The sequence below is a fragment of the Phyllobates terribilis genome, unplaced genomic scaffold (assembly GCF_046119375.1).
Source record: "Phyllobates terribilis strain yellow unplaced genomic scaffold, ASM4611937v1 Scaffold_7__3_contigs__length_470593459, whole genome shotgun sequence".
NCBI classification, from domain to species: Eukaryota; Metazoa; Chordata; class Amphibia; order Anura; family Dendrobatidae; genus Phyllobates; species Phyllobates terribilis.
In genome coordinates, this window is record NW_027362767.1 from 417,127,301 (window position 1) to 417,199,389 (window position 72,089).

General features: G+C 43.6%; 1 protein-coding gene across 1 annotated transcript; it reads right to left on the reverse strand.

Annotated features, from left to right (window-relative positions):
* Positions 1-6,049: 6,049 nt before the first annotated feature.
* LOC141155578 (uncharacterized) lies at positions 6,050-31,529 on the reverse strand. The gene is made up of 8 exons (XM_073642448.1): positions 31,472-31,529; positions 22,631-27,328; positions 21,587-22,474; positions 14,245-14,947; positions 14,044-14,124; positions 13,382-13,896; positions 13,203-13,300; positions 6,050-6,193 (listed from the first exon to the last, which is right to left on the reverse strand). The coding sequence occupies exons 1-8, from the start codon at positions 31,527-31,529 to the stop codon at positions 6,050-6,052; spliced, it is 7,185 nt and encodes a 2,394-aa protein (XP_073498549.1).
* Positions 31,530-72,089: the final 40,560 nt, after the last annotated feature.

Sequence of the window (72,089 nt, forward strand, 5' to 3'; positions counted from 1 at the left end):
GGGTTCGGTGGGCATTGCAATATAAACCCTCTATAAATTGTTCAGTCAACAGCCTGTCCTCGTCTCCCACGCCGTCAGGGTCGGTCTGCTTAATGGCTCTCAGGGCCTCTTGTAGGTTCAGGGCATAGTCCCTTATACTCTCATGTGCCCGCTGTTTGCACCCGTAGAATCTAAGCTTGATCTCGGCTGAGGTGCGGGTATCAAAGGTGTCCCTCAGCCGGGTTAGTATCCCTGCGACAGTCCTCCCCCCAGGTGGCCAGGACTTTACCTCCCTTCGGGCTGCCCCAGTTAATTGGGCCACTAGGATGCTCACTTTTTGCTCTTCTGTGAGGGGGTACACCTGGAAGAGGCTATCCAGCTTTTCTCTAAAGTCATGCAGGGTATGTGACTCCCCTGAGTACTGGGGTAGCCAGGCCGCTCCCGGGATATAGGGCATGGTGAAAGGCATGACTGCAGCAGCGATGGCGCTGGCGGGGGTTGAGGCAGTGAAGCTCTCCTCCGTATCCGACATCCTCCTCCCCCCTAGTGGACCGTGGCCTACCTTGCGATGATCCTCTTCCGTAGGCCGCGGCTCCGCAGTAGATCGTCAGGGTTGAGGACCTTCCGTCGCGCTCCTGTGACGTCGGCGTCTGCTGGGCTCCTTCCAGGACCTTACGCGACGTCCGGACTTGAGGCGGGGCTTCAGTTCTCGCGCGCTTTCGGAGTCCACGCCCCTCTTCTTCCCGCGCGACGTCTTCAAGATGGCGTCCAACGGCGGGAAAACTCCACGGAAGGCGGGAAGAAGGCTGAAAATGGCGCCGGATGGCGGGAATCTTCACCGATGGCGGGAAGAAGGCTGAAGATGGCGCCGGATGGCGGGAATCTTCACCACAGGTAAGTTTGAACAGTCTCTTTCAGGCACGCAGTACCCGGTGGTTGCGGGCACGAAATCCTGCCGACTACGCCAAAAGTTGACGCGCCCCTGGGCCTGTGTCGCGCTGCGTTGCGCACGCGGGAGCTTACCCGGAGCCGGATCTGTTGAGGGTTGTAGTCTCGTGGCGGTGACCCGGTCCGTGCCCAGGGAGTCAAACTGAGCGGCGATGTATCAGCGGTAGATGTTGGACGACTACGCCACCCGTTGAGTACAGCTAAGGAGCTGCTGCTGCAGGGCAGACCGCTGAGGCCGGTGGTAGGATTGTGCAGCGTGATAGTATAACCCCCAACGGGAGGGGTATGGCCTCAGGGCAGCCGACGTGGATGATGGGGGTAGCAGGAACCACTCGGAGACGGTACGGTGTAGTTCAGGGTCTTTACTGGTGACAAAGATAGACCCTCCCGGAGTACTGGCTAGCGATTGGGGCCTGGTCAGTCCTTGAGCAGATGGGATCTCCCCTGGCCAGGCGGAGTTGTAGGCCTCCCAAACTAACTGTACTCTTCTGGCTACCTTGCTAGAGGCGGGTATAAGTAGCCCACGTCCCTGAGTGTACCGTGTGGTGCTCACCCGTATGGCCGGTGACTCGGGGCCTTCTAGTAGCTTCCGCTCCACGACGGCGGTGCTGGTCCCATGCGTGTGACCGTGCCTTCGGGTTTCTTGGCCAGAGGACCTGGAATCCCCTGCCTGACGGATTCTGCTGCTGGGTAGGAGTTAGTCCCCACAGCCTCGGACTCCGGGTCCGGTAAGAAATCTTCTCAGTCAGGGCGAGCTCTGCAGCTGCCAGCCCCTGACTCCTTATAGCACTGCTCCCACAGAGCTCCTGATGTTCTGTTCCTATATTTGCTTCTTTTCTCTGTCTCTACTTCTTCTCTACTCACTAACCCTGCCTCAGCCCTAGGTTTATATAGGGGAAGTTCTTCCCCTCCCATAACTGGGCAGGAGGTGTGGCATGCATAGGATTCCTGACCAAGAGACCTCCCACCTGCTCTCAGACATAACATTGCTGTTACTGTGGAAACCAGATCCCTGGGGTGCCACATCATTATATGTGATGATGCTAGAAGGAAAAACACTTGACAATAATAATTTGTTTTCAAAGATGTTTTCCACAATGTTTTTTTTTTTTTTTAAGCAACTCACCTTTCTTCGAGATCGTGTGATCGAGATCACACAGTAAGTTGTCGGATGCAGAGAATCCCAACGGCACGTATTCAATTTCTTTACAGCACCATCACAGGGGAAAGAAAATTGTGCCCATTGAAATAAATCGAGTGTCTTTGTAATGAAAAGCACGCTGATCCTCCAAACTGGGATATGCTCCAACTGATTTTATCTTTTGCTAATTTAGGGCATTCCCAGATGAATAGTGTGTGACACCAGAGAAGATTAGGCTGGGACTACAAGGTTATTTTGGCCACAGGTCAGAGTGCTAAAATATCACTGTATGATGTTGCTAAATCACAGCATAGTGCAAGTGAATAGGGCAAGGTTTCAACCCACAAGATACTGCAATAAGCAAGTCGCCAAAAGTTAGAACCCGCTGGATCCTTTGCTATTTGCTTGTCTCGTTGCCTTGTGGGTCACAGTGTGACATCATTCACCTGCATTATGCTGCAAGAAGGAGCGGCATACAGCAATCTTTGTCCATGTGACTTGTGTTGCAACCGTAGGCACTGTGCAGCCCCAGATTTAGTGTGTGAGGAGAAGAAAATTGCAACGGTCTGGGTGGTGGAGCCACTGTGCCGGGGACCAAGGAGAGCCAGAATGGGCGTAACTAGGGACCTAACCAAGTCTGACATCAGATGTACGGCGGCTTGTTGATCCGAGGAGAGACGAGGCAGGCGGACCAGGTGCTACTCCGGGACTGACCTCGGATGGATGGCAGCTGACTCCCAAGGGACAGGAGGCAGGAACAGGCAGGCACGGCTGATAAACAGGCAGATGGGCACGACAAATAGATAGGCAGGCGGGCATGGCTGATAGGCAGTCGGGCACGTCTGATAAATAGGCAGGCACAATTGATAGACAGGCAGGCGGGCACGGCTGATAAACAGGCAGGCGGGCACGTCTGATAGACATGCAGGTATATAGGATGACATGCACTGGGACCTGAGAACTAACAAGAGTGTTAAGAACAAACTTACAACGTTGCTCAGGCACCTCCATGTTGGAGGGCGTGCCTGAAATGGTCAGTGTCCTCCAATCATTGGCTGGGGACACCTTAGAATGGAGCATGGTCCCTTTAACAGACTCTGGAACCTTTAAGGCAATTGAACAGCTCGGAGATGAGAGGAAGAGGATATTTATTTTTAATTGTTGTTTGATTTAGTCCCCTATAGTCGATACAGGGTCAAAGTGAACCATCCTTCTTCTTTACAAAGAAGAATCCTGCTCCAGCCAGATTTCTGGATAAATCCCCTAGCCAGATTCTCTTTGATATACTCTGACATGGCTCGGGTCTCAGCCTAAGACATGGGGTAGATTCGACCTGGTGGAGGTGATGCGCCTGAAAGGAGATCAATGGGACAATCATACAGCCTATGAGGTGGTAAGGTCTCAGCCTCCTTCTTGTCAGAGACGTTGGCATATGCCAAATACAGTCCTGGCAAGCCAGAGAGGTTAGATGGAGAAGCCGGTGGATGAGCTGGACGAATGGGGACCATACAGGTCTCGTGGGAATCCTGTCCACAATAAAGAACTTTTCCAGATCTCCAGTTCAAGACGGGCTCGTGTCTCCACAGCAAGGTAAACCCAATAGCAGAGGGTGAGACAGACCAGACATCACGTAGAGGGGAATTTTTTCAGAGTCTAGCATCCTTACCCGAAGTTCCACGGGATCGGTAATGAACTGGATAGTCTCAGAAAGGGTCTTTTCATCCACCGATGAAACTACCAATGGATCCTGAAGACGTTGGATTGGAATTTTATACTTCTCGATGGTCCTGTTGGATGAGCATGCCTACGGATCCGGGATTAGGCCGACTCGACTAAACGAATGTTGCCGCAGGAGACCGATACTGTCAGAGTCAGCAATGGAGAGGAGTGAATCTTGCCCAAGGTAGCCTCTCCCCTAGGCCCTAGGCATTCCAGTTTCCCGTTTCTCAGGGCAGGATTGGATTAGGTGTTCAGGATTGCCACAATAGAAGCATATTCCTTCTGCGCGATAAACCTCCTGACGACGCTTAACCAATTTCACCTGGTCACTCTGCATAGACTGAAGAAGTGGAACCGCAGCAGGGGTTTTCTTGGTGACCGGCCTTTGGAAGGAGTGGCTAGGCGCACAGATCTTCTTTTGAGGGTCACCTCTTTGGATCGCTCCTGAAACCTGATATCTTTCCATGTTGCCAGGGATACCAGGTTGTCCAATGAGGTGGGAATTTCCTGCCTGGCCAGCTCATCCTTGAATTGCCTAGAGAGACCCACCCAGAAGGTAGCCACCAGCGCCTCATTATTCCAAGCGAGTTCAGACAACAGGGTATGAAAGCGAACAGCATACTGGTCCACTGTGATGTTACCCTGGCGTAACATGAGCAGAGATGAAGCAGTAGAAGAAGTGGCGCCGGTCTCATCAAAGACCTTACTGGAGGCCTCTAACAAAGACTGGAGGCTCGACATCAGGTGATCCCCTCGCTCCCATAGGGGATTGAACCACGCCAGAGCTTTGCCGATGAGATGGGACATAATGAAGGCCACTTTGCCCCGATCTGAAATGAATTGATGGGCCAAGAGCTCGAAGTGTAGCATACTCCAGTTAATAAACCCACAGCATAGAGCAGGGTCCCCACCATAGCGTGGAGGGGCAGACAGATGAGGTCCAACACAGAGTGCATAACTGACAGACTGCCAAGGCACATCCATGGTTGTCATAGCCTGAGTAGATGCGGATGCAGGCGTAGCTGTCAGTTATGCACGCTGATGGACAGGCAGGCGGGCAGGCATGGCTGATGGACAGGCAGGCGGACACAACTGATGGACAGGCAGTTGGGCACGGCTGACAGACAGGCAGTTAGGCACGCTGATAGACAGGCAGGTGGGCACGGCTGCTAGGCAGGTGGGCACGGCCGATTGATAGGCAGGTGGGCACGGCTGATAGTCAGGCAGTTGGCCATGGCTGATAGACAGGCAGGCGGGCACGGCTGATAGACGGGTAGGCCGGCATGGCTGATAGACAAGCAGATATATAGGAAAACATGTACTGGGACCTAAGAACTAACAAGATTGTTAAGAACAAAGTTACAACGTTGCTCAGGCACTTCCATGTTGTAGGGCGTCGCTTAAATAGTTAGTCTCCTCCAGCCATTGGCTGGGGACACGTTAGAACAGAACGCGGCCCATTCAAGAGAATGGAGTGTGCGCGTGCCCTAAGCACAATGCCCAGGAATCTAGGCTCCTTGCGCGCACCCGGGCAGCATCCGAGCAGGAAGAGGAAGGAGGAGAGGGACATTCCGGCGAAGGGCCATGGCGCTGAGAGAGTCGGCGTCTCTGCTGGAGGTGGGAGGCAGAAGGCAGAGGTGCCGGCGTTACAAAAGTAAATGTTAATGATAGGGATAGAGATAGGAGAGTCACTGTATATTACCTTTAGGGAGGGTAGGACAGATAGGGTGGGACAGATGGGGTGGGACAGATTGTGCCTTGCTGCTTTCATTCTGCTACAGTGCTGCAATTCCTTCACTCAGTCTACTCTTGCACAGCAATCAATTTTTGCATTTGTGTATTTTGCTATATTTTTGGTATAAAATAGAAGCTTTTATACAGCATTCTCATTTAGTCTGTGTGAAAAAGTGTGTGGGCAACACAGCATTGATTTTCAACTTTCCTGTCAGTGCAATTACTATAGTAATATCCAATATTGCTGCCTATTACTGTAATTCTTTTTTGCCATTTATCTAGAATTTTTTTGCTGCTTATCTTACATTTATATTTGCCACTATTTTTGGAGGTTAATTGGGATAAAAATACTACTAGACTAGGTTATATCTGTCTTCTGTCGTAAGCTGTGCACCGCTCCTCAGTCTTCTGTCCTCCAGATTTCCAAGGATGGTGCATTCCTGATGACTGACAGTTTGAAGCTGCACTGCTAATTGGAACTGTGCTCGCTCAGACGGTGCCAGCAGCGGCAGCTTTGATTCTGCAGCATCAGAGGAGCACATGGAAACTGAAGCTTGCTGGATCTATTGATCCAACAAGCTTCAGAGCGACACTTGCACGATGTATAGCAAAGAGCTTGCAATAATAAACTCCTTGTCTAGAAATATGGCCTCTGCTGATGTGGTCGGTAAACTAGACAATGAGAAGTAAATTATAAAATTAAAAATTCCTCCATTCTTAAGGTTGAATAGCATTTTTAATGAGAGGTAAACTGAAAAGTTGTTTATTTTTACAAGCACTTCGCAATTTTACCCATTTCAGAATGTAAGAAATTAGGAGGTAAGGTCTTGGATGGCAGATATGTCTTACTGAGGTGGTTGGCCTTAATAATGTAAAGTCTGTTCCAGTAATACTAGACTACAGAGAAAGTTTTAATTTGACTGGATTTTGGGTCCAGGATTTTGGAGCAACCTAAAGCGTCTGGGTGGGAAAGGTCATTCCCATTATCCATCCTGGGGTGTTTAGAGGCATAATAACAGCAGCTACTGTTAGCTGAGCAGTATGACGTTTGGGCAGAGATAAACAGAGATGTTTTTATTTGGTGAACGCATTTAAAACTGCTTGAGCTCACACTGCCTGGAATACCAAGATTGGTGTGGCTGCTACATTGACTTTGTTTCATTGTGCTTGAAGAAAGGACTGTCTACTTTATTCGTTTGCACTGGAAAAAAGCTGTTTTCCTTTTGTAGCTGTAAAGTTTATGATGGACAATAAACTTTAGGCTGTTTTGATATAACAACTGTTATGATCTGCTACAAGCACTAAGGAAAGAAAGGAGATCTGTCCCTACAATAGAACTAAGCTAGATCCCTACGATGTAACAGGGAACCTGATCCTGCGATCAGACCTGCTAAAGTCCTCGGCTAGTCTGTACGAAGACCTATAGATGCAAGGGAGGGATCCCTACAAGAACTAGGGACTGGGATAAAGTTGGACACCTCCTAGCAGAAATTGTAGCAGAAAAAGACAAACACACAACATAGAACATAAAGGTCCGAAGACCTAGCAAAACTGACTGAGAAAGGTAACTAAGCACCAGGCTAACTAAAGAGTAGAAATTACAATGAAGTCCAGCAAGGCCAGGAGGGCGGAGCAGGATTAAATAGACAAACAAGGTCATGTGACCAGCAAGATAGAAAAAACCTAACAGGAGAGTTCTAACAACAACCCTGTGCCAATGCGAAGCCAAATGGCTACCAAGAGCTGAAACCCTACAAGAAGTTGAGATGGCCCCACTAACCCTTTAAGAACCAAGACATTTTTCATTTTTATGCTTTCATTTTTTCCTCCACCTGTTCCAAGAGCCAAAACTTTTTAACTTTTCCATCCACGTAGCCATTTTAGGGTTTGATTTTTTTGCAGAACGAGTTATATTTTTGAATGACTCTATTTATTTTCCATATGATGTACTGAAAAACAAAAAATTCCAAGTGGGATTAAATGGTAAAAAAAAAACAAACCCTGCAACTCTGTCATTGTTTTTTTTGGTATTTCGCTTTTTAACATTCATTGTGTGGTAAAAATGACCTGGTACTATAATTCTCGGGGTCGTTACAATTACAGGTCATTTTTTTTATAGTTTAGTGTTTCAAAAAATTCAGAACCTTTTAAAAAAAATAAATTGTTTGTGTCGCTATTTATGAGACCCATAACTTAAAAAAAAAATTGTCCATGAAGATTGGTGAGGAGTTGTTTCTTTTGTGCATTGAGCTGATGTTTTTTTTTTATGCCATTTTGGGCTACATGTGACATTTTAATTCCTTTTATTGTATTTTTTTAGGCAAATGCGGTGACCAAACAACAGCAATTTGGCAGGTTTTTTTATAGTTCTTTTCATTTTTTACATTTCTTTATTTTTGAAATGGGAAAAGGGGGGTTGATTTAAACCTACTGCAAATCCGCAGCTTCCATGGTAAACCATTGACAAATTGACCATGATTTTGGCAATAGGAGCTTTTACTCCATTGGGCAAAGAGGCGGAAACACAGGTAAACCTTGCCAAAATGCTTAAATGAGTTGTTTGGCCAAACGATATTGGTGACACATCCTCATTACTGAGGATGATATCAGATCAGTGGGACCCCCTACCATACTGATATTGATGACCAGGGACAGACATAGACAATAGATGGCCCTTGTTCAAGAACTCTTATTCTCTCAAGTAATTATTCTCTTCAAGTATTATTACTCTCAAGTAATTGTGAGCTATGAAGTCTATTGGCAAATGTCCTCTCGTCCAATCTAATTGGTAGCAGGAAACTGCTTTGAAGATGATAGTGGTCCCTCTAACCTCCTAGGCCCTTGTGCAACTGCAAAGTTGCACTATTGGTTTATCCACCTGTTTTGATGACCTATTGTATCATATCTTCTAGCAGCCCTTGTCTTCTGGTTTTGCGATTTCATCTCTTGGTTCAATGGAACATAGAAAAGCTTAGAGGATTATGTGGGAAAGGAAGTCACATGGGTCGAATAGATCCTCTGTTGCTCCATCACATCTGTATACAACCTGTACTAAAGAATTTTAACACCTTGATACTCACGTCTATTTTGTATTCTGAACTCTCGATATCACAGCTAACCTTCAACCCCCATACGCTAAGACCCTGATTGCTTTACCTTGCATTTGACATGAAGAACCACCCATTTAATGTATTTTAGTGGCTGTGAATTCATGTCGCTCATTGTAAATTAGGATATTTAAGGGAATGTAGTAAGAAAGAAAAAATGTAAAAACAGTAACGTTTTGATTTTTGTTAAGATTTGAGTACTTTCCTAATCTCTAGAATCTCCTTTTATTTTTAAGTTGGTGGAACGCCAATGGGTGACATATGAGGCCAACATTTTGCCAAAATAAGTCATATTTGAAAGCTAAGAAGACTCATACGTATTCTCGAAAAGTGTGGTCTAGTCCTGGTTGATCCTGTTTCTTGGCATCTTGGTGGACAACCTGAACAGGACTCCAAATGTATCAGCAAAAAGGGAATAAAGAAATTGATGCAAGAGTCATGAAAAGTTCATGGAGGGAAAGTGAGAACGCCAGGTCTTTCCGTCCTGGAAATATTAAGAAGCTTATTTTGATCTTTGGTATTGGACCGTCTCTTCTGTTTACTCTGATGCTCTTCCTTTTGATCATTTCGGCAAGTCATATTGTTTATAACATAACATATGTAACATAATATATAACATCTTTATTTGCTTGTTTTGCATAACTGCTTTATAGGCATATAACACATATACAATACATATATAGTATAGATAGCAAAAGTATTCATGACATTATACAAGCTACACCCTGATTGGCTATGGTGTTGCCAGCAATACCACTATTGACCATCAGAGGCACATTTTAATAAAGTAATATTTAATGTAAATAAAGTATATATATATAATTATAACATGCTGTCTCTTGATCACCTGGATCCACCTTTACGCCATCTTTTTATTTATTGCACTTCCACCACCTGGCCAAGCTCCTAGGGATATATTTTACTCCAGTGTTGGCTAGTGTTTTCAAATGAACATTTTTTTGAGGTTCTACAAGATGTGGTAATTAACAAGGATTCCTCTAATTAAAGCTTGTAGACCCAAGTATAAGAAAACATCCCTTGATGTCCAGTGGTGCCATGTAGGGAGAACCAAAACTTCAACAATGACTTTCTCGTATACTGAGTAACTTCTGGAACCATCATCACTAAATGTCAGTCATAGGCATTTGCCTACAAGAGGATGTTTCCATTGTTCAAAACATTGAATAAGTCGACCAATATTGTGTTTTTTTTTCTTTTTTTTCAAGCATCCTGGTAGCTGATTTCTGAGAATGGGGTTTCTTCCTTGTTAGACACTGACATTGTAGTTCCTCCGACGGCTGAGTCTTCTTAAGCCATAGACAGACTGTTAAAGGAAACAAAAAACAAGTTAGTACTTTCCTGCATCATAAATATTTTCATTAAGTCCCTGCTCAGGCAGCGACAAATGGGCCATCCAGCACATTTGAATATTCCATCACCCTACAGAATGTACAGTCCTTGCCTGCTGAGCAGGGGACGGCACTTTACCATTTTCAGTCCTTGCCTGCTGAGCAGGGGAGGGAACTTTACTATTATCAGTCCTTACCTGCTGAGCAGGGGAGGGCACCTTACTATAGTCAGTCCTTGCCTGCTGAGCAGGGGAGGGAACTTTACTATTATCAGTCCTTACCTGCTGAGCAGGGGAGGGAACTTTACTATTATCAGTCCTTACCTGCTGAGCAGGGGAGGGAACTTTACTATTATCAGTCCTTACCTGCTGAGCAGGGGAGGGCACTTTACTATAGTCAGTCCTTGCCTGCTGAGCAGGGGAGGGCACTTTACTATTGTCTGTCCTTACCTGCTGAGCAGGGGAGGGCACCTTACTATTGTCTGTCCTTACCTGCTGAGCAGGGGAGGGAACTTTACTATTGTCTGCCCTTACCTGATGAGCAGGGGAGGGCACTTTACTATTGTCAGTCCTTACCTGCTGAGCAGGGGAGGGCACTTTACCATTGACAGTCCTTACCTGCTGAGCAGGGGAGGGCACTTTACTATTGTCTGTCCTTACCTGCTGAGCAGGGCAGGGCACCTTACTATTGTCAGTCCTTAGCTGCTGAGCAGGGGAGGGCACTTTACTATTGTCAGTCCTTACCTGCTGAGCAGGGGAGGGCACCTTACTATTGTAAGTCCTTACCTGCTGAGCAGGGGAGGGCACTTTACTATTGTCAGTCCTTAGCTGCTGAGCAGGGGAGGGCACTTTACTATTGTGAGTCCTTACCTGCTAAGCAGGGGAGGGCACTTTACCATTGTCAGCCCTTGCCTCCTGAGTAAGGGAGGGAAATTTACTATTATCAGTTCTTGCCTGCTGAGCAGGGAAGGGCACTTTACTATTATCAGTCCTTACCTGCTGAGCAGGGGAGGGCACCTTACTATTGTCTGTCCTTACCTGCTGAGCAGGGGAGGGCACTTTACTATTGTCAGTCCTTACCTGCTGAGCAGGGGAGGGCACCTTACTATTGTCAGTCATTGCCTGCTGAGCAGGGGAGGGCACTTTAATATTGTCTGTCCTTACCTGCTGAGCAGGGGAGGGCACTTTACTATTGTCAGTCCTTACCTGCTGAGCAGGGGAGGGCACTTTACTATTGTCTGTCATTACCTGCTGAGCAGGGGAGGGCACTTTACTATTGTCAGTCCTTACCTGCTGAGCAGGGGAGGGCACTTTACTATTGTCTGTCATTACCTGCTGAGCAGGGGAGGGCACTTTACTATTGTCAGTCCTTACCTGCTGAGCAGGGGAGGGCACTTTACTATTGTCAGTCCTTACCTGCTGAGCAGGGGAGGGCACCTTACTATTGTCAGTCATTGCCTGCTGAGCAGGGGAGGGCACTTTACTATTGTCTGTCCTTACCTGCTGAGCAGGGGAGGGCACTTTACTATTGTCAGTCCTTACCTGCTGAGCAGGGGAGGGCACCTTACTATTGTCTGTCATTACCTGCTGAGCAGGGGAGGGCACTTTACTATTGTCAGTCCTTACCTGCTGAGCAGGGGAGGGCACTTTACTATTGTCAGTCCTTACCTGTTGAGCAGGGGAGGGCACCTTACTATTGTCTGTCCTTACCTGCTGAGCAGGGGAGGGCAGTTTACTATTGTCTATCCTTACCTGCTGAGCAGGGGAGTGCACTTTACTATTGTCTGTCCTTACCTGCTGAGCAGGGGAGGGCACTTTACTATTGTCTGTCCTTACCTGCTGAGCAGGGGAGGGCACTTTACTATTGTCAGTCCTTACCTGCTGAGCAGGGGAGGGCACTTTACTATTGTCTGTCCTTACCTGCTGAGCAGGGGAGGGAACTTTATTATTTTCTGTCCTTACCTGCTGAGCAGGGGAGGGCACTTTACTATTGTCTGTCCTTACCTGCTGAGCAGGGGAGGGCACTTTACTATTGTCAGTCCTTACCTGCTCATCAGGGTGGGGTACTTTACTATTGTCTGTCCTTACCTGCTGAGCAGGGGAGGGCACTTTACTATTGTCAGTCCTTACCTGCTGAGCAGGGGAGGGTACTTTACTATTGTCAGTCCTTACCTGCTGAGCAGGGGAGGGCATTTTACTATTGTCTGTCCTTACCTGCTGAGCAGGGGAGGGAACTTTACTGTTGTCAGTCCTTACCTGCTGAGCAGGGGAGGGCACCTTACTATTGTCAGTCCTTACCTGCTGAGCAGGGGAGGGCACCTTACTATTGTCAGTCCTTGCCTGCTGAGCAGGGGAGGACACTTTACTTTTGTCAGTCCTTACCTGCTGAGTAGGGGAGGGCACTTTACTATTGTCTGTCCTTACCTGCTGAGCAGGGGGGGGCACTTTACTATTGTCAGTCCTTACCTGCTGAGCAGGGGAGGGCACTTTACTATTGTCTGTCCTTACCTGCTGAGCAGGGGAGGGCACTTTACTATTGTCAGTCCTTACCTGCTGAGCAGGGGAGGGCACTTTACTATTGTCAGTCCTTACCTGCTGAGCAGGTGAGGGCACCTTACTATTGTCAGTCCTTGCCTGCTGAGCAGGGGAAGGCACTTTACTATTGTCAGTCCTTGCCTGTTGAGTAAGGAAGGGAAATTCACTATTATCAGTTCTTGTCTGCTGATCGGGGGAGGGCAATTTAATAATATCAGTTCTTATCTGCTGAGCAAGGGAGGGCACTTTACTGTTATCAGTCCTTGCCTCCTGAGCAGGGGAGGACACTTTACTATTGTCAGTCCTTGCCTGCTGAGTAAGGGAGGGAAATGTGCTGTTATCAGTCTTTGTCTGATGATCAGGGGAGGGCAATTTATTATTATCAGTTCTTACCTGCTGATTAGGGGAGGGCACTTTACTATTATAAGTCCTTATTTGCTGAGCAGGGGAGGACATTTTTTACTATTATCAGTCCTTGCTTGCTAAGCAGGGAAGGGCACTTTGCTATACTGAGCCAGTCAGAGCTCTCCCCACTTAAGCACCCCTTTCACACACACAGAAAGAAACTGCCGCAACATCCCCCTCCTCATACCATCTACTAGATTGTTGATCTGAGGAATTATTTGGGGGACTACACACTGCAGCAAGGTGAGAAACATCTTTAAAGTAAACACGAAGGACATAAACTTACCCAACAGATTGTGATTATTATTGCAACCAATCCAAGGATAACAGCAAGACATATTAAGATGATTCCCCAGATGGGAAAAACATTGGTCAATGAAGAAGCTGTTAACAAAATAGAAAAAGTAGGTGTAATTATACTGACTTACTAATTTCTTTTTTTATGTACTATCACAATTCACTTACCAGAGGTTGATCCTGTGGGTGTATTTGAACTTGTGTAAACTTTGGTTAATGTTGAAGTTCCACTTGTTGGTTGTTGGCTGCCACCACTTGAAGACACTAATGTATTGGTAGTTGTTTGTGGTTTCACACTGGTTGTAGTGCTGCTACTTGTGCTAACTTGAGGAGTAGTTGTACCTCTTGTAAGTGTTGGATTAGAAGCAGTTCCAGTATGGAGTGATGTCACTGTTGATATACTTGTTGTAGAACTAATGGTAGAAAAAGATGTGGAAGTCTTATTGAATGCTGATACGGATTGACTATTACTACTCTGGCTGGTAATTGGGGTGGTGAGGGATGTGGCTGGTTTGGTTGATGAAGCTGTGGAAGAGGAAGGAGTACTAGATGAAGTTATTAAATCACTGGTGGAAGGTATCTTGTTGCTGGTGGTGGATGGAGTTAATGTGCTGATCCGGGTTAGATTTGCAGTGGTTGAAGAAATTGAGGAAGCCCCATTGCTAGTATTGGAGGGACCATGACTATTAGCTGTAAAGTAACCTGTCGCAGTGTTGGACCAGGTTGACTTTGTAGTGGTCAAAATACTGGAAGGAGATGAAGTGGTGTTAGCAGGAATATGACTACTTGAAGCATTAATGGTGGCGGTCGAAGTACTAGCTAATGTTGACTCTGTCCAAGTAGTTGAAGAAGTTACAGTACTACTAGTGGTAGTAGATGGCACAGTATTTGTTGATGTTGTACCAGGTATAGTGACTGAAGGTGTGGAAGGTTTTACTGTGATAGGTAGTATAGTATGAAATGCTGTAGCGTTGGTTGAGCTTTCAGAAGATGCTACAATGCTTATAGCTGAAGAGTTCAGCATATTGGATGAGGTTGAAGGGGATGGTGCAGTTTTGGGTGTAGTTGGCATGGTGGATGAAGTAGCTACGGTACTACTTGTAGTATGATTTGGGGTAATTTCTGCTCTTGTAGAATATGTCATATTACTTGATGAGGTTGTCTTTGTGCTGGTTGTAGTAGTTGATGCTGTAGAATTGGAGGGTATGGTTGTAGTGGTTGCTGTATTTAGAGTAGTTGTTGCATTAGTTGAGCTTGGTATTGTGCTGGTAAATGTAGAGTTCTGAATATTTGATGCAGTATATGGAGACAATGTTTGGGTTGAAGTTGACTTTATTGTGGTCAAAGTAGTTGAAGTTGCTAGAATATTATTAGTGGTAGACCTCTGGGCACTGACAGGAATTGAATATGATGACACAGTAATTCTTGAAGTTGCATTTGAACTGGTCATAGTGGTAGATGCTGTAGAATTGAAGGGCATGGTTGATGTTGAAATGGCCAAATTACTTGAGGTAGGTAGAGTAATATTAGTGGTAGGCTTCTGGGTGCTAACAAGAAATGAAGAATATGGCACAGAAATGTTTGCAGTTGTGTTTGTGCTGGTTATAGTAGTTGCTGCTGTGGAATTGGAGAGTACGGTTGTGGTGGTGGTTGCAGTATTTAGAGAAGTTGATACATTGGATGAGATTGTTATTGTACTCATAAATGTGGAGTTCTGAATATTGGATGCAGAAGATGGAGATTTTTCTGTCCCGGGTAAAGTTGACTTAGTGATGGCCAAATTAGTTGATGTGGATAGAGTATTTGTAGTGGTAGGCTTCTGGGTACTGAGCAGTATTGAAGAAGATGACACTGTACTTTCTGAGGTTGCTTTTGTGATGATTATTGCAGTTGAGGCTGTAGAATTGGAGGGTATGGTTGTAGTGGTGATTACAGTATTTAGAGAAGTTAATGCATTGCTTAAGCTTGATATTGTACTGGTAGAGTTCTGAATATTGGATTCAGAAGATAGAGATGTTGTATGGATCGAAGTTGACTTTATAGTGCTCAAAGTAGGTGAAGTAGTTAGAGTTTTATTAGTGGTAGGCTTCGGAGTACTGACTGGTATCAAAGAAGATGACACAGTACTTTCTGAGGTTGCTTTTGTACTGGTTATAGTTGTTGTTGCATTAGAATTAGAGGGTTTTGCTGCAATGGTAATTGAAGTGTTTAGAGAAGTTGATGCATTTGTTGAACTTTGCATTGTACTGGTAAAAGTAGAATTCTGAATATTGGGTGCAGTAAATGGAGATGTTGCTGTTTGGGGTAATGTTGACATTGTACTGGTCAAAGAAGCTGAAGTAGATGGAGCATTATTAGTGGTAGAGATCTGGGAAGGAATCGAAGAAGATGACAAAGCTATTTTTGAAGTTGTGCTTGTACTAGTTATAGTAGAAGAATCAGTAGAATCAGTAGAAAGTTTTGTTGTGGTGGTTTCAGTAGCAAAAGAGGTTTCAGCACTGGTTAGATTTGCTATTAGACTAACGGAGGTAGAAGATGCTACAGTACTAGTTACAGTAGTTGTAGTGTAAGCAGAAGTTTTGGCTGTGAGGCTCGGAGTAGTATGTGATGTGGCATCAGTTGAGGTTGCCTTTGTGTTTGGTGACATAGTAGACTGTAGAGTGCTCCTGGATGGAGTAGGAGATATTGATGTACTGAATGAAGGTATCATAGTGCTAGTGAAAACTTCACGATAATTAGACGTAGGATTCTGGGTACTTCTTTCAATTGTGGAAGATACCATGGTTATTCTTGGGGCTGTATTTGTAGAGGCTATAGTACTGTCAATACTAGATGGTTTAGTTGTCAGGGTTGAAAGTTTCTGGGTGGTGAACTCTATGGTAGAGTTATTATTTGATGTTGTACTAGTTGGGGAAGGCAAAGAAGCTGTGGTATTATTAGTCCTAGGATTCTGGGGGGTGATTCCTGTGGTGGACATAATGGTTGTTGTTGAACTGCTTGGAGAAGCTGACTTCGTAGAGTTCTCTATGGTGGAACTGATTGTTGTTGGTGGATTGATAGTGGTTGGAGAAGATGCAATCGTAGAAGGTTTGATTGAGATGGTTGAAGTTGCACTTTGAGATATTGCTGTATTGTTTGAGATTGTTATTGTACTGAATAAAGTAGTAACGACTGATGCACTGTTTGTTGACGAGCTTTGGATGCTGGATGCAGTAGACATTGAAGTAGGTAAACTTGTAGTAATAGTGAGAGTAGTCGGTGAGATTATTGAAGTATTGGTGCTTGGATTCTGGGGATTTGTTGTGATTGAAGTAGATGTTACTGGACTGTTCGATGTTGGTGGAATAGCAGTTGAAGAAAGTCCACTGTTTATGGTTGAACTGGATGCTGCACTTGAGAATGACAATTTGCTGGTTGATGTTTGCGCAGTACCTAACATTGCAGTTGAAGAAACAGTATTTAATGTTCTTGGTACATGTGTTGAGATTAATATAGATGAGTTGTTATCGATTATCGCTGTTGAAGGAAAAGAAGTGTTCTTTGTCGAAGACATCTGAATGCTTGTACCACTTTGGGCAAATGTACTACTATTGGTCACAGTTTGGCTGGTAGTCCTTGAAGTATTCAGTGTACTTGGATACGGTGATGTCACTGTGATTTGACTTCCCGATACTACCAATTTACTACTGGTAACACCATTTGTTGTCACAGAATTACTAGTTGAGAATGACTGTATTCTAGTTGCACTGGAAGTGATGATTGTGTTAGTTGAGAATGGAAGGTTACTGGATCCACTAATGGTTAGAGGATTGCTAGTTAAAAAAGAATTATTTTGAGCTGTAGTTGATGATGGATTACTGGTTCCAATACTTGAAGTTACTCCATTGTAGTTTACAGATGATTGGTAACTTGTCACTGGTTTGGAAGACGCTGACGGACTACCAGTAAATGGCTGAGCACTAACACTAGTTATATTAGCAAAACTACTACTGGGAGTGATGCTACTAGTAGTGGTAAATGGTGATGTAGTTACTGACAATGACACTTTGCTACTTGTTAAAGGTGATTGGTTACTGGTTCTAGAACTTGGAGAGCTGAATGAAGTAGTTGATAATGCCTGGTTACTGGTTTCACCTGTTGAAGCTGTAGATGTTGTCTGACCACTGGTCCTTGAGTTTAATGATGTTTGAAGGCTTGTACTAGTATTAATTGTTACCATGCTGCTAGTAGCAGTAGACTGGTTACTAATGCGTGTTTGAAATGTGGTTGTTGGTTGGTTACTAGTACCACTAATAGTTGTTGAATTACTAGTAATTGTTGAGAAGTCACCACTGGTTAATGACTGTAGATTGCTTGAGGAGCTTTGTACATTATTTGAAGTTGTGACTACACTTGTTGAAGTTGAATGGCTGCTACTAAATGAAGTTGATATACCAGAAATTGAAGTTACTGCATTAGAAGTAACAGGTAGTAGACTGCTGGGAACTGAACTACTAGTAATTGTTGTTCGTGTTGAAGAAGACTGGCCAGTTGTTCCAGGTGCTGCACTGGAAGAGGACAGATTGGTGGCTGTTGGTTGGCTGCTTGTTCCATTAACTGAAAGAACACTGGTTACAAAATTAGTAGTTCCTGTACCTAAAGTAGTTGGCACATTACTGGTGCCAGAAATAGTTGGTGTGCTGCTGAAGGAAGCTTTGCTACTTGCTGATATGGTGCCAGGTAGAGGTTGGCTATTGGTTATGGTACTTGATGTTGATGAAGTTTGGCTCACAACTAATTGGCTGCTGGCACTTAGGCTGAATGACTGGCCAGTTGTTCCAGATACTGCACTGGAAGATGTCAGAGTGTTGGTTGATGGTTGGCTACTTGTTGCAGTATTTGAAGGAACGCTACTTGCAGAATTAGTAGTTCCTGTACCCAAAGTAGATGGTGGGTTACTGGTGCCAGACATAGTTGGTGGGCTGCTAAGTGAAGTTTTGATGCTTGCTGACAATGTGGTGCCAGTTGGAAGTTGGCTGCTGGTTACATCTATTGATGTAGGCAAAGTCTGACTCACAACTAATTGGCTGTTGGCACTTGGGCTTGAAGACTGGTCAGTTGTTCCAGGTAATACACTGAAAGATGTCAGAGTGTTGACTGATGGTTGGCTATTTGTCGTAAAAGTTGAAGGTGGAACACTGCTTAAAAAATTTGTAGTTACTGTACCGAAAGTAGTTGGCACATTACTAGAGCCAAATATAGTGTGTATGCTGGTGAGTGAAGTTTTGCTACTTGCTGACAATGTGGTGCCAGTTGGAGGTTGGCTGTTGGTTATAGTATTTGATGTTGACGAAGATTGACTCATAAACGATTGACTGCTAGCACTTAGGCTTGAAAACTGGCCAGTTGTTCCAGGCAGTGCATCTGAAGATGTCAGAGTGTTGCTTGATGGTTGGCTACTTGTTGCAGTATTTGAAGGTAGAGTACTGCTTGCAAAATTAGTTGTTCCTGCATTCAAAGTAGATGTTGCGTTACCAGTGCCAGAAAAATTTGGTGTGCTGCTAAGTAAAGTATTGCTACTTGTTGACAATGTGGTTCCAGTTGAAGGTTGGCTGTTGCCTACAGCATTTGATGTAGGCAAAGTTTGACTCACAACTAATTGGCTGCTGGCACTTGGGCTGGATAACTGACCAGTTGTCCCAGGCAGTGCACTGGAAGATGTCAGAGTGTTGGCTGATGGCTGGCTACTTGTTGCAGTATCTGAAAGAACACTACTTGCAAAATTAGTAGTTTCTATACCCAAAGTAGTTGGCAGGTTACTGGAGCCCAAATTAGTTGGTGTGCTGCTAAGTGAAGTTTTGCTACTTGCTGACAATGTGGTCCCAATTGGAGATTGGTTGTTGGTTACATTACTTGTTGTTGACAAAGTTTGGCTCACAACCAATTGGCTGCTGGCACTTTGGCTTGAAGACTTTCTAGTTGTTCCAGGTAATACACTGGAAGATATCGGCGTATTGGCTGATGGTTGGCTATTTGTCACCAAAGTTGAAGGTGGAACACTGCTTGCAAAATTTGTAGTTACTGTACCCAAAGTTGTTGGCAGGTTACTAGAGCCCAAATTAGTTGGTGTGCTGCTAAGTAAAGTTTTGCTACTTGCTGACAATGTGGTCCCAATTGGAGATTGGTTGTTGGTTACATTACTTGTTGTTGACAAAGTTTGGCTCACAACTAATTGGCTGCTGGCACTTGGGCTTGAAGACTGTCTAGTTGTTCCAGGTAATACACTGGAAGTTGTCAAAGTGTTGACTGATGGTTGACTATTTGTCACAAAAGTTGAAGGTGGAACACTGCTTGCAAAATTTGCAGTTACTGTACCGAAAGTAGTTGGTAGGGTGCTGGAGTCAAAATTAGTCTGTGTGCTGCTAGGTGAAGTTTTGCTACTTGTTGACAATGTGGTGCCAGTTGGAGGTTGGCTGTTGGTTATAGTATTTGATGTTGAAGAAGATTGACTCACAAATGATTGGCTGCTGGCACTTGAGTTTGAAGACTGGCTAGGTGTTCCAGGTAATACACTGGAAGATGTCGGAGTGTTGGTTGATGGTTGGCTACTTGTTGCAGTATTTGAAGGTAGAGTACTGCTTGCAGAATTAGTAGTTCCTGTATTTAAAGAAGATGTTGGGTTACTACTGCCAGAAATATTTGGTGTGCTGCTAAGTGAAGTTTTGCTACTTGCTGACAATGTGATGCAAGTTGGAGGCTGGCTGTTGGTTACAGCATTTGATGTAGGCAAAGTTTGACTCACAACTAATTGGCTGCTGGCACTTGGGCTTGTAGACTGGCTAGTTGTTCCAGGTAATACACTGGAAGATGTCGGAGTGTTGACTGATGGTTGGCTATTTGTCGCAAAAGTTGAAGGTCGAACACTGCTTGCAAAATTTGTAGATACTGTGCTGAAACTAGTTGGCAGGTTACTAGAGCCAAAATTAGTCTGTGTGCTGCTAAGTGAAGTTTTGCTACTTGCTGACAATGTGATGCCAGTTAGAGGCTGGCTGTTGGTTACAGCATTTGATGTAGGCAAAGTTTGACTCACAACTAATTGGCTGCTGGCACTTGAGCTGGATGACTGGCTAGGTGTTCCAGATAGTGCACCAGAAGATGTAAGGATGTTGGCTGATGATTGGCTACTTTTTGCAGTATTTGAAGGAACACTGCTTGCATAATTAGTAGTTCCTGTACCCAAAGAAGATGTTGGGTTACTATTGCCAGAAATATTTGGTGTGCTGCTAAGTGAAGTATTGCTACTTACTGACAATGTGGTGCCAGTTGGAGGTTGTCTATCAGATACAGCACTTGAGGTAGGCAAAGTTTGACTCAAAACTAATTGGCTGCTGGCACTTGGGCTTGAAGACTGGTCAGTAGTTCCAGGTAATACACTGAAAGATGTCGGAGTGTTGGCTGATGGTTGGCTACTTGTTGCAGTATTTGAAGGTAGAGTACTGCCTGCAAAATTAGTAGTTCCTGTACCCAAAGTAGATGTTGGGTTACTAGTGCCAGAAATAGTTGGTGTGCTGCTAAGTGAAGTATTGCTACTTGCTGACAATGTGGTGCCAATTGGAGGTTGTCTGTTTGTTACAGCATTTGATGTAGGCAAAGTTTGACTCACAACTAATTGGCTGCTGGCACTTGGGTTGAATGACTGACCAGTTGTTCCAGGTAGTGCACCGGAAGATGTCAGATTGTTTGCTGATGGTTGGCTACTTGTTCCAGTATGTGAAACTGGAACACTGCTTGCAATATTTGTAGTTCCTGTACCCAAACTAGATATTGGGTTATTAGTACCAGAGTTAGTTGGTGTGCTGCTAAGTGAAGTTTTGCTACTTGCTGAGAACATGGTGACAGTTTGAGGTTGGGTGTTGGTTACAGTATTTGATGTTGATGACGTTTGGCTGCTGGCACTTGGTCTTGAAGACTGGCCAGTTGTCCCAGGTACTGCCCCTGAACTTATCAGAGCGTTGGCTGATGATTGGCTACTTGTACCAGTATTTAAAGGTGTAACACTATTTGCAATATTAGTAGTTCCTGTACTTACAGCTGCGGTATTGCTGGTGAAAGTAGTGAACAATGTTATTACACTAGTGGATGGTGGCTTGCTACTAGCTGCGGAGATGGAAGTTTTTGCTGAGTTGCTTTCTGGTTGACTGTTTGTGATGGAGGATGCAGTATTGCTTACTTGAGAAGACTGGGGAATGGTTTCCAAGCTTGAAGGAAGGATAGCACTGGTAGTGATTGACACAAGAGGGCTACTTGTCCCTGTAATAGCTGCTGATGACTTGCCACTTGAGATAGAGGTTATTCCTGTGTTGGTCACTGGTAAGCTGTTGGTAATGCCAGATGGAGAAGTAATGACATTGCTAGAAGATGGTTGGCTACTGAATGATGTTTGATCATTTCCAGCAGAGCTAGAGAGTGTCTGTGGTTTGGTTGATGATATTTGACTACTGCTTTCAGTATTTGAAGTTACAGATGTTTGCCTTTGAGTTCCTGTACTGGAAGAAGGAAAAGCTCTATTGGTAGATGACTGGCTTCTGTATCCACTGGAAGGAACTATTGTACTAAGTGATGTTTTGTCACTTACATATGCACTAGAAGATGATGGTTGGTTCCTTGTCAATGCCTTACTACTGGTTGCAGTACATGTTATTATTGGACTGCCAGATACAGTTGATTGTACGGTTGTTCCAGTATTTGAAGATATAAAAGTGTTACTGGAAGAAGGTTGGCTACTAGATCCATTGGCAGGGGCTGGAGAAGTGAATGTTGTTTTGCCACCTACAGAAACGCTAGAGAATGTTGGTGAGTTGGTTGTTGGTGGCTCACTACTGGTTCCAGTACTTGAAGTTTCTGGACTGCCAGTTATAGTTGATTGTAGTGGCATTTTGATGCTCGAAGAAGTGAAGTCATTACTAGAGGATGGTGGGTTGCTAGATACACTTGTAGAAACTGTATTACCAAATGATGTTTCACCACTGACTGAAGCACTAGAGAATGTTGGTAGGTTGGTTGCTGGTGGCTGACTACTGGTTTCAGCATTTGACATTGCTGGGCTGCCTGTTACAGTTGACTGAACTGATGTTTCAGCACTGGGAGAAGTGTAAACGTTACTGGAAGTTGGTTGGTTAGTAGATAAAATGCTAGAAACTGTAGTACTGAACAATGTTTGGTCACTTACAGACGCACTAGAGAATGTTGGTGGCTCACTACTGGTTTCAGTACTTGATATTGCTGGGATACCAGTTTTAGTTGATTGTGGCGTTTCAATACTTGAAGAAGTGAAGTCGTTACTAGAGGATGGTAGGTTACTAGATCCACTTGTAAAAACTATTGTACTAAATGATGTTTCACCACTTACAGAAGCACTAGAGAATGTTGGTGAGTTGCTTGTTGGTGGTTCACTACTGGTTCCAGTCCTTGATGTTTCTGGGCTCCCAGTTATAGTTGATTGTAGTGGCGTTTCGATACTTGAAGAAGTGAAGTCATTACTAGAGGATGGCGAGTTGCTATGTCCACTTGTAAAAGCTGTGTTAATAAATGATGTTTCACCACTGACTGAAGCACTAGAGAATGTTGGTACGTTGGTTGCTGGTGGATGACTACTGGTTTCAGCATTTGACATTGTTGGGTTGCCTGTTACAGTTGATTGAACTGATGTTTCGGCACTGGGAGAAGTATAAATGTTATTGGAAGTTGGCTGGTTAGTAAATAAACTGTCAGAAGCTGTAGTACTAAATGATGTTTCGTCACTTACAGAAGCACTAGAGAATGTTGGTGAATAAGTGGTTGGTGGCTCACTACTGGTTCCAGTACTTGATGTTGATGACCTGCTAGTTATAGTTGATTGTAGAGGCGTTTCGAAACTTGAAAAAGTGAAGTCGCTACTAGAGGATGGTAGGTTACTAGGTCCACTTGTAAAAACTATAGTACTAAATGATGTTTCCCCAGTTATAGAAGCACTAAAGGATGTTGGTAGGTTGGTTGTTGGTGCCTGACTACTGGTTTCAGCATTTGACGTTGCTGGGTAGGCAATTACAGTTGATCGTAGTGGTGTTTCAATACTTGAAGTGAACACATTACTAGAAGATGGCAGGTTACTAGATCCACTTAGAACTCCTGTAGTACTCAATGTTGTTTCACCACTTACAGAAGCACTAGAGAATTTTGGTGAGTTGGTTGTTTGTAGTTCACTACTGGTTCCAGTACTTGATGTTGATGAGCTGCTAGTTAGAGTAGATTGTAGTGGCGTTTCAATACTTGAAGAAATGAAGTCGCTACTAGAGGATGATGGGTTACTAGATCCACTTGTAAAAACTATAGTATTAAATGATGTTTCAGCACCTACAGAAGCACTAGAAAATGTTAGTAAGTTGGTTGGTGATGGCTGGCTAATGGTTTCAGTATTTGAGATTGCTGGACTGCCAGTTACAGTTGATTGAACCGATGTTTCAACACTTGGAGAAGGAACATTACTAGAAGATGGCTGGTTAGTATATGAACTGGCAGAAATTGTAGTACTGAACAATGTTTGGTCACTTAGAGAAGCACTGGAGAATGTTGGTGGCTCACTACTGGTTCCAGCATTTGATATTGCTGGGCTGCCAGCTATAGTTGACTGTAGTGTTTCGATACTTGAAGACGTGAAGTTGTTACTAGAAGATGGTAGGTTACTAGATCCACTTGTAAAAACTGTTGTACTAAAGAATGTTGGTGAGTTGGTGGTTGGTAGCTCACTACTGGTTACAGGATTTGATGCTGCTGTGCTGTCAGTTATAGTTGATTGTAGAGGTGTTTCGGTGCTTGAAGAAGGAAAGATGTTACTTGAAGATTGCAAGCTATTAGATTCACTTGTAAAAACTGTTGTACTGAATGATGTTACACTACTTGTAGAAGCATCAGAGAATGTTGGTGAGTTGGTTGTTGGTGGTTTACTAGTTCCAGTAATTGATGTTGCTGGGATGCCCGTTAAAGTTGATTGTAGTGGTGTTTCACTGCTTGAGGAAGTGAAGACATCACTAGAATACAGCGCCTCACTAGATACACTTGTAAATCTTGTAGTACTTAATGATATTTCACCACTTACAGAAGCACGAGTTGATGTTGGTAAGTTGGTTGTTGATGGCTCACTACTGGTTTCAATACTTGATGTTGATGAGCTGTCAGTTATAGTTGATTGTAATGGCATTTCAATACTTGAAAAAGTGAAGTCGCTACTAGAGGATGGTAGGTTACTAGGTCCACTTGTAAAAACTATAGTACTAAATGATGTTTCCTCAGTTATAGAAGCACTAAAGGATGTTGGTAGGTTGGTTGTTGGTGCCTGACTACTGGTTTCAGCATTTGACGTTGCTGGGTAGGCAATTACAGTTGATCGTAGTGGTGTTTCAATACTTGAAGAAGTGAACACATTACTAGAAGATGGCAGGTTACTAGATCCACTTAGAACTCCTGTAGTACTCAATGTTGTTTCACCACTTACAGAAGCACTAGAGAATGTTGGTGAGTTGGTTGTTGGTAGTTCACTACTGGTTCCAGTACTTGATGATGATGAGCTGCTAGTTATAGTAGATTGTAGTGGTGTTTCAATGCTTGAAGAATTAAAGTCATTACTAGAGGATGATGGGTTACTAGATCCACTTGTAAAAACTATAGTACTATTTGATGTTTCACCACTTATAGAAGCACTAAAGGATGTTAAGGATGTTGGTAGGTTGGTTGCTGGTTCCTGACTACTGGTTTCAGCATTTGATGTTGCTGGTGAGGCAATTACGGTTGTTCCTAGTGGTGTTTCAATACTTGAAGAAGTGAACACATTACTAGAAGATGGCAGGTTACTAGATCCACTTAGAACTCCTGTAGTACTCAATGTTGTTTCACCACTTACAGAAGCACTAGAGAATTTTGGTGAGTTGGTTGTTTGTAGTTCACTACTGGTTCCAGTACTTGACGTTGATGAGCTGCTAGTTAGAGTAGATTGTAGTGGCGTTTCAATACTTGAAGAAATGAAGTCGCTACTAGAGGATGATGGGTTACTAGATCCGCTTGTAAAAACTATAGTACTAAATGATGTTTCAGCACCTACAGAAGCACTAGAAAATGTTAGTAAGGTGGTTGGTGATGGCTGGCTACTGGTTTCAGTATTTGAGATTGCTGGACTGCCAGTTACAGTTGATTGAACCGATGTTTCAACACTTGGAGAAGGAACATTACTGGAAGATGGCTGGTTAGTATAGGAACTGGCAGAAATTGTAGTACTGAACAATGTTTGGTCACTTAGAGAAGCACTGGAGAATGTTGGTGGCTCACTACTGGTTCTAGCATTTGATATTGCTGGGCTGCCAGCTATAGTTGACTGTAGTGTTTCGATACTTGAAGACGTGAATTTGTTACTAGAAGATGGTAGGTTACTAGATCCACTTGTAAAAACTGTTGTACTAAAGAATGTTGGTGAGTTGGTGGTTGGTAGCTCACTACTGGTTACAGGATTTAATGCTGCTGTGCTGTCAGTTATAGTTGATTGTAGAGGTGTTTCGATGCTTGAAGAAGGAAAGATGTTACTTGAAGATTGCAAGCTATTAGATTCACTTGTAAAAACTGTTGTACTGAATGATGTTACACTACTTGTAGAAGCATCAGAGAATGTTGGTGAGTTGGTTGTTGGTGGTTTACTAGTTCCAGTAATTGATGTTGCTGGGATGCCCATTAAAGTTGATTGTAGTGGTGTTTCACTGCTTGAGGAAGTGAAGACATCACTAGAATACAGCGCCTCACTAGATACACTTGTAAATCTTGTAGTACTTAATGATATTTCACCACTTACAGAAGCACGAGTTGATGTTGGTAAGTTGGTTGTTGATGGCTCACCACTGGTTTCAATACTTGATGTTGATGAGCTGTCAGTTATAGTTGATTGTAATGGCGTTTCGATACTTGAAAAAGTGAAGTCGCTACTAGAGGATGGTGGGTTACTAGATCCACTTGTAAAAACTGTTGTACTAAATGATGTTTCACCACTTACAGAAGCACTAGAGAATGTTGGTGAGATGGTCGTTGGTGGCTGACTACTGGTTTCAGCATTTGACATTGCTGGGTTGCCAGTTACACTTGATTGTAGTGGTGTTTCAACACTTGAAGATGTGAAGATAGTAGAATATGGCGGGTTGCTATTTCCACTAGTGAAAGCCTCAGTACTGGTAGATGCTTGGCTATTCACAGCAACACTAGAGGAAGCTTGTAGGATTGTTGATGATCCCTGGCTACTGCTTTGAATATTTGGTGTTGATAGACTGTTAGTTACAGATGATTGAACTTCAGCTACTACACTTGATGTGACAACGTTACTTGATGATGACTGGCTACTGGTTTCTGCAGTAATGACTGAGCTGTTTGATGCCGTCTGACCACTGGAAGATGGTGGAGTGCTACTTGTTTCTGTGCTTAATAGAAAAGATGCTGAATTTGAGGAACTGAAGGTATCAGATATAAATCTTTGTGTTATAGGTACAATGCTTGATGATGATACTATTGTAGCTGCGTCTGGTTGACTACTTGAGATTGGTGGACTACTGGCCTCATGACTGACTGACGATGCAAAGTTTGTGGTGGATAGCAATTCAGTACTGGTTGCTCCAGTAGTTGATTGCTGACTTGTGCCAGGAATCAATATCAGCTGGCTAGTTGGCCCTGTATCAATGGTTCCTGCAGTGTTTGATGGTGTAAATGCTGTGCTTATTGTATCTGTAGTAGGATTAGTCGAACTTGAAATAACTGATGAGTAAGGGGATGTACTACTTGTTCCACTAGTGGATGTAGTAGATATGGTCTGAGTAGTACTTGTGGAAGTTCTGGTCGTAGTAGTGGTTGTAGTTGGAGAATTGCTGGTTACAGTTGACGCTGTGCTGGTTGCAATGCTGGTTGTGGTGCTTGATATTACTGCTGTGCTTGAGACTGGTGTTGGTGCAGTAGTTGGCTGTATTGCGCTTGTTATCAGCTTTATCAAATTCTCAATAGCTTGAGCAATTGCAGCAATAATACTTTGTAACATTGAAAGAAATGAATTTGTTGTCTGTGCATCAACAGGGGCCACTAGGAGAGAAAACAAATTAGTAAAATGAGTTAAAACAATGTGAAGAATATTGAATGCTCTGAGTTTATTATGTGAGAGAAGGGCAGCTTAGACACTTGAGCTGAGTTGTGGTTGCTACTTTGCTCCCTGTGTCGTTACGACTCTTGTGCCAACTCTCAACCAGCTCTTCCTACTGCCATTTTACATGACTATCTAGTAAGTCACCATCTCAGTTGAAAAGGAGTCTACATCACCTTATGCCAAGGATCATTTTTAGGTCTGCGAGATACCATGGCTACAATCTGGCTGAATTATGTGATATCCTTATGGGTGATTATAGTCATGGAGACTTAATCAAAAAAACTATTCATAATTGTTTTACAAATGAAGAAATACTGACTGTAGTGTGTTCTTCTAAGGCGCCTTCAGATATAATACGTTGACTTAAACAGAAGCCGTATAGTTTTCATGAAGATGCAAAAATTCATGTTCTTTTCTGCTTAGACTGGGTACATACTACATCCCTACTCAGCATCGTGGAGTTCTAACTAAATACCCCAAAATGGAATTCATACCGTTCCCTGCCTAAGTCATTGACTTCAGTGAGTCAAATGGAGTCTAAAAAATTAAACGTTAGCTCTGTTTGACCTTTATTCCATGTGGTGTCCGTCTTTTCATCTGTATGCAATAATGTAGTCTGCCATGCTATTGTGTCCAGCTAAAAAGACGGACACCATTGGAAAGGAGATCAAACAGAGTCCAACTTTTCATATTTTAGACCTTATCTGTCTCATGTAAGTCAATGATTCCATCGATGGTACACTATTTTTTGGAAATTCATAAGGAAAGCTCCAATGCTGATCGACGACCAGGACGTTGTGTAAACCTTCCATAAAACATTTATACCAAAATGGTCATGCAATTTTGTATACATAAAGTTCAATTCTATGAGGGTCTGATCCCATTAGGTTCCATATAAATGGATGTGATGGTCCAATTAGCAACAGACCCTAACGGATCTTGATGACCTATAATGGGTTTGACAGGTTTCCATTGTTTATTGGATAGAGTAGTGCAGTGTATTATGTTATGTTGCCAATCAAGAGTAATGGAAATCTGATGCCAGTGTGACCAGATCATGTAGTCGTGTATGTACCCAGTCATATCAGGGGCGGACATATCATTGATGCAACCCAAGGAGTTAAGAGGGACAATGTCCACATCTAAAACAGATAATGAACTATTGGACTAGAAAGGCCCCACAGATTATTATTTTCTGTCTGTGTCCGCCCGAAAGTAATGTTGTCCACCCAGTTTCACATTATAGGTAATAATATACATTCACGTAGAGAGAAAGCTGATAAGGTGTGTAAACAAGATGGCTAACCAAGGCGAGGCAGTAAATATAGATGTAAGCAGGCATGCCGCTGACGCTTACTCAATGTATGGCCTCCAATATTTGCACTATGAGGTCGGTGACTCTATCGGATACTCAATGAATGGCTGCGGAATGCTGTTATCCAGAGAACAAGGACACAATTGCTTCTGAAATATGTAAGGAGTCACACCCATTTGTACCTCGTTTGCTCCTTTCACTATTAGTAGATAATTAGGAAAAAATACCAGAATAATACTTGTTGTCTCCGGTGCCATCAACAAAGTAACCACAGACCCCCTCCCCATTGCCAAAATTGGAAGAACACCCTTCCATCACCTGCGCTCCCTACTTAGTCCCAATGGATCAAAATTATGGAGTCATAGTTGCTTTTTTTTTACTCTTTGGGGCATTTTTATACAATGTTATAACTTTTTCCTTAATCAAAACAACTTTTGACATTGCTCACAAAATTGTTCGAATTGGCGATCGTTCGCAATCATTGTCTCGTCTAATAGTGTCCAGCGATGGAATGGTAATCGCTGGACGTCATTTTTGTATCTTATCCCATCCAATTTTTGTTGTCACCATTTTTGGTCATGGTGACAGGCATCACTTGTAATGGAAAATATTGAAAGGGGGAAAGCAAACGATCTGATTTATAGAAAAAAAGCCTCATCATTATTGGAACATGTTAATTCAATTAACAAGCAGCGATATATATGCTATATTGTGGATTGTCATAGGGAATTCATGGTTTTGAGCTGATTTTATAATTCTAGTGTTCAACGAGCACTTGGCCACCACTTTAATAACCACATGAAGAGCAGGAGATGCCTAACACACCTTTGATTTTCTTCTTCCCATGATATAGTAAGATAATCAGAAGGAATTCGAATTTCGACTGTTTCCAGAAATCTTCAAAAATGATCAAAAACCCCTTCTAAATATTTCAATTACTTGTCACACATCATTAACAAGAATAGAGCATTGTAGCATTAATAATAAACTTTCAAGCTACAAATGACAGGATATCATTAAATGATGCAACAATAGAAATATACTAAAATAAGGATATTTTCGGACCACAGAAGAAAAGTAAACAATTGAGTCTCCAAAATGAAAATCTAGGTAGTATGTAAATGGATCAATGATGGATAGATAATATAGGTGGCCAATAACCAAATGAGTGACTTGAAGGAAGAATATATTATACAAAATTTTCTTACTTGGACATATTAAACCATCATTTACCAGATTACGAACCTCACCCCGACCCCAAGACATTTCAAGCACTTTACAATAACTGAGTATTAGAGGCATGAAGAAGTGACGGCCCTTATTTTTTTCTTAGGATATAAGACAATTTTCTACTGCAAGTTATTCACTATCCTTGTGAAAGAGGATAACTTAGTGATCCAGGGGGGTCTGACAGCAATCTCAAAAATCGGGGTCCAGCACCTGAGAATGGGGCTCTGCAGATACCTCCTTCAATGGAGAGAAGATATGCATGCTCCATCTATTGTCTATGGGACTGCTGGAAATAGTAGAGCAAAGAACTTGGCTTTTTCTGGCAGTTCCATAGACAATGGATGGAGCGGAGATAGAACATGTGCACTTCTGATCAATTCAAGATGGGGGTGTAAAACATTGTTCTTGCACTTCCAGACCCTTTTTCTAGGGGATCACTGGGGATGGGGTTCAACCTATGACTGTGAAACTATAAATCTTATGATTTTTTACCAAAAAAATTTTAAACAGAAGAACAGAGAGGAAAATAATGAAAAGAGCCAAAAGTATAGCGGGTGACACAGCCGGGTCTCCACTGCTCAACGTTTCTAAGCTACTGGTTAGTAAACCTCACCAATCAAAAATGATTCATTATGAAGTCTTTAAAGTCTAAGAAATAATTACTATTTTTCTTTACCTACAAAAATTTTATAAAAATAAAAGAAGTAATTTATAAATATAGTGTTAACCATGTCATACCATGCAAGTAAAAGGATAATTAAATTAAAAAATTAAATAATAAAAAAATAATATATTTGTATAATAACAATAATTATGATGAAATAATATAGATGTAATAATAATAAAATAATATATCTGTTACAATAATGATTATAATTATAATAAAATATTCGATCTGTAATAATAGTAATAATAACAACAATTATATAATATTGTAATAATAATAAATCTCTCTGTAATAATAATAATAATAATATCAACAATAATAATATGATAATCTATAATAACAGTGATAATAATGATAAAATCTATCATTGATAATAATAATAATTTATCTGTAATAATAATAATAATAATAATAAAATCTATTCTAATAATAATTATAAAAATAGAAACTTAATTGAGCATGATACACAAGTGAAATGTGATACAGCATAATGTAATATAAAATCATATTTTTTCATTAACTATAATGAAATTGAATTTTGTAGAATAGAATAAAATAGAATATAATAAAATGCATCAGATAATAAATAATAATAAAATATAACATATAATAAAAACACACAAATAATTTAGCATATAAAAATATATATTAATAAAATAAAGAAAAAAATAATACAGTATATAATAAACAATGAAATAAAATCCTCCACAAAAAAATAAATTGAATATAAAACAATAAAAACTCTAATAAAGCAATGAAACAAACAAAAAAACTAATTAAGTGTAATCTAAAATAATACAAACTGTAATATAATAAATACATAACATAGAATATGATAGAATATAATAGATAAAAGTGTCATTTTCTTACCGGTCAGTAACAGTACAATCCCCAGGATAATCAGTCGTGTGGTCTCCGTAGTATACATGGTGAATAAATATTACATAAAATTATTGAGACAGCAAAGAAGTCGCTTTGGCACAAGAAAATAAATGTCCAGAAAGGTCCTCCTGGAGGTAAAATGTTCAGAATATATTCTCCCACTCCCTTTATGTATCTCCGTATAAGTATATAGCAAAGGTCAGACATATATATACATTGGGACTTATAGAAAGCAGGGAGTGCACCAAGGTGTGTGATCAGTGACCTCATACATGAGAATCAAAAAGTAACGTATGTATGGCTTTGGGTCAGATATCTAGATATAGGCTGGAGGGGTTAGAGAGAATTTATCATGTAGGAAATGAAAGTAGAAGTATGGAGTACGTGGGATTGAGTACGTAGGTCTTAGTTTGAGAATGCCTTAAAATGTGCCTCCAAAAAGTTTTAAAATGCTTAAACTTTTTTTTATTTTAAATATTTTATTGACACATATAACTGTAGTAGAGCCGCAGTTGCCTTTTTAGTCTTCTATGACGGGGGGTGGAGAAATGTTGGGTCATCTGGGTCAACAGTTTTATGACTGATCATCAGTGGTGATCCATTTTGTTTTGGTTCATCTCCAGTGAGTTGAGAAGGAGACATCTCCTTTCTGTAACTAACTCCCTTTTTTGGGGTGAGACTATTCAAGAACAGATATGTTGACGTTGAGGATCAGGACCACAAACTATTGTGATGAGTAGGATTTCTAGATGTTGTCCACCTAAAAATTTGAGACTTGGGAATTCAAAGTTGATTTTAAAGAGTTGTTCAACATTTTTTTTTATTACGAGCCGATGGCAGTCTTAAAATACCAGAACAGATACTCACCTACTGGACCCTGCCGTTTCTCTGCATTACTGTGCATGTTCCCCACCAGTCTCCTTGCTTCTTCTTCCTCTGGCGGAGGACATCACATGTGGCCACTGATTGGCTGCAAATGTTCAACCTCGAAAAGAGAGAAAAAGACTAGATTTTCCAGGTCAGATGGATTGTCAGCGCTGCAGTTAATCAGTGGATGCAGAGTTCACGTGATGTCACCCGCCAACCATGGACTAATTTTTAAGAGAATACCTTCATCTAGAACCTTCATCTATTAACCAAAGTGAAAAGAGGCTAAAAAGAGAGTCTCGCTTGATAAGAAATTGATCAGGTCATAATGTTATTTCTATACAACTTCCAATGAAATTATACTTGTTCCTCAGTCTAAACAGTATTTTTCTAAGCTTCTGGTCACATCTATGTCGTAGTTTCCTTTATAAACCAAATATCTATTTTATTAAGTAGAGACCAGGAATGAGCAGCTAGTAGTAGGTGAATCCTTTCCAACTTTTCCTCTTGGCTCAACATAACCCAAGATAAATGATGCAAAATGACCAATTTTTCAAAATATTTTTTTTTTAATACTCTGTATTTTTTTTGTTTATGCTATACGCGACCATATGTGGCCTTAAAGGGATATTCAGCATTGTAAAACCATGGCTGTATCCTTCTTAAAAAACAGCACCACACTGGTTTAGAGGACGTGTCTGGCATTGCAGGTCAGCCATATTTACTTTATAGCGCTAAACTACTTCTGAGAGAAAGCAGCTGTTTTTTATGTATAATTACTTTCAACAGGTTTTGAGGATGACCAGGAAAGCTTGGAGGGCAGACATAGGGCCCACTGCTGCCACCTTCATCAGTTCCCAATGGTATAACATGTTTCTATTGTAATATTGGTATTTTGAACCCTCCTTTATATGGTGGAATTTACCATCCAATTATTTTGTATTTTATTATAAGTAATCAATGGTAAAAATATCCATGTGCTCAAAGAAAACAAGAGAAATGCGTCAGCTTCCTGCTCTCTAACCACCATTGACCGCCCTAACTGTAAATAAATGGATGGCTTACATGGAAACAGAAATGATGAATGTGGTGACAGGTCAAAATGGGGAAAATCAATGGCGAAAACAAGAAACAGTGACGTCCAGAACAACAATATACCATGGTGTGCTAAAAAATGGCTTTGCATTAGGATGATAGATATATATGAATAGATAGATAGATAGATAATAGATAGACAGACAGATAATAGATAGATAGATAATAGATAGATAATATATAGATGATAGATAATAGATAGATGATAGATAGATAGATAGATAGATAGATAGATACAGTAGTGTTCAAAATAATAGCAGTGGGTTCAAAAACATGAGTTAAGCACAAAATCTTTATACTAGTTTTTATTTCCAGCATTGGGAACACTGCTCACTGTTTTCTAATTCAAAACATGAAGAGGATGTACATCATTTTTAACTACTTTACAGAAAATAACAAAAAATGAACATTGGGCCGTTCTAAAAAATAGCAGTGTCTGCATTTGTCTTTACAACAATATGCCGCTCTCTTTTTTTGAGGATTTAACATTCCTGGGAATCACTAACCTAATATTTAGTTGTATACCCAGTTTTTTTTTAGAACTGCTTCACATCGATGTTGCATAGAGTCAACCAGCTTCTGGCACCTGTCAGCTGTTATTCCAGCCCAGTATGCTTTGACTACATCCCACAATTTTTTGGCATTTGTTGGTTTTGCCTCAGAAATGGCATTTTTGATGTCACCCCACAAGTGTTCTATAGGATTAAGGTTGGGGCATTGGGCTGGCCACTCCATAACCTCAATTTTGTTGGACTAGAACCAAGATTTTTCTCATTTATTGGTGTGTTTAGGGTCATTGTCTTGTTGAAACACGCATTTAAAGGGCATATCCTCTTCACCGTAAGGCAACATGACCTCTTCAAGTATTTTAATATACGCAAACTGGTTCATGATCCCTGATATGCGGTAAATAGGTCCGGCACCATAGTAAGAAAAACATGCCAATATCATGATGCTTGCATCAACATGCTTCACTGTCTTCAGAGTGTACTGTGGTTTGAATGCAGAGTTTGGGGGTCGTCTGACGAGCTGTCCGCTGCCCTTGGACCCAAAAAGAACAATTTTACCTTCATTAGTCCACAACATGTTTCTCCATTTCTCTTTAGGCCAGATGATGTGTTCTTTGGCAAATTGCATCCGCTTCAGTGCATGTCTTTTTTTTTTAACAGTGGGACTTTGTGGGGACTTCTTGCTAAGAGATTAGCTTCACACAGGCATCTTCTAACTGTCTACAGTACTCACAGGTAACTGTCTTTGATCATCCTGGAGCTGATCATTGGCTGAGCCTTTGCCATTCTGCCTATTCTTCCATCCATTCAAATGGTAGTCTTCCGTTTTCTTCCATGTCTCTCTGGTTTTGCTTTCCATTTTAAAGCATTGGAGACCATTTTAGCTGAACAGCCTGTCATTGTCTGCACTTCTTTATAAGTTTTACCCTCTTCCATCAACTTTTTAATCAAAGTACACTGTTCTTCTGAACAATGTCTTGAACGACCCATATTTCTCAGCCTTTCAAGGAGAAATGCATGTACAACATGTGCTGGCTTCACCCTTAAATAAGGGCCACCTGATTCACACCTGTTTCTTCACAGAATGATTGACCTTGCTAATTGAACTCCACACTGCTATTATTTTGAACACACCCCGTACAATTAATTATTCAAATACACAGATTCAAAACCATACAGATCTCGAATGCGGAGTCTGATGGTTTTCTTAGAATCTACTGCACCAACTGGTAAATTGTTTGACATGTGGTGATGTAATTTATACCAAAAACAGGGATTTATCTGGTTAGTCATATTGGACTGCTATTATTTTGAAAACTACTGTAGATAGATGTAAAGGGAATAGATAGATGGATATATAAATGTAGAGGGGATAGAAAGATAGATAGATAGATAAATAGATAGATAAATAGATAGATAGATAATCGGTAGAGGTGATGGACAGATGGTATTTGATTTTAGAAGATATTATATGCTATTTTTTTGAAGGAGTGTACCTCTATACCTTTGAGCTGATGAGGAAGGTACAGTAATTGAATATGTGTATTGATGTCCTCTTCAAAAGCTAACTGGCAAAAGGAGATTGAATTAGGAAGATGAAACAGAAGTGGATTTCACAGGGTGATTTACCTATTGAATAAAGGCACACAAAGCCTGGTTACTGACAAATCTATGTTTTAATTTTTATTGAATAATATGATTATCAAGTCACACTTCATTGGTGCTTGACGCAAAATATAGGTGATTCTGAAGGGTTTACTGACTTTTTAATGCAGCAGTAATTTTGGACAATTGTAAAATACAAATATTTTATCATTCAGAGAAAAAATGTTGGGCAATAAATGGCAAAATTCACAGAAAATAAAATAAATGAAAATAATAAATAATAGACAGCTAGATACAGTGCTGGTCCCCATTATTGCCACCCCTTCATTTTTTTCATAGACTGTACAATATCTTCACAAATAAATGGTAATGTACCGAAGTTATATCCTCAGGATTTTTTAATTAGTGGTCCAAAGTAATACAACAATAAAACATTGTTTTTCAACTTCCATGTTGCAATTTAAAAGAAGAAACAGAAAAAACAGACTGTGCAGCAATAAAGGTGCCCCTAATTAATACTTGGTTGCACACCCTTTGGCATTGATGACGGCCTCCAAACATTTCTTGTAGCCATCTATAGGCTTCTTGCACTTCTCAGCTGGAATTTTCTCCCACTCTTCCTCTGCAGTTTGTTCAAGCTCTTGAATGTTTGCAGGGGTCTTTTTCCCAATGGCGGATTTCAGCTCACCCCAAAGATTTTCAATGGGATTGAGGTCAGAACTCATTGTTGACCATTTTAAAACAGTCCATTTTTTCTTTTTCAACCATTCCTGTGTACTTTTGGATGTATGCTTTGGGTCGTTGTCTTGCTGGAGGACCCATGATCTTTGACTCAAACCAAGTTTTCTTACACTGGGTAGGACATTTTGCTGTAAAATCTCTTGATATTTCTCTGATTTCATAATTCCTGTGATACGATCAAGGCCTCCAGTACCAGATGCAGCAAAGCAACGCCACAGCATTATGGATCCTCCACCATGCTTAACTGTTGGTAAGGTGTTCTTTTCCTTATAAGCTTCATTGCGCTGTTTGTAAACATACTGCTGCATTGCATTGCCAAAAAGCTGTATTCTTGTTTCATCTGTCCACAGAACATTCTCCCAGAAGGATTGTGGTTTGTCAAGGTACTATTTGGCAAAGATAGTCATTCCTTTTCATGTATTTTCTTGAGCAATGGTTTCTTCATTTGCCCATAAAGCTCTGCTTGGTTTAGTGTGTGGCATATGGCACTTGTTGAAACCATGACCTCAGACTGTTTCAGATTGGCCTTCAGGTCTTTGGATGTTTGACGAGGTGTTTTTTCCACAATTCGCACCAACTTTCGAAGACATCTCTTGTCAATTTTCCTCTTTCCCCCACATCCAGGGAGGTTCTTGACAGTTCCATGCTTGGCAAACTTCTTAATAACATTGTGCACTGTTGAAACTGGGATACCAAGGTCTTTGGAGATGGCTTTATACCCTTTGGAAGTCTTGTGTTTGCTAATAATAGCAGTTCTGATGTCCTCAGACAGCTCCTCTTTGTCTTCACCATTGTAACAAAGGAACAGGGCCTACCATGTGGCTTTTTAAAACAGTGAAGTCATTATTCATTGGCTAATTCGTGTCACATGGGCACCGACAATTAATCACAGGTGAATCTCTTTTGTGATTTACCACAGATAAGTCAAAATGTGTTTCCATACTAAATTAATGTAAAGGTGCCAATACCAGTGACACAGCAAGCTTTAGGTTTTTCTATTTTTCCCTCCCATTGTTTTTTGTCTTAAATTATTGTTTCTCATTTGCTCTTTCGTATTTAACCCATAGACCCATTTTAAGGGATTTTGTAATAACACTTGACTTCTAATTAAATTTATTTAACATACGTGGTCTAAATTTTTAAAACACACTTCATTGCTTTACAATCAATAGTAATAATTTCCAATAACTAACATTATTGTCCTGATAGCTGTTATTCCTAACTAGATTGATGGCTGCAGTCCACTAGGTAGTATAGCCTTATAAGATTTGTGTAATGATAACTGCTAGATGCAAAACCATAGAAGCAGATTAAAAAGAGCTCATAGCCTCCAAGACATGTTTCGCCTAGACAGGCATCATCAGGGGGCTGAGGCTAGAGTGAGTTGAAAATGAAGTGCCAAATCTTTTAGCCTCTGCTCTGACATCATTGGATTTGTTAACCAATAGTTACTTAGGTAAGAAATATTCAATTGAGCCGTGAAGCATTGCACCGCCCATTCCCTAATGAGTTTAACTAAACAGGGATCACCCAGTGAATTGAGATGACTGTCATTGGATGAATAGGTCAAGACGTACCTTCTGTGTAGTAACGTCACTCACAGTATGTCCAATGTATGTTTACAATGTCAGACTCCCAGTGTGTCATCACGTAGGATGACTTTTACCAGATACTTGGTGTCCAGTGAAAATCCCGGAATGGAGACGTTTTGCGCATGTACCAGTTCACATCATCAGTGACCCCGCAGTTCATTGGTTGTATTACCAGTCCAATCGTCACATTTGAGGGTGTGCACTCATTTGCATTATGAGACGTCATAAATAGAGATGAGCGTTGTTCTACTCGAACTGTTCGCCAATCTCAAATTCGAGCTGTTTTGGGCGGTGTTCGAGCCGTTCGGCGAACACGAACAATTTGAGAAAAATTCGGCTGTTCGAGGTTATGTTCGATAACTGTTCGTGCACCAAAATCATAACTGGATTTTTTCTCAGTAATGATGAAAATTAATGTTAATACGCAGTTTGAGTGTACAGCGGGGTGGGGGGAGGGGCAGGGGATGGATCTCTGCAGGAACAATGAAGATCTCCATTTTTTTTTCTCTTTCCCGCATTTACAGTGGGGAGGTGCAATCTGTCAGCCTATCAGCACCGCACACACGGAGCGAAGTGCTTTTTTTCACACAAGCAAGGGCATGTGTCATTGGCAGTGTATGTCACATGTCCTTGCCCTATAAGACCAAGCCATTTTCCCCGTCGCCACCATTTTCTCACTGCTGCAGCTGCGTGTTAGACGGCACCGCTGTTGCTGTGTGCGCTATACCTTGTTAATTTCAAGCCAATTTTCGCACAAATATACAGATAGCTTGGGAGTAGGGAATAGTTGTGATTGCAGTCCTTTTAAGGACTAGGTTACAGCATTTCCTACGACTTTTATCAGGGAGGTCTGTGCTCTTAAATAGATCGGTTGTGGGAGTAAAGACTAATTGTAATTGCAGTCCTTTTCAGGACTAGGTTACATGAGTTCCTATCAGTTTTTGCCAGGCAGGTCTGTGCCAGTGCTGTGCAAGTTTTTTTCACAGCATTTGGCTGAATCTAGCAAAGCTAATCCTTTTTGGCCTATTGCAGAGTGTGTTAGTCAGTGGAGTAGCCTATCTGTGTTGCAAGATATACCACCTGTGTATAGAATACCAATTTTTTTACTGCACCTAGTGAAGTAAAATCTTTTGGGCATAGCATCATTCTATTAGTCCATCTATACTGACCTCCATCAGGTTGCAAACTGAATATAATTTTTTTCTGCATCTAGCTCTGAAAAAATATTTGGGCTTCTAGCAGTGTGTGGGACTTGGTCTATTAGTCCATCTATACTGACCTCCATCAGGTTGCAAATTAAAAATAATTTTTTTCTTCATTTAGCTCTGAAAAAATATTTGGGCTTCTAGCAGTGTGTGGGACTTGTTCTATTAGTCCTTCTATACTGACCTCCAGCAGGTTGCAAATTGAATATAATTTTTTTCTGCATCTAGCTCTGAAAAAATATTTGGGCTTCTAGCGGTGTGTGGGACTTGGTCTATTAGTCCATCTATACTGACCTCCATCAGGTTGCAAATTAAAACTAATTTTTTTCTGCATCTACAGTACCTCTGAAAAAATATTTGGGCTTCTAGCAGTGTGTGGGACTTGTTCTATTAGTCCATCTATACTGACCTCCATCAGGTTGCAAACTGAATATATTTTTTTCTGCATCTACCTCTGAAAAAATATTGGGCTTCTAGCTGTGTGTGGGTCTTGTTCTATTAATCCATCTATACTGACCTCCATTAGGTTGCAAACTGAATATATTTTTTTCTGCATCTACCTCTGAAAAAATATTTGGCCTTCTAGTAGTGTGTCGGACTTTCTCTATTAGTCCATCTATACTGACCTCCATCAGGTTGCAAATTAAAACTAATTTTTATCTGCATCTACAGTACCTCTGAAAAAATATTTGGGCTTCTAGCAGTGTGTGGGACTTGTTCTATTAGTCCATCTATACTGACCTCCATCAGGTTGCAAACTGAATATATTTTTTTCTGCATCTACCTCTGAAAAAATATTGGGCTTCTAGCTGTGTGTGGGTCTTGTTCTATTAATCCATCTATACTGACCTCCATGAGGTTGCAAACTGAATATATTTTTTTCTGCATCTACCTCTGAAAAAATATTTGGCCTTCTAGTAGTGTGTCGGACTTTCTCTATTAGTTCATCTATACTGACCTCCATCAGGTTGCAAATTAAAACTAATTTTTATCTGCATCTACAGTACCTCTGAAAAAATATTTGGGCTTCTAGTAGTGTGTCGGACTTTCTCTATTAGTCCATCTATACTGACCTCCATCAGGTTGCAAACTGAATATAATTTTTTTCTGCATCTAGCTCTGAAAAAATATTTGGCCTTCTAGTAGTGTGTCGGACTTTATCTATTAGTCCATCTATACTGACCTCCATCAGGTTGCAAATTAAAACTAATTTTTATCTGCATCTACAGTACCTCTGAAAAAATATTTGGGCTTCTAGCAGTGTGTGGGACTTGTTCTACTAGTCCATCTATACTGACCTCCATCAGGTTGCAAACTGAATATATTTTTTTCTGCATCTACCTCTGAAAAAATATTGGGCTTCTAGCTGTGTGTGGGACGTGTTCTATTAATCCATCTATACTGACCTCCATCAGGTTGCAAACTGAATATAATTTTTTTCTGCATCTAGCTCTGAAAAAATATTTGGCCTTCTAGTAGTGTGTCGGACTTTCTCTATTAGTCCATCTATACTGACCTCCATCAGGTTGCAAATTAAAACTAATTTTTATCTGCATCTACAGTACCTCTGAAAAAATATTTGGGCTTCTAGCAGTGTGTGGGACTTGTTCTATTAGTCCATCTATACTGACCTCCATCAGGTTGCAAACTGAATATATTTTTTTCTGCATCTACCTCTGAAAAAATATTGGGCTTCTAGCTGTGTGTGGGTCTTGTTCTATTAATCCATCTATACTGACCTCCATGAGGTTGCAAACTGAATATATTTTTTTCTGCATCTACCTCTGAAAAAATATTTGGCCTTCTAGTAGTGTGTTGGACTTTCTCTATTAGTTCATCTATACTGACCTCCATCAGGTTGCAAATTAAAACTAATTTTTATCTGCATCTACAGTACCTCTGAAAAAATATTTGGGCTTCTAGTAGTGTGTCGGACTTTCTCTATTAGTCCATCTATACTGACCTCCATCAGGTTGCAAACTGAATATAATTTTTTTCTGCATCTAGCTCTGAAAAAATATTTGGCCTTCTAGTAGTGTGTCGGACTTTATCTATTAGTCCATCTATACTGACCTCCATGAGGTTGCAAATTAAAACTAATTTTTATCTGCATCTACAGTACCTCTGAAAAAATATTTGGGCTTCTAGCAGTGTGTGGGACTTGTTCTATTAGTCCATCTATACTGACCTCCATCAGGTTGCAAACTGAATATATTTTTTTCTGCATCTACCTCTGAAAAAATATTGGGCTTCTAGCTGTGTGTGGGACGTGTTCTATTAATCCATCTATACTGACCTCCATCAGGTTGCAAACTGAATATAATTTTTTTCTGCATTTAGCTCTGAAAAAATATTTGGCCTTCTAGTAGTGTGTCGGACTTTCTCTATTAGTCCATCTATACTGACCTCCATCAGGTTGCAAATTAAAACTAATTTTTATCTGCATCTACAGTACCTCGGAAAAAATATTTGGGCTTCTAGCAGTGTGTGGGACTTGTTCTATTAGTCCATCTATACTGACCTCCATCAGGTTGCAAACTGAATATATTTTTTTCTGCATCTACCTCTGAAAAAATATTGGGCTTCTAGCTGTGTGTGGGTCTTGTTCTATTAATCCATCTATGCTGACCTCCATCAGGTTGCAAACTGAATATAATTTTTTTCTGCATCTAGCTCTGAAAAAATATTTGGCCTTCTAGTAGTGTGTCGGACTTTCTCTATTAGTCCATCTATACTGACCTCCATCAGGTTGCAAATTAAAACTAATTTTTATCTGCATCTACAGTACCTCTGAAAAAATATTTGGGCTTCTAGCTGTGTGTGGGACTTGTTGTATTAGTCCATCTATACTGACCTCCATCAGGTTGCAAACTGAATATATTTTTTTCTGCATCTACCTCTGAAAAAATATTTGGCCTTCTAGTAGTGTGTGGGACTTTCTCTATTAGTCCATCTATACTGACCTCCATCAGGTTGCAAATTAAAAATAATTTTTATCTGCATCTACAGTACCTCTGAAAAGATATTTGGGCTTCTAGCTGTGTGCGGGACTTGTTGTATTAGTCCATCTATACTGACCTCCATCAGGTTGCAAACTGAATATATTTTTTTCTGCATCTACCTCTGAAAAAATATTTGGCCTTCTAGTAGTGTGTCGGACTTTCTCTATTAGTCCATCTATACTGACCTCCATCAGGTTGCAAATTAAAACTAATTTTTATCTGCATCTACAGTACCTCTAAAAAAATATTTGGGCTTCTAGCTGTGTGTGGGACTTGTTGTATTAGTCCATCTATACTGACCTCCATCAGGTTGCAAACTGAATATATTTTTTTCTGCATCTACCTCTGAAAAAATATTTGGCCTTCTAGTAGTGTGTCGGACTTTCTCTATTAGTCCATCTATACTGACCTCCATCAGGTTGCAAATTAAAAATAATTTTTATCTGCATCTACAGTACCTCTGAAAAAATATTTGGGCTTCTAACTGTGTGCGGGACTTGTTGTATTAGTCCATCTATACTGACCTCCATCAGGTTGCAAACTGAATATATTTTTTTCTGCATCTACCTCTGAAAAAATATTTGGCCTTCTAGTAGTGTGTCGGACTTTCTCTATTAGTCCATTTATACTGACCTCCATCAGGTTGCAAATTAAAACTTATTTTTATCTGCATCTACAGTACCTCTGAAAAAATATTTGGGCTTCTAGCAGTGTGTGGGACTTGTTCTGTTAGTCCATCTATACTGACCTCCATCAGGTTGTAAACTGAATATATTTTTTTCTGCATCTACCTCTGAAAAAATATTGGGCTTCTAGCTGTGTGTGGGTCTTGTTCTATTAATCCATCTATACTGACCTCCATCAGGTTGCAAACTGAATATATTTTTTTCTGCATCTACCTCTGAAAAAATATTTGGCCTTCTAGTAGTGTGTCGGACTTTCTCTATTAGTCCATCTATACTGACCTCCATCAGGTTGCAAATTAAAACTAATTTTTATCTGCATCTACAGTACCTCTGAAAAAATATTTGGGCTTCTAGCAGTGTGTGGGACTTGTTCTATTAGTCCATCTATACTGACCTCCATCAGGTTGCAAACTGAATATAGTTTTTTCTGCATCTGCCTCTGAAAAAATATTGGGCTTCTAGCTGTGTGTGGGTCTTGTTCTATTAATCCATCTATACTGACCTCCATCAGGTTGCAAACTGAATATATTTTTTTCTGCATCTACCTCTGAAAAAATATTGGGCTTCTAGCTGTGTGTGGGTCTTGTTCTATTAATCCATCTATACTGACCTCCATCAGGTTGCAAACTGAATATATTTTTTTCTGCATCTACCTCTGAAAAAATATTTGGCCTTCTAGTAGTGTGTCGGACTTTCTCTATTAGTCCATCTATACTGACCTCCATCAGGTTGCAAACTGAATATAATTTTTTTCTGCATCTAGCTCTGAAAAAATATTTGGCCTTCTAGTAGTGTGTCGGACTTTCTCTATTAGTCCATCTATACTGACCTCCATCAGGTTGCAAATTAAAACTAATTTTTATCTGCATCTACAGTACCTCGGAAAAAATATTTGGGCTTCTAGCAGTGTGTGGGACTTGTTCTATTAGTCCATCTATACTGACCTCCATCAGGTTGCAAACTGAATATATTTTTTTCTGCATCTACCTCTGAAAAAATATTGGGCTTCTAGCTGTGTGTGGGTCTTGTTCTATTAATCCATCTATGCTGACCTCCATCAGGTTGCAAACTGAATATAATTTTTTTCTGCATCTAGCTCTGAAAAAATATTTGGCCTTCTAGTAGTGTGTCGGACTTTCTCTATTAGTCCATCTATACTGACCTCCATCAGGTTGCAAATTAAAACTAATTTTTATCTGCATCTACAGTACCTCTGAAAAAATATTTGGGCTTCTAGCTGTGTGTGGGACTTGTTGTATTAGTCCATCTATACTGACCTCCATCAGGTTGCAAACTGAATATATTTTTTTCTGCATCTACCTCTGAAAAAATATTTGGCCTTCTAGTAGTGTGTGGGACTTTCTCTATTAGTCCATCTATACTGACCTCCATCAGGTTGCAAATTAAAAATAATTTTTATCTGCATCTACAGTACCTCTGAAAAAATATTTGGGCTTCTAGCTGTGTGCGGGACTTGTTGTATTAGTCCATCTATACTGACCTCCATCAGGTTGCAAACTGAATATATTTTTTTCTGCATCTACCTCTGAAAAAATATTTGGCCTTCTAGTAGTGTGTCGGACTTTCTCTATTAGTCCATCTATACTGACCTCCATCAGGTTGCAAATTAAAACTAATTTTTATCTGCATCTACAGTACCTCTGAAAAAATATTTGGGCTTCTAGCTGTGTGTGGGACTTGTTGTATTAGTCCATCTATACTGACCTCCATCAGGTTGCAAACTGAATATATTTTTTTCTGCATCTACCTCTGAAAAAATATTGGGCTTCTAGCTGTGTGTGGGTCTTGTTCTATTAATCCATCTATGCTGACCTCCATCAGGTTGCAAACTGAATTTAATTTTTTTCTGCATCTAGCTCTGAAAAAATATTTGGCCTTCTAGTAGTGTGTCGGACTTTCTCTATTAGTCCATCTATACTGACCTCCATCAGGTTGCAAATTAAAACTAATTTTTATCTGCATCTACAGTACCTCTGAAAAAATATTTGGGCTTCTAGCTGTGTGTGGGACTTGTTGTATTAGTCCATCTATACTGACCTCCATCAGGTTGCAAACTGAATATATTTTTTTCTGCATCTACCTCTGAAAAAATATTTGGCCTTCTAGTAGTGTGTGGGACTTTCTCTATTAGTCCATCTATACTGACCTCCATCAGGTTGCAAATTAAAAATAATTTTTATCTGCATCTACAGTACCTCTGAAAAAATATTTGGGCTTCTAGCTGTGTGCGGGACTTGTTGTATTAGTCCATCTATACTGACCTCCATCAGGTTGCAAACTGAATATATTTTTTTCTGCATCTACCTCTGAAAAAATATTTGGCCTTCTAGTAGTGTGTCGGACTTTCTCTATTAGTCCATCTATACTGACCTCCATCAGGTTGCAAATTAAAACTAATTTTTATCTGCATCTACAGTACCTCTGAAAAAATATTTGGGCTTCTAGCTGTGTGTGGGACTTGTTGTATTAGTCCATCTATACTGACCTCCATCAGGTTGCAAACTGAATATATTTTTTTCTGCATCTACCTCTGAAAAAATATTTGGCCTTCTAGTAGTGTGTCGGACTTTCTCTATTAGTCCATCTATACTGACCTCCATCAGGTTGCAAATTAAAAATAATTTTTATCTGCATCTACAGTACCTCTGAAAAAATATTTGGGCTTCTAGCTGTGTGCGGGACTTGTTGTATTAGTCCATCTATACTGACCTCCATCAGGTTGCAAACTGAATATATTTTTTTCTGCATCTACCTCTGAAAAAATATTTGGCCTTCTAGTAGTGTGTCGGACTTTCTCTATTAGTCCATTTATACTGACCTCCATCAGGTTGCAAATTAAAACTAATTTTTATCTGCATCTACAGTACCTCTGAAAAAATATTTGGGCTTCTAGCAGTGTGTGGGACTTGTTCTATTAGTCCATCTATACTGACCTCCATCAGGTTGTAAACTGAATATATTTTTTTCTGCATCTACCTCTGAAAAAATATTGGGCTTCTAGCTGTGTGTGGGTCTTGTTCTATTAATCCATCTATACTGACCTCCATCAGGTTGCAAACTGAATATATTTTTTTCTGCATCTACCTCTGAAAAAATATTTGGCCTTCTAGTAGTGTGTCGGACTTTCTCTATTAGTCCATCTATACTGACCTCCATCAGGTTGCAAATTAAAACTAATTTTTATCTGCATCTACAGTACCTCTGAAAAAATATTTGGGCTTCTAGCAGTGTGTGGGACTTGTTCTATTAGTCCATCTATACTGACCTCCATCAGGTTGCAAACTGAATATAGTTTTTTCTGCATCTACCTCTGAAAAAATATTGGGCTTCTAGCTGTGTGTGGGTCTTGTTCTATTAATCCATCTATACTGACCTCCATCAGGTTGCAAACTGAATATATTTTTTTCTGCATCTACCTCTGAAAAAATATTTGGCCTTCTAGTAGTGTGTCGGACTTTCTCTATTAGTCCATCTATACTGACCTCCATCAGGTTGCAAATTCAAAATAATTTTTTTCTGCATCTAACCCAGCCAATAGTTTTGGCCTAATACCACAGTTTGGCCACTCAGCTCTGCTCGGTTACCATCCATTGTTTTTTTGTGCAAACAACTCCAGAGTTGTGAATTAGTTAACCACCAAAATGAGTGGAAAAAGGCCTGCTGCTGGTGGAAAGGGGAATAGGCGTGTTGGGAAGGGGAAAAAAGGTTGTGTCCGTGGGGTAGGTGTTAAAGCAACAGTAACATCTGCAGAAGAAAGACCATCTTCCAGCCAAACTAAAATGTCTACTTCTTTTAGCGGACAATGTGATAAGATCCCTTTCTTACGGCCACGCCAATCGCTACAAATTCCAGATGAGGCACAAAAACAGCAGGTGCTTCAACGGATATCAAGTGCTCCTTTAAGTGGGCTCTCCTCCACATCAACTTCAACATCACAAATACTCCAGTCCTCAAAGGTGTCACCCAAATCGCACTTGCTTCCTCACAGCTCCCAAATCTCCAGCTGCCCGTCTGAGTATGAGGTAGAACAGATGGTTGAGTCTGCAGAGCTGTTTACTCATACTATAGCCTGGGAATCAGAGGTCGACTCCAGCGCTTCTGTGAATCCAGACGAGGAAATGATCTGCACTGATGCCCAGAATCTTTATGAGTCGGATCCAGGACCAGACGCAGAAGGTTCTGACCATAATGTAGACCCTCATTCCCAAACTGTAACTCCTGTTGGTGGAGACAATGAGGAAGACGATGATAAGACTCAAATACCTGATTGGAGCGACAACTTTAGTTTTTTGTCAGGGCAGGAACAGGTTGGCTCTGAGGACGACGGGTGTGATAACGCACAGGGTGATGATGATGAGGTCGGAGATCCCACTTACTGTCAACCCACAGTCAGCCAAGAGATGAGGTCAGCAGAGGAGGTGGAGGAAGATGCTAGTGACGACGAGGTCAGGTTGCGCCTTCCTGGACAGAGACGTAGTACTGGAAGCACGTCAACAACTGCATCCTCAAACACAACTCTGCCTCTCACCACAAGTCGTGGTGGCTCTTCAGGTCGCATGGGTGCTAAGCCTTGCATAGCCTGGGCATTTTTTCAGATCGATAAAGATGACCCAACTCGTGTTATCTGTAACATTTGTCAGCAAAAGCTAAGTAGAGGCCAAAAAATACATAGTTTGAGTACTTCATGCATGAACCGGCACATGGACATGAAGCATAAGTTGCAGTGGGAAGCTCAGTGTGCTACAATGCGGCCTAGCCGGCCGGGCCAACCACCGTCTGCCATATCTTGTGCATCCGCGGCCTCTTCATCCTCTGTGACTGGGGGGACAGCAGTCACACCTGTTTTGGGGCGCAGACCTGCCACCTCTTTACCCGCAACAGCCAGCATGATTGGCAGGTCATCATTTTCTTTGGAGGTGGTAACACCAGCTGGTGTTGAGCGCTGTCCGACATCGATAGCACCACCTTTGGATGAAGGCAACCTAACATGTCCGCCTGCATCTTCCTCACAGACCGGCAGTTTGCCGGGGACACCCTTATCAACCCCGTCTAAGCACAATAGCCAGCCCTCGGTCCCTCAGATGTGGACAAGTAAAAGACCATTTCCTCCTAGCCATGAGAAAGCTAAGAGGTTGAATTTCACCATCTGCAAGCTCTTGGCTACAGAAATGCTGCCTTTCCGCCTGGTGGACACAGAGGATTTTCGAGACCTTATGTCCGTCGCAGTGCCCCAGTACCAGATGCCCAGTCGGCACTACTTCTCAAAGAAAGGTGTGCCTGCGCTCCACCAGCATGTCGCACACAACATCACCGCTTCTTTGAGAAACTCTGTGTGTGACAGGGTGCATTTCACCACAGACACTTGGACGAGTAGGCATGGACAGGGGCGTTACATGTCGCTGACTGGGCACTGGGTAACTATGGTGACAGCAGGACAAGGGGCTGCTGTCCAAGTCTTGCCGTCCCCACGAGTTGTGCGTCAATCCTCTTTATGTCAAAGTTCCTCCACTGCTTCTGCCTCTTCAACCTCCTCTCGGTCTTCCACCTGCACCCAAAGCCTGTCTGGTCATGCCACAAGCTTTCTAACTGCGCAGAAGGGATCCTGCACACCTCCTTACTATGCTGGCAGTAGGGCTCAACGTCATCAGGCGGTTTTTACATTGAAATGTCTGGGAAATGTGAGTCACACAGCTGAGGAGTTGTGGTCAGCTCTGGAGAACCAATTTCATGAATGGTTGTCTCCACTGGACCTGAAACCAGGGAAGGCCGTGTGCGACAATGCTGCAAACCTGGGTGCGGCCCTTCGCCGGGGCAATGTCACACACGTGCCTTGTATGGCTCACGTGTTGAACCTGGTTGTCCAGCAATTTTTAGCCCACTATCCCAGACTAGATGGCCTTCTGCAGAGGGCACGGTCGCTGTGTGCTCACTACCGCCATTCGCATCCCGCAGCTCAGCGACTTACATCTCTACAGAAGTCGTTGGGCCTGCCACTTCACCGGCTAAAATGCGATGTGCCTACCCGGTGGAATTCAACTCTGCACATGTTGCAGCGACTGTGGCAGCACCGACAAGCCCTGGTGCAATACGTTCTGACGTATAGCCTGGGCCAACGAGATTCAGAGGTGGGGCAAATCACGCTGGAGGAGTGGTCTCAGATCAGGGACCTATGCACCCTTCTGCACAGTTTTGAAATGGCGACGAAGATGTTTAGTGCTGACGATGCCATTATCAGCATGACTATTCCGGTGATTTACATGCTGGAGCACATGTTAAACAGAATTCGGAGTCAGGTGGTGGCACAAGAGGAGGTGGAGGAAGTAGAGGAGGAGGAGTTGTATGCGGAAGGGCTAACATCTGCAAGGTCCAGAAGGTCGGCAGCACCAAGGCGGCAGGCATATGAGGGTGGGGGAGATGGTTTTACCAGGGCGCATGGTAGCAGCCAAACTAGTGAGGAAGGTGCAGGAGCCCAGGAAGAAGTGGAGGACGAACTGATGGAAGACTCATCAGATGAGGGAGACCTTGATCACATTTCTGTTGTGCGAGGTTGGGGGGAGAGGACAGAGGAAGGAAGCATGATTGTTACCTCGCCACCAACACAACAGGGACTTGGTGCTCCTGGATGCGCAACACACATGAGTGCCTTCTTGCTGCACTACCTGCAACATGACCCTCGAATTGTGAGAATTAGAAATAATCCTGACTACTGGGTTGCCACACTGTTAGATCCCCGGTACAAAAGTAAATTTGCAGAAATTATTCCTGCCATAGAAAGGGATGCACGCATGCAGGAGTATCAGCAGAGACTGTTGCAGAAACTTACATGTGCTTTTCCACAAAATACCAGTGGTGCACGTAGTGAATCTCACAGTTCCAACTTGCCAACCGTGGGACCGTCAAGTGTTCAGCACTCAAACCGTAACAGAACCACAGTATCTGCTGGTAACATCAATTTTGCGGAATCATTTCACCACTTTTTTAGCCCATCCTTTGCAAGGCCACAGGAGACAAGAAGTCTGACACATAGTCAACGCCTAGAGACGATGGTACAGGAGTATCTCCAAGTAAACATTGAAGCCACGACTGTGTCACTGGACCCTTGCTCTTTTTGGGCTTCCAATCTGGATAAATGGCCGGAGCTAGCCACTTACGCCTTGGAGATCTTGTCATGCCCCGCAGCCAGCGTTCTGTCTGAACGTGTGTTCAGCGCTGCTGGTGGTGTGCTGACAGATAAGCGCACGCGGCTCTCCACTGATAATGTAGACAGACTCACGTTCATAAAGATGAACAAATCATGGATCCGAAACGACTTTTCTACCCCTGTGTCATCCTGGGGAGAGTAAAAGCTTGATGATTGGTTAAAATCACCCTACCAAACGTTTTAAGCTTTCAAATTACTAATCATGTTTATCTGTATCTTGACTGGAAAATAATTTGGGCTTTGTAGCAGTGTGCAGCACTGATCCTATTAGGCCATCTATAATAAGCTCCACCAGATTTAAAATTAAAAATAATTTTTAGCTGCATCTAGCCCGGAAAATAATTTTGGGGCTCCGAGATGCGCAAGACACATAAGTGCCTTCTTGCTGCACTACCTGCAGCATGACCCTCATATTGTCAGAATTCGAAGTAATCATGACTACTGGGTTGCCACACTCTTAGATCCCCCAAACTTTTCGATCAACCTTTTCATTTTAATAAAGACCAAAAAAATGGTCATTTTTGAAATTATAAGCATTAGCAGGTTGTTAGAAACTGAAATCAAACAGTTTTCAACTCAAAACTTTATTCTAGGTGATGTTACATTTTCACATAGGACCCCTTGTTCGAAAGGAGCTTCTGAACTCTCTCGTCCATTGAATTTGTCAGGTTTTGGATGGTTTCTGCTTCAATTGTTTTGCATGAGGACAGAATACCCTCCCAGAGCTGTTGCTTAGATGTGAACTGCCTCCCGCCATCATAGACACTCCTTTTAATGATGCTCCAAAGGTTCTGAATGGGGTAGAGGTCAGGGGAGCATGGGGGTCACACCATAAGTTTGTCCCCTTTTATGCCCATATCAGCCAGAGATGCAGATGTTTTATGTGCAGCATGAGATGGTGCATTATCATGCAGAAAAATGATCTTGCTGTGAAATACACGGTTCTTCTTCTTGAACCATGGCAGGAAGTGCTGTTTGAGAAAATCCACATACATTATGGAGTTCATCTTTAGCACCTTCAGGGATCCTAAAGGGGCCGACAATCTCTCTCCCCATGATTCCAGCCCAAAACATTACTCCACCTCCTCCTTGTTGGCGCTGTAGCCGTGTTTGCGTGGGGTGTCCATCAACCAGCCATCCTCCACTCCATCCATCTGGACCATCGTGCGCTGCACGGCACTCATCCGTGAACAAAACAGTTTTGAAATCAGTCTTCATGTAATGTTTGGCCCACTGGAGCCGTTTATGCGTGTGTGAAGTGGATAGAGGAGGTCGACAGGATGGCGTATGCACAGCTGCAAACCTCTGAAGGACCCTGCATCTTGTTGTTCGAGGGACGTTGGAGGCACAAGCAGCTTCAAAAACTTGTCTGCTGCTATGACAAGGCTTTTTTGCCGCTGCTCTTTCAACCTGACGTAATTGCCTGTAGGAAAGAGTCCTCAATTTGCCCTTATCAGCACGCACACGTGTGTACTGTGAATCAGCTACATACTTCTTGATTGCCAAGACACTTCATCCTGATCATCGCACAATGTTGATTGTAGTCATGCCTTGACCTAACCACTCCACAATTTGTTGCTTCTCAGCAGCCGACACATCCTTTTTCTTTCCCATTTTGGCAGAAAATGTAGGCTGCTTAATAATGTGAGAGAGCCTTCTTAAATAGTCTTGCCTTTCATTGGACACACCTGCCAAACTAATTAGCACAGGTGTCTGCAATTGCTTACAGTGATATAAAGAGCCCTGACACACATCACCATCAATGAGTTTAACTGACAAACAAACAAATTCTTCCCTTATCACTCCTAAACACTTTTTGCATAATAATTTGGAACGCGGTGTACATGTGCTTTTCCACAAAACACCAGCGGTTCACGTAGTGAATCTTACAGTTCTAACTTGCCAACCCTGGTCTGTATGGAATTGTTCAATAAAGGGCCCAAAATTAAGATAACATAGATGGGAGAGGTCTCTATGAATAGGAATTCCTAAGTATTTGATACCCTGTGAGGGCCAGGCAAAGGGAAAGTTGGACTGGATGGAATCCTATATGGATTTGGGGAGGGAGACATCGAGGGCCTCAGACTTCGCTGCATTGATTTTAAAATTTTACCATGTAACAAAGTGATCTATTTCAGCCATAACAGCATGGATGGATATATGTGATTGAGTGATATATACTAGGACATCATCAGCAAATAGAGAGCACTTGTACTCGGTGCCTCCCACCTCAATCCACCTAATATTGGGGTTATGGCGAATTGATGAGAGCAGGTGCTCCGTCACTAGGATGTATAAGAGAGGGGACAGAGGACATCCCTGCCTTGTCCCATTGGTGATTGTGAAAGGTGATGAAAATGTTCTGACGCACCCCCTGGGCCTTGGGACACCCGGAGCCGGACCCTTTTTGGTGGATGCTGGTGGTTGTAGTCTTCGTGGCGGCGACCCGGTTCCGTGGCTCAGGGCGGTCAAACCAGTGGCGGAACTATTTATGTGGTTTTGATGTTTAAATGTCCGACTACGCCACCCGTGGATTGCGGTCAGAGTGAACCGCCGCTACAGGGCAGACCGCTGAGGCTGGTGTTGTGGGTGCAGCAGAGCGTAGCATAACTCCCCACGGGAGGAGTATAGCCTCAGGGCAGTGTATGCGGAGGATGGGGGTGATGGTGCAGGGCAGCAGCAGTAACGACACGGAGTCAGTGATGCAGTCCAGGACCTTTACTCACAGTTCTTATTATCCAGACCACGTCTGCAGGTAACGGCTGCCCACGTCGTACTGTGCTCACCAGGTGAGGGGCTCAGACAACTCCCAGATAACTTTGGAGCACTTCACAGGACCCCCTTTGTGTGTCCTTTGTCTGGCCTTTCTTACCAACACTTCTGTCCGGCTGCCTCGGGCCTCCTCTTGGTAAACTTGGCGCCAGTTTCCCTGACCCTATGTGGTGCCTTCCTAGCGGGTGTAGCGAGGGGCTGCGCCACATAAAATGTCAGAGCCTCCGGTTTCTAGCTGAGGGTCGTTTCCTGCCTCCACTAGTTCGGGGACCTGTCTCCCCCTTTGGCCTGACCCCTCCACGCAGGTGGATTCGGGCGTGCGGTGGCGACTCGCCCGTCCGCACCCCTGGGATCCCTTCATTCCTCGTTCCTGGAGCCTTCTCCGCTCCTCTTCCTTCCTTCTCCCTCTTCCAGGCCTGGGCCTCTGTTACTAGGCCCGCCTCCGGAGCAGAGCTCATGCAGAGCCCCTGCTCCCTGCCACTTCTGCTCAGACTTCTCTGCACTGAACTAAGATGGTGCCCACCTTTTATACTCCCTTCTCAATGCACCCAGGAACTGCTTCCTCCCTGCTCCTGCACTACAGGGTTCCCCTTCCTCAGTGTTCCCTCCCCCCACTCCAGCCAGGGACAGGGACTGTCGTGCCCATCTCAGGGGCATATTGGTCGCCCTGCCCCACGGCAATGTGGTGTAATGCATGCAGGTGTCGGGTCCTGATCCACACTCCATCCTTACCTGAGAGTGAGATATCACACCTCTGGGTGAGGTGCAATACGTCTGTAGCAACCGAGCCCTCAGGATGCTACAGTTCCATTTATCTTCAGCCTAGGTGACGTATTGCGATACAGGGCCGTGATTTTGGCTATAAAAGGGTCCCCTAGACCCCTACCCCAAGCTTTTTAAGAGAATCATATATGGCGTGCCAGGAGACTCTATGGAATGCTTTCTCAGCATCCAACGAGAGTATCTAATTACAAATTTTTAACTGCATCTAGCCCAGGAAATACTTTGTGCCTAGTAGCAGTGTCTGCTAGTCAGCGGATTATCCCGGCTGTTAAGCAAGCTACACCACCTGTAGTTTAGACACTTAATTTTTTCAAAGGAAATGCTTCGGGACCATGGGATACTCAGTGAAGAGCATCAGGAGGCACCCCAAGGCATAGGGGCTGGGACTGGCAGTAGGATGCCTTGCGGTGGACAGCCGAGCTCGATCCTTATAAAAGCTTTTTAACTGCAGCAGCTTTAGTGGACGCTACTGGAGCTGGAATTACGCGGCTGCTGGCATGAGACTTGCCCTCCAATAGATCCTTGTAAATGGATTTAAAGTGTATTCATTCAAATTAGAGAGACAATTTAAATTAAAAAGCTTAGAGCTGCCTCCACCACAGGGGGGCTCGCTCGACCCACCAGCGGACAGGCACCAGTATTGGGAGAGGGGGGCTGGCCATCAGGGTTCACCGCGGCTCTGGCACAAACCCGGCGACACGGAGGTGGCACGGGCAGGAGCGGACTGGCCGTGTCGGCTTCTCACTTTTTGGATTTTAGAAGGGCATGACATGCCTATATCTGTGTCTCCCCCTCCTTTTACTCCTCCACCTCTTTTATTTTCGCATGACTATATGTACTTGTCACTTTTCCATGTGTTAGTTGTGTCTTCTGAGCAGTTTGTCAGCTTTTGGACACCTTTGAAGGTGTTTTCTATGTGTTTCTATGTGTTTTTGTTTGCCTGCCATTGGTTTTAACGGTGTTCGAAGGTGTTCGACGAACAGTTCAACGAACAGTTCGGCGAACACACGGGTGTTCGACGAACCGAACCGAACTCGAACACTACGGGGGTGGCTCAACACTAGTCATAAATGGAGGTGGATCAACGTGATTGATCGGACCTCACTGTGTATGTCACTGGACTTAGCCCCGAAATCATAATCCACCACTGCGTAGGTCACAAGGCTTAATTGCAATCCCTGCACCACTGGCAATGCATTTATCTCCAGACTTAGTGGCTATTTATGTACATATCACTGGTCTATATTGTAATACATATGATAAAATTTAGTTGCTACAATAGACCAGGCTTATATGTTATTATTTATCTACAGTCTCCATTCTCATATCATACATCGCTGAGGGATATATTATTGAGTTAATTCCGATTGGGATAGGACAAAGATTGGAAAAGGTATATATAACCAGATCCAGTGCTGCCCATTGTTTTGACAGCACTTTACATGGATGATTAAAAATATTTATCCATTAAATTATAATCCCATAGAGCATCATAAGTTATTGAAAGATTAGTGATGAGCTAGCACTAAAATGCTCAGGTGATCGTTACTCGGATCGAGTAAATCGTAATGCTAGTGTGGCACCCTGCTGTTCCCAGGTACCACAGGACCCAAAAGGGTACATGGACTTCTCCACAAGAGGCCCTTGTTACAAACAAACACATCCACCCTTCCACCTCATACCACCAGAGGGAGCCCGTTAGGGATATATATATGGAGGGTGGAGCCAGGCAGTTCAGTTTAGTCTGAGAGAGAGTCTCAGTCAGTCAGAGAGTATGCTGCCACTGAGAGCAGTGAAGACGCAGCACGTCTGCTGCTGTATTGAGGGCCCTGAGTGTGGCTGGAGGCAAGGAGGAGAGGAGAGAGGAGTTGAGGGGGCAGAGGAGCATCATAGGTTCAACCCAAAACACGAACCGGACACCGGGTCCACGCCTACAGGGTCCTTTATACCCAGTAGGGATCACCGGCATGCCAGGAGGACTACAAGTCCCTGGTCGACCTGAAGCTAAACCCCTGACAGGACTAGGAACCATGAAGGCCCCGGCATCCAGGGATAGTGGTTGCCAGAAAAAGGTCCAACTACCAAGCAACAGGTGAAGGAACAGCACGACACAGAAGCTAGGCCCAGTTGCTGGCTGGCCAGGAGCTTAGGGAGAGGGAGACACGGACCAGGAGGCCTTATACCCGCTCACTGGGGAGAAGTCCTGAAGTGCACCCTTCCTACCGAGTACCCTGGACCGTACCTGACATCCGCACCAGTAAAGGTACTGAAGTGAATCCCCTGTCTCTGTCAGTTACCCCTGCTGCGCCATCTCTCCTGCACTGCAAGCCCCAGCATCACGACCATTTGCACCTACACTACCCCGGGGGCCCTCTCCGCCTGTGGGGAGCAAGAACATCCCAGCTGCCATCCCATCACCCCCGGAGGTCTGCAGCAGCGCCGGTAACCATTACCGGAAACCACAGGTGGCGTCAGGAGACAAACTGTACACCAAAACTCCTTTTTAAAGAGAGACCCAGAGTACGGGCCCGGGAGCCGACTGCCGTGACCTCCTAAACAAGGTAAAAGGCCCGGGTACCGAGTCCCCTATATGCCCCATGGGTGACACATCTCTCTTCCTGGCGTCACAAACAGGATTTCGTGCCCGTTGCCACCGGGTACTGTGTGCCGTATTGAACTGTGTTTTAACTGTGGTGAACATCGCTGCCATTATCGTGTCGCCGTGCGGGAAGAAGAGGGGCATAATCGCGGGAATCGGAGAGGCGTGACTGCTAGAAGCGTGCGAAGCTCAAGCCCCGCCTCGCGCTCTGACGCAACACCAGGAAGCGTCAGGTCCTAGAAGGAGACCGTCGTCTGCGGAGCTACGGCCTACCCGAAAAAGACACAGGTGGTAGGTGTTATGATAGGCTACAAGCACTAAGGAAAGACAGGAGATCTGTCCCTACAATAGAACTAAGCTAGATCCCTACGATGTAACGGAGAACCTGATCCTGCGATCAGACCCGCTAAAGTCCTCAACTAGTCTGAACGAAGACCTATAGATGTGAGGGAGGGATCCCTACAAGAACTAGGGACTGGGAGAAAGATGGACACCTCCTAGCAGAAATTGTAGCAGTAAAAAGACAAACACACAACATAGAACATAAAGGTCAAAAGACCTAGCTAAACTGACTGAGAAAGGTTACAAAGCACCTGGCTAGCTTAAGAGTAGAAATTACAATGAAGTCCAGCATGGCCAGAAGGGCGGAGCAGGATTAAATAGGCAAAAAGGTCATGTGACCAGCAAAATAGAAAAAACCTAACAGGAGAGTTCTAACAGTACCCCCTCTTCTAAGAGGATCCTCCTGATCCCCTAGGCCCAGGCTTATCCGGAAACCTCTTGTGAAACGCTCTGACAAGTCTGGAAGCAGAAACATCATCCGCCCTCACCCATGAGTTATCCTCGGGACCGAAACCCTTCCAAGCGACGAGATACTGCAAACTCACCCTATACCGTCTAGAATTAAGGATGCGGGAAATTTCATATTCCCCGTCCTCCACCACCGGAGGAACAGTGGCAGTGGCGTCTCTGATACATCAGCTTTTTTCAATAGAGAAACATGAAACACCGGATTAATCTTCCAGGAGGTAGGAACCTCCAACCTAACAGCAGATTGGTTAACTACCTGAAGCACCTTAAAGGGCCCTACAAACTTGGGACCCAATTTTTTAGAAGGAATCCTCAACCGCAGATTCTTAGAGGACAACCAAACCATGTCACCAACCGGAAACAAAACCTCTTGACGTTTCCTGTCAAAGTACCTCTTAGATTTTTTGTTAGCCTCCTGAAGATTACCACGCATATCCGTCCAAACTCTCTCCAAATCACCGGAAAAACTCTCCTCCTCAGGCACAGCCGATACCAATTTGGAGAATGACTCAAAAGACGGATGTCTCCCAGAACAACAAAAAAAAGGCGAACACCCAGCAGAAGAGGATGTATGGTTGTTAAGAGCAAATTCAGCAAGCGGCAGAAACTCAGACCACCCCTCTTGATTGTCTGCCACAAAAAAACGCAAGAACTGCTCAACATCCTGATTCTTCCTTTCTGTCTGGCCATTAGACTCAGGATGATATCCAGATGAAAACGACAAATGAACTCCCAACCTGTCACAAAAGGCACGCCAAAAACGAGCTACGAACTGAGGTCCCCTATCAGAAACAATGTCAATAGGAACACCATGTAGTCTGACAATTTCCTTGACAAAGGCCTTAGCGAGTGTCTTAGCGCAGGGTAGTTTGATGAAGGTAACCAAGTGACACATCTTGCTAAAACGGTCCACGACCACCCATATGACCGTGAAACCCTCAGAGGAGGGAAGGTCGGTAATAAAGTCCATAGCCAGATGTGTCCAAGGTGCACTAGGAACCTCCAGAGGGCAAAGCAACCCCGCAGCAGGAGTATGAGAAGACTTAGATCTAGCACACACAGTACATTGACTCACCCACTTAATGACTTCCTTCTGCCACCCAGGCCACCAAAAACTGCGACCCACAAGTCTCTTGGTCTCAGCAATTCCTGGATGACCTGCCAACCGAGACTCATGACACTCAACAAACAAATCTCTCCTAAAGGTCCTAGGCACAAACAACCTCCCATTGGGAGTGTTAGAATCGGCATTCTCCTGTGCTTTAAGAATCTCATCTTCCAAAACGGAGTCCAATGCAGCAATCACAACACCTTCTTGTAAAATGCTCTCCTCCTCCTCAGCACCGACCATGGGAGAAAAGCTGCGAGACAACGCATCAGCTTTTACATTCTAGGTACCCGGGATGTAAGTAACGGAAAAATTAAATCGCGAAAAAAAAAGTGCCCACCTAGCCTGACGGGCATTCAAGCACTTGGCAGCATCAAGATAGATCAGATTTTTATGATCAGTGAAAACCTGAATGGGAAATTCAGCACCTTCCAAGAGATGACGCCAGTGTTCAAATGCGAGTTTAATAGCCAGCAATTCCCGATTACCAATATCGTAATTAAGTTCAGTCTCAGAAATTTTTTTTTAAAAAAAGCACAGGGATGTACTCCATCCTTGTTTTCCTGAGACAACACTGCACCGACCCCCACAGAAGAAGCATCAACCTCAACCAAAAACGGCTTAGTCACATCAGGCTGCATAAGGATGGGAGCAGAGGTGAACCTCTCCTTTAGAATCACAAACGCTTCAATGGCCTCACTAGTCCACTGAACCGAATTAGCACCTTTCCTGGTGAGATCGGTCAGTGGTTAAACAATAATAGAAAATTTTTTAATGAATTTTCTGTAATAATTGGCGAAACCCAAAAACCTCTGTATCGATTTCAAACCAATAGGCCTAGGCCATTCCTGCACAGCTTGAACTTTCCCCGGGTCCATCTCAAAGCCCTCGCTGAAGATAATGTAGTCCAAAAACTAATTCTCTGCACAGCGAACTCACAATTCTCTAGCTTAGCAAAAAGCGAATTGTCAATTAATAACTGTAATACCTCACGTACGCTCCGCCAATGAGACTCCAGATCAGGCGAATAAATCAAAATGTCATCCAAATACACCACCACATTTTTGCCGATCAAAGGTCTAAGGATGTCATTAATAAGATTCTGAAAAAATGCTGGTGCATTGGTAAGACCAAAAGGCATAACCAGATTCTCAAAATGACCCACAGGAGTGTTAAAAGCAGTCTTCCATTCATCACCCTCCTTCATGCGCAACTAATTGTATGCCCCCCGGAGATCAATTTTAGAGAACCACTTGGCCCCCACTAACTGGTTAAACAAATCAGGAATCAATGGCAGTGGGTAGGGATTACGTACAGTAATTTTATTAATCTCGCGAAAGTCCAGACAAGGACGTAAACCGCCGTCCTTTTTTTTAACAAAAAAAAATCCAACAGCCACAGGTGACTTAGAGGGTCTGATATGACCGGCGGCCAAGCTCGTCTGTATGTATTCCTCCAAAGCCTTTCTCTCAGGAATAGTAAGATTAAATGAACGACTTTTAGGAAGAGTCGCTCCAGGGACAAATTCAATGGTACAATCATAGTCTCTATGGGGAGGCAAAATTTGCGACTCCTCCTCAGAAAAAACTTTCCAAAAATCCTGAATAGGTACAGGTAATTCCCCTTTATCCACAGCAGCAATGCGCCCGTTACAACACTTGTCATAACACTTCGAGCTCCAGGACTTAATTTCATTAGTAGACCAATCCAGTACAGGATTGCGCAATTTTAACCAGGGTAACCCCAAAATTACTGGAGAAGGCAAATTATTTAATACTACCAAATCCAAATTTTCTTGGTGAATACCATTAATAGTGAGGGGAAATTCATAAACCTTGTGAGTAACACATTTCAAGGGAGAGCCATTGACAGAAACCATGGCAATAGGGGATGACAAAGGTTTGGGTTTTAATTTAAGTTTTTCCAAGAATCCCCCATCAATCACATTCAGAGTAGAACCACAATCCACAAATACCCGAAATTCAATTAATTCTTCCTGAGCTGCAGTAGTAGCAGAAAGAAATACCCCCTTAGTGTTTAAACAGGCTATACGGGCGTAACTGACCTTTTTTTTTTTTTTTTTTGTTCATACGAAGCACACAGTTCTTAATGAAATGGTCAGACTTTCTGCAATAAAAGCACAAACCTTCAGAAAACCTGCGGTCTTTTTCCTGAGAGCAGGGTGACATCGCCCCAATCTCCATCGGCTCTCCAATGTCAGTACAGACCCTCTCAAGACTAGGAGCTGACATGGCAAAGGATTTACTCTCATTAACCCTTGCACGCAGTCTCCTGTCCACCCGTATAGCTAATTGCATTGCCTCCTGCAAGTTTCCAGGTGTAGGATAAGCAATAAGCAGATCCTTAACCCTTTCACCTAGCCTGTCAAGAAACAAACTTTTCAGAGCTGAATTGTTCCACCCCACCTGAGCAGACCACCGACGGAAGTGAGTACAATAATTTTCCACATTACCTGATCCCTGTCTCAAAAGTCTCAATTCCGTCTCAGCTGATAAGACACGATCAGGATCATCATACAACAACCCCAAAGCAGAAAAAAAACTATCCACTGATCTAAAGCACGGATCACTAGGTTGGAGAGAAAAGGCCCATCCCTGAGGTTCTTTGCGCAAAAGTGACATTATGAACCCTATGTGCTGTGATTCATCACCAGAGGATCTGGGTCTCAAACGAAAATACAATAAACAAGCATTTTTAAAGGAAAAAAAATCTTGTTGTTCACCAAAAAATAAATCAGGCAATCGTACCTTTGGCTCCACAAAATGTGCTCCAGAACAGCTACTCACGTGTTGTTGGAGCTCGGCCACCTCCAGAGAGAGTCCCTGCAGGCGTTGAGCCAAATCCTGAACCGACACCATGATGGAAACTGGAGGTCTTTCCTTAGAGATATTTTGGGCTGGACTTACTGTTATGATAGGCTACAAGCACTAAGGAAAGACAGGAGATCTGTCCCTACAATAGAACTAAGCTAGATCCCTACGATGTAACGGGGAACCTGATCCTGCGATCAGACCCGCTAAAGTCCTCAGCTAGTCTGAATGAAGACCTATAGATGTGAGGGAGGGATCCCTACAAGAACTAGGGACTGGGAGAAAGATGGACACCTCCTAGCAGAAATTGTAGCAGTAAAAAGACAAACACACAACATAGAACATAAAGGTCAAAAGACCTAGCTAAACTGACTGAGAAAGGTTACAAAGCACCTGGCTAGCTTAAGAGTAGAAATTACAATGAAGTCCAGCATGGCCAGAAGGGCGGAGCAGGATTAAATAGGCAAAAGGTCATGTGACCAGCAAAATAGAAAAAGCCTAACAGGAGAGTTCTAACAGTAGGCTACGGTTTACTAGGGGGGCGCAACCATGGCCGACGACCAGCAAAACGCCGGAGCACCAGTTAACGCTCCTGATGCTCAACTTGCGCCCGGCGCTGCTCAGGCCGGAGCGGCTGCCCCACCAGCAGGGTTCGTGACTCCGTTAATACCCATGGCCCTGCCGTATATCCCTGGAGCAAAATGGCTTCCCCAGTATGACCGCAAACCAGACACCCTGTCGGGATTCAAAAGGAGAATATGCAGTGTACTGGATATGTACTCAATGACTGGTAAGCAGAGAGCCGCTGTTGTGCTGGGACAATTGACTGGTGCCGCAGAGCGGGAAGTGGAAACCTGGCCAGCCGCAGACCAGGAATCAGTATCCATTATCTTTAAGAGACTGCAAACTGTCTTTGAAAACCGCACTGAGACAGATCTCCGGATGAGGTTCTACCACTGTACCCAGAAACCTGAGGACAGTATCCGGGACTATGCCTGGCGCTTACAGGAAGCCCTGCGGGCCCTGAAACAGGTTAGTCCAGCCTGCATACATGGTGAGGACAAAATGCTGACAGAACAGTTCATCCAGGGGTTGAGGTCCCAGGAGGAGAGCAGAACCATACGGTGGTGGTCCTTAGATCATCCAAATGCCACCTTTGACGCCCTGAAGGACATGGCTATTAAGGGTATACATCCCCTGGAACCATCTGATACTGCTATCCAGCGTTACCAGGGTGGGGCCACCCCAGTGCCCGCAGCACCCGCTGCTCCTTCATTAACGGTTGAAACAAAGATGCAAACAGTGCCCCGTAGCGAGCTGGACAGTCTGCGCTCTGAAGTGCGTCAGCTAAGTAAAACCCTGACCACTGTCTTGAGCGCCCTGCAGCTACAGGCGGAGCCCGAGTCGGAGGGAAGGACCCTACTCGCCGACAGTCCTGAGGATGTCCCCTGGATGAGGAGAAGAAGAAGGACAATGCCACCCCGTAGGAGGACAATGCCACCCCATGGGAGGACCAACGACCAACGTCGCCCTCTGGGAGAATTCATCTGCTACCGTTGCCACAAGGCAGGCTACACCAAACGGAACTGTCCTTTAAACGGGCAAACCCTGGGGCCGAGGGCCGACACCCAGGAGTAGACCAACCAGGCCCATCAAGATGGTACCACTGGTTTGTAGGAGGAAGGCCTTTCCTGTCCATCGTGCTGGACGGAATAGCAACACCTGCACTACTGGACACCGGGTCACAGGTAACCATCATACCTGACATCCTCTACAAAAGGTACTGGACCCTAGATGAACTCCATCCGCCAGCCCCAAATCTCTCTGTGTATGCATCCAATGGCCTTCCTCTTAACCTAGTAGGGGTTAACCCTCCATAACATACAATAGGCCTGACAGGCACATCTCTTTTACTTTCATTTCTCCTTCCTCACCAGATTGTGAGGAAATCCCCTCCCTCCAGGTAGTCTCCTGTCTCTAGCAGCTCTGTGAAACCTCATACCACAGTTGGATTGCAGAGCTTCAGGAGGACAGATATAACTGCGCTAATCTCTCAGGCTCATTGTATGTGAACACGTCACACTCAATAAGGTTGGTATTTTATGTTTTTATTCATCACAATTGTTTATTTAGCTTGTTTTATGAATGTATAGCACAAAGTGTGAGGATATTTCATAGAAATAAGGCAGATTAAAAAAGAAAGTGTGCTGCTCAGGCATATACAGTAGTTCCCTAACACATATTCCTTCTCTTGCTTCAGATTATCTGCTGAAATGGAGAGGAAAATGTACAATTTATCAAAAAACCTTGATGTTGAGGAAGTAACAAACATGCTGTTAGATGATGCGGACCCCACACTGAATGAGGATTTAGGAGAGGAAAGTGAGATTGATTCTCATGATGAGGTGGAAGTATGTGAAGTGGATTCTGAAACAGAGCAAGATGGTGACAGTGATGAGGATGAAGATGTAGCATCTTATTATATAGGAAAAGATAAAAAAATGGAACAAGAAGCCACTCCAGAAAAAACGTAGGGAACCTGAAAACATTATTACTCACCTTCCTGCAGTTATAGGAACTGCAAGTAATGCAAAAACTGCAGTTGAATGCTGGAATAGTTTATTCACAGATGACATTCTGGAGTCTATTGTCACATATACCAACCAATATATAGACATTATAAAGGACAAGTTCATCTGCAACAGAACCATCAAGGCCACAGATGAAATAGAACTGCGTGCTTTTTTTGGATTATTATACCTTGCAGGAGTTTATAGGGCAAATAGACAAAGTTTGGAGGAACTTTGGAGTAAAGATGGGAATGGAGTTGAAAAATTTGGCCTTGTTATGTCCATAAATAGATTCAAGCTTCTAATTCTTTGCCTTCGGTTTGACGACAGAACTACCCGAACCGAACGTAAAACACATGACCGACTTGCTCCAATTCGTGATATATTCCAAAAATTTGTTGAAAACTGTAAAAAAAGCTATTGCCCTGGGGAGAATCTCACTATTGACGAAATGCTCCCTGGTTTTCGTGGTAAATGTGCCTTTCGTCAATATATTCCATCAAAGCCTAACAAATATGGAATAAAAATGTATGCCCTTGCTGATGCCAGTAAGACCTACACTTACATCCTGGAAGTTTATGCAGGAAAACAACCAGAAGGTCCTTACTGTGTCAGCAACAAACCCAGTGATGTAAAAAGACTGGCTGAGCCCTTATTTGGATCGGGTCGCAATATAACAGCTGACAATTGGTTTTCAAATTGTGTTCTGATTGATTATCTGAAAATGCAGAAGCTTTCATGTGTCATAACTGTAAGAAAAAATAAAAAAGAATTGCCTACACAGTTTGTAAGTGTGAAAGGGAGACAACAGTACAGCAGTATGTTTGCATTCCATAATGGAAAGGTTTTGGTTTCCTATGTACCACAAGCAAAAAAAATTGTACTTCTTCTATCAACACTTCATGATGATGATGCCATCGATCCTGGGACTGAGGCACAAAAAAACGGAGATAATTACATTTTATAATGCAACCAAAGGAGGTGTTGATACAGCTGATCAGATGTGCTCAACTTTCAACGTCAGCAGAAACACCAAACGCTGGCCAATGGTCATATTTTTTGCTATGTTGAATTTGGGTGGTATAAATTCACAAGTCATTTACCTTGAAAACAAGCTTGAACCACTCCGTAGACGATTCTATCTGAAAAAATTGGCCCATGAACTAGTGCTTGGAGAGCTACGCAGGAGAAGTATGAAAACAATCGGTATCCCCTCTCGCCTTCAAGTTCAGCTCAAAAGATTCCGCCCAGAAGATGATAGTGAAAATTCACCACCTGCACCACCTCCCAAAAGAAGGAGATGCACCACCTGCACCACGGAAAGCGGAATCAGAAGGCTTTCTAATTATGAATGTCACAAATGTCATAATGCAATCTGCCTGACACATGCAAAAATGATGTGTAATTCTTGCTCTTTGCTCTGCAAGTGTAATTTTTCTGGGGAAACTTCTGGATCTAATTCTGATTGAATATGTGTTTAATAGTACTTAAGGTACCTTAAAATTAAGTTTGTTTCCATAAATTTTCTTTGTAGAGTTTTTGGACAGAGTCGAACTGGGGACTATTTGGCGGGAGTTTTGAAATGTTTGTATTTCAGAGTTATTAGTTTTATGTTAAGTAAATGTTTTTTTTTGCACCTGATTATGTGTAGTCTCTTTTATTACATCCCTATGAAGGTCACTGATCACTTTTAGAGCCCTGAAATTGCAAACATTAGATATTATAGGTATTTTTCTAGCCTGCGCTTGACAGTCACATTGTATGTGAACTCGTTAGAACCGATATTGTATGTGACGGAGGGTTAAGGACATGACAGTGAAGGTGGGGAGAGCGGAACTAAAGGACCAAGGGCTGATTGTAGTGGAGTCTAACCCTGGTGATACAGACTTGTATATGATACTTGGTACAAATATTGTTGGTAACTGTTTGGGAGAAGTGTTGTTCTTACTCCAACAGATGGCTGACACTGCCAAACCAGGGCAGAGGAAGGTGCTCCAGAAAGAAATTCGAGGCCTTCATTACAAACAAACACCTCCACCCTTCCACCTCATACCACCAGATGGAGCCCGTTAGGGATATATATATGGAGGGTGGAGCCAGGCAGTTCAGTTTAGTCTGAGAGAGAGTCTCAGTCAGTCAGAGAGTGTGCTGCCACTGAGAGCAGTGAAGACGCAGCACGTCTACTGCTGTATTGAGGGCCCTGAGTGTGGCCAGAGGCAAGGAGGAGAGGAGAGAGGAGTTGAGGGGGCAGAGGAGCATCATAGGTTCACCCCAAGACATGAACCGGACACCGGGTTCGCGCCTACAGGGTCCTTTATACCCAGTAGGGATCACCGGCATGCCAGGAGGACTACAAGTCCCTGGTCGACCTGAAGCTAAACCCCTGACAGGACTAGGAACCATGAAGGCCCCGGCATCCAGGGATAGTGGTTGCCAGAAAAAGGTCCTACTACCAAGCGACAGGTGAAGGAACAGCACGACACAGAAGCTAGGCCCAGTTGCTGACTGGCCAGGAGCTTAGGGAGAGGTAGACACGGACCAGGAGGCCTTATACCCGCTCACTGGGGAGAAGTCCTGAAGTGCACCCTTCCTACCGAGTACCCTGGACCGTACCTGACATCCGCACCAGTAAAGGTACTGAAGTGAATCCCCTGTCTCTTTCAGTTACTCCTGCTGTGCCATCTCTCCTGCACTGCAAGCCCCAGCATCACGACCATTTGCACCTACACTACCCCGGGGGCCCGCTCCGCCTGTGGGGACCAAGAACATCCCAGCTGCCATCCCATCACCCCCGGAGGTCTGCAGCAGCGCCGATAACCATTACCGGAAACCACAGGTGGAGTCATGAGACAAACTGTACACCAAAACCCCTTTTTAAAGAGAGACCCAGAGTACGGGCCCAGGAGCCTACTGCCGTGACCTCCTAAACAAGGTAAAAGGCCCGGGTACCAAGTCCCCTATATTCCCCCTGGGTGACACATCTCTCTTCCTGGCGTCACGAACAGGATTTCATGCCCTTTGCCACCGGGTACTGTGTGCCGTATTGAACTGTGTTTTAACTGTGGTGAACATAGCCGCCATTACCGCGTTGCCGCGCGGGAAGAAGAGCGTAACCGCGGGAATCGGAGAGGCGTGACTGCTAGAAGCTCGCGACCCAAGTAACGAGCCCAATGTAAGTCAATGGGAAACCTGAGCTTTTTTCTGGCGCCCCCCCGGAGTTCTGGAGGGGGCATAACAATTGGTCAAATCGATGGAAACATTGCTGAAATGACACGGGAACAGAATGGGGAAGACCCCTGGAAGCATCACTGAATCGCAGGTCACTGCTGTGAACGATGTTGTTAAGAGTATTACGCAACTTTTACGGACTGACAATAAAACATACAAAAATAAAGCTAAAATGGATTTTCCTGGAAAAATTTCATTATTAAGGAGTGGGTCTAATATACTGTTATTACATATGCAGCAAGTTCAAGGGCTGCCAAAAATTAGAACGCACTCCAATACAACTTTGAAGAGACAAAGTGAAGGGCCTCTGAAAAATTGTTTTCAAAATTATTAAGGCGTGGGTCTCCTATGCTGTTATTGCGTATGCAGCAAGTTCAAGGGCTGCCAAAAATTTGGACTTACTCCAATACCCATTTAAAGAGACCTAGTGGAGAGCCTCAGTAAAAAATGTATTTTCCATTATTAAGAAGTGGGTCTCCTAGACTGGTAATGCCCATCCACTAAGTGCATGGGCTGAAAAACATTTACCCCTTGGGGGGTATACATATATATTATGTAAAAAGTTAGAGGTAGGCCTCTAAAAATAGTTCCTTTGGGCATCATAAACACCCTTAAAAAAAATTATGTGGGCATTGCATGATGGTTACCCTGGTGATATGGTGGTGGAGGATGAGGAGAAGTATAAGGAGGAGGACGACATGAAATAGACGAAATCCTGAAGCGTATACCCATGTCTGGGTGTGAAAGGGTGCATGAGAATAGATTCTCCAAAAAAACCCACTGGATTTCAGTTTATGTTCCGCTGCTATCATCTAGTGGTGTCAAGAAGTCTGGCCCAATCCAGCCCCTGTTCATTTTGATAAGAGTCAGCCTGTCAGCATTTTTAGTTGACAGGCTGATGTGCCTATCAGTTATAATACCCCCGGCGACACTAAAAACCCACTCTGACAAAACGCTAACAGCAGAGCAGGGCAGGTCAGGACCTCCAAGGCATAGAGACAGTCCATGCCATGTGTCCAGCTTGGATACCCAGTAGTTGTAAGGCACAGTGGAATCATGGAGGATGCTGGTACGATCAGCAAGGTACTCCTTCAGCATCTTTTCCCTCCTTGTCAGAGTACCCCGCGCATCAGGGCTTGGATGCTGGAAGGGTCTAAGAAAATTGTCCCAAACCATTGACAGTGTTCCCCTGCCACTGCTGCATCTGGTTTGTGTCTCCCTCGCCTGTACTGCTTAGTTGTCCAAGGAACTGTGACCTCTGCCACCAGCATTGTTGACGCAACCCCTGGGCCATGGGGTACTCTGTAGCCAGGCCGGTCGGTGCTTGTGAATGTCACGGTGGCAGTGACCCGGTCCGTGACCCAGGACGGTCAATTAAAGGGAAAGTAAAAGGGGAATAAAGTTTTTAAAGATAATGTTCATGACGCCACCTGTGGTATGCGGCTATATGGAGCCGCCACTGCGGTGCAGATCTATTGGAGCTGATGGTGACACAGAAGAGTTGGTTCAGCTCTCCACAGGTAGAGCTTAGCTCCAGGGCAGTGTAAGATGATATTATGAGGTAGATGTTGATGAGGTGTAAGGCATGGCTGGTGATGGCGCAGCAATAATTCCAGGACACAGTGGGGTGCAGTCAAGGTTTACTCACAGTTGTTCAAGACTCCAGGTTACCAGGGCCAGTGTGTAACCTCCCACATCGTCCTGTGTTCACCAAGGAAGGGGTTCAGCAACTCTCAATCTCTCAGGAGTACTTAAACGGGACCCCGTTCTGTGTTCCTTTCCCGATTTTCTTCCCTGCACTGGCTCTCGCCCTCCTGCCCTGCGCCTCACAATCAGTGTCCCAAGCCAGTAGCCTTGGGTATTGTCGGGCAACTTGCAATCCCCTGGACCCTATGCGGCCACCTTTTCGGCGATGTAATTGTGGTGGTTGGCTTCTGCACCTTGCAAATACAGCAGCCTCCAGTTATCTAGCTGAGCCTGATTATTCTCCACTAGTTTAGGGGCCGGTCCACTCTGCAGCCTGATCCCTCCACGTCCGTGTAGATTCGGGCGCACGTGTGGCTTCCTGCACTCACCGTGCCTCTGGGATCCCCTCTGTCTCTGGAGCCTTCCCTCTGCTCCTGTCCTCTCTCACTCTCTCCTGGGCATCTCAGACTAGGCCCGACTCCTCTCTCCACTCCTCCTGAGCAGAGCTCCTCCTGAGCTCCTGCTCTGAATTCTCCCTCTGACTGAACTCAACTCAAGATGGTTCCCCTTCTTCTTATACTCTTAATGACGGTGCTCCCCTGATATACTTCCTCCACCCACACCCACTACATGGTTCCCCCTCTCTTGGTTCCCCCCATCCAACCAGGGACGGGGCTCAGCAGTGGATAAGTGCGTCTTGCCCCACCTGCTGGTCTGGAGTGGTGTAGTGTTGGATGTAGGCGGTTGGGTCCCGGGTAATACTCCCTCCTTACCTGAGAGTGGGGTAACACACCTCTGGGTGAAATGCAGTACCTCTGTAGCAACTGAAACCGCAGGGGCGCCACATTGTCAGCTGGGAATTTTTTAAATAATTCTTCAACAGAGGCCTTCTGGTACTGTAATATTTTATTAGACCTGTCTGCCACGAGAAGGAGAGATTGAAAGTTCTCCTTGTAGCGTGGGTCTGGAAGTGTGACCAACCAGTAATTACTGTTGCTCAAAATGCGTACAACACGAGGGTCATGGAAAAGGCAGCGGAACATAAACTCAGCCATGTGTACCAGACTGCCAACAGCCAAGACTTCCCTGTCCCCACCAAGAGGACAACTGTCCATGTTCTCCTCCTCATCCTCCTCCTGGTCATCCTCCTCATCCTCCCCCTCTTCAGGCCATCCATGCTGAACAGACGGTATGAATGTGGTGTGGGTAGTACCATTTGTAGCTCCTGTTCCTCCTCCTCCTGCTCCTCCTCCTCCTCATTATCACCCAATCCGCATTGAGATGAGATGAGGCTGGACTGTGTAGCATCACCCTGTATAGTTTCTTGCTCCATCTCATCGTGCTCCGCCTATAATGCCTCCTCTTTAAATGTGAACAGTGAGTGTTTAAGTAGACAGAGAAGCGGGATGGTGACGCTAATTATGGCGTGATCACCGCTCACCATCTTGGTCGAGTCAGACATCCATGCCCACTCATCAGCTCTTATGTGGAGGCTGACCTGAATACCGATGGGCATGTTGAAGCTGGTACTCAACAACTACCCTCTGCTGCTCACAAATCCTTCCCAACATATGCTACGTTGAGTTCCAATGCGTGGTGACATCGCTCGGTGAGGTGGAAGCTACAAATGCTGTTGAAGCACTGTCAGGGCAGCGGAAGCTGTAACTGACTTTCTGAAATGGGCACACAGGCAACATACTTTCACAAGAAGCTCAGGCAGATCTGAGTAGGTTTTGAGAAACTGCTGAACCACTAGGTTGAGCACATGGGCCAGGAATGGTACGTGTCCAAGGTCGCCAAGCTTCAGAGCCACCACCAGGTTCCAGCCATTGTCACACACGACCATGCCTGGCTGTAGGTTCAGCGGTGAGAGCCACAGATCTGCCTGCTCTGTTACAGCTTTCAACAACTCTGCAGCGGTGTGTGGTTTGTCGACTAAGCAGATAAGCTTCAACAGAGCCTGTTGCCGCTTGGCCGAGGCAGTGCTGCAATGCTTCCAGCTTGCAACTGATGTGGTCATTTCGGAGATAGAGGTTGAAGAGGAGGAGGAGGTGCAGGAGCTGTAGAATGTGGGGGCAATCCTGATTGCCCCAGGGCCCACAATCCTCCGCGTCGGGAGGACGTGTTCCTTCCCGGGGTCTGACTGGGTCCCGGCTTCCACAATATTAACCCAGTGTGCCATCAGTGAAATGTACTGTCCCTGCCCTCAGGCACTTGTCCATGTGTCCATGGTTTGGTGGACCTTTCCAGTGACTGCGTTGGTGAGGGCATGGGTAATCTTCTCTGACATGTGCTTGTGCAAGGCAGGGACGGCATTCCGGGAGAAATAGTGGCGACTGGAGACCGAGTACCGAGGGACAGCCTCCACCATGAGGTTTCTGAAAGCTTCCGTCTTCACGAGCCTAAAAGGCAACATTTTTAGTGCAAGCAGTTGAGAAATGGAGAAATGTGGCAGTTTAGCATTGTGGCCTGTAGGTGGGTGGCTGGGTATTTGCGCTTGCGTTCCAAGAACTGGAGTAGGGACAACTGAACACTGCACTGGGACAAGGAAGTGGATGTGGTTGCGGACGGTGATGGTTGCAAGTGTGCAACGACAGGTGCAGGGTGGCAGGTATCTTCCCCTGCATCATGGACAGAGGCTTGGTGCGCACATACAACAGCGGAAGAGGCAGTGGTGTCACCCACAGACACCGTTTCTGGACCCTGGCATTTGGCCCAACAAGTCGGGTGCTTTGCTGACATGTGCCTGGGCATGCTGCTGGTGGTCAGGCTGGTAGTTTTGCTGCCCCTGCTGATGCTGGCATGGCAGATGTTGAAAATGGCCTTTTTTGGGTTATCTGGACAGTCTTTAAAAAACAGCCAGACTCGGGAAGACCTAACAGTTGGACTGGCAACTTCCCTCGTACTGGTGTTTTGTGGAACAGTTGCCCGCCTTGTGTCTGTGGCCACCCCACTGCTTGTTCCTGCCTGTTGTGGTGCTATGCCTCCCTCCCCCTCTGCACTGCTGTCCTCGCTATGCATGTCACCGTGCCAGGTTGGGTCAGTGACTTCATCATCCACCACCTCGTCTTCCACGTACGCACCCTGGGCCTCCTCCTGACTTGCTGGCAATTGTATCTCATCATCATCAACCTCTTGTGAGTAATTGCACGGTTGCCTTCGTGAGTCTGCTCAAATATTTGGGCATCGCTACATGCAATCTCCTCTTGCCCGCGTGAAGCAGACCGAGCGAGAGGTCTGAATTTATAAATGGAAATGTGAACTGCTCTTCCGAGTGTCCAAGTGTGGGATCACTTGTCTCCGGGCGCTCGGCATGGTGGGAGGAAGGAGGATCGGGGTGAGGAATATGTGGTCCAGACTCATGGCTACTGAGACTATATCATGTAAAAGACATGGTGGTGGTGGTGGTGGCAAACTGACTGGAAGCATTATCTGCTATCCAATTAACAACCTATACACACTGCTCTGGCTTCAAGGGTGATGTGTGTGTTTGTTGTGCTCCCTCAGCAGGCACAGTTTCATCTTGCCCATGGCCTTGGCCTCTGCATGCGCCATCAGCATCACGTCCACTTTGCCGTCCCTTACCACGTGCCTTGCCCATTTTAAATCGAGTATAATCTTTTGCAGCTTGCAAAAATATGTCAGAATTAATACCACAGTATTTAATGACGTCTGATGACCAATTCTTTTGGCCA

Bases quoted from the DNA above. Each gene is read 5' to 3' on its own strand.
- LOC141155578 (XM_073642448.1), bottom strand. From the start codon at position 31,529: ATGTATACTACGGAGACCACACGACTGATTATCCTGGGGATTGTACTG. The intron at 14,948-21,586 runs CATCTGGCATTA...AAAAATCTCCAT, and splicing joins TAGCAATGTCATTACTTCTC to CTTCTGCATCCAATATTCAG. The intron at 6,194-13,202 runs GTAAGTTTATGT...CTCATTGTCTAG, and splicing joins TAATAATCACAATCTGTTGG to TTTACCGACCACATCAGCAG.